The 60,948-nt window shown below is 46.1% G+C and overlaps 2 protein-coding genes across 2 annotated transcripts in view; both read left to right on the top strand.

Annotated features, from left to right (window-relative positions):
* Positions 1–5,547: 5,547 nt before the first annotated feature.
* Positions 5,548–33,812, top strand: Hebp1 (heme binding protein 1). Its single transcript, XM_059256970.1, has 4 exons — positions 5,548–5,726; positions 18,703–18,841; positions 20,066–20,246; positions 33,278–33,812. Exons 1-4 carry the CDS (start codon positions 5,649–5,651, stop codon positions 33,450–33,452), a joined length of 573 nt encoding a protein of 190 aa, XP_059112953.1. The 5' UTR covers positions 5,548–5,648; the 3' UTR covers positions 33,453–33,812.
* Positions 33,813–50,964: 17,152 nt separating this feature from the next.
* Positions 50,965–60,948, top strand: part of Gprc5d (G protein-coupled receptor class C group 5 member D) — a 10,345-nt gene continuing 361 nt past the window's right edge. Inside the window, exons 1-2 of the mRNA XM_059256969.1 lie at positions 50,965–51,859; positions 59,543–59,610. Coding sequence (XP_059112952.1) covers positions 50,965–51,859; positions 59,543–59,610 — 963 coding nt within the window. The remainder of the gene's footprint in view (positions 51,860–59,542; positions 59,611–60,948) is intronic.

Here is a 60,948-nt window from a genome sequence, read left to right as displayed (position 1 = left end):
GATTTACAAGAGAAAAAGCATCATGCAATCACTTTGTTATGGTGTCACATGACACAGGAGCTTTCAGATGGAGGACCCAAGGAACCAAGGGACACTCTCCAACTTTATGCTTGAATTACCCGAAGTAGGAACAGCTGCGTAGAAGTATGACTGGACAAAAGATTGGGAGCTGATGGAAGAGAATGAACTGGAGGAAAGCCAGCAGGCTGTCTGTTCAGATACTTCTTGGTCCCTGGTTGTAACAATTCTTCATCTTCGGTATGGACTGAGATCTTAACGAAGGCCTTCATTTCTTTAAGATAAACTTTCTAAAAAATTGTTTGATGGTTTCATACATTTATATAATGAATTTCAGTCATTTTCACTCTTCATCGCCATTCTCTCCCATTGGACCCTTCTCTGTGAGCCCCCTTCCTATTTCCATGTCTTCTTTTTGTGTATCACCCACTGAGTTTAACAAGAGTTTCTTGGCAGAGCATGCTTGGTGGACTATTTATTGAATCAAGGGCAAACTTATCATCAGCTACAATACTGGAAAAAAATGACACCCTGGAACTGGAGAGGTAGTCCAGCAGTTAAGAACATATACTGTTCTTCCGGATGGCCTGAGTTCAAATCTCAACACCCACATCAGACAACTTCACAACCATCTGTAACTCTAGCTCCAGACAATCTAACGCCCTCTTCTGGCCTCCACAGGTACCTGCACTCATGTACAAAAGCACACACAAGCACATTATATATACATAATTAAAAATAAAATAAATGTGGGGTTTTTTTTTTCATTTTTAAATTTCATGTGTGAGTGTTTGGGCTGCATATATATCTGTAAACCACAGTTCCTAGATGAGGTGTCAGATCCTCATGGAGTTACAGACATTTGTGAATCATCATGTGGGTGCTGGAGATCAAACCTGGGTCCTCTGGAAAAGCTACCAGTTTTCTTAACCCATGAGCCATCTCTCCAGCTTCTTGATCTTTTTTAAAAAGAAAAGGATACCAACAATCAATAGTTGCTCAAGTTCCCCAAGGACTAGTAAGGCCCTATAGACCCATCCCCCATCCAAGATGAAATGTTGAGGGACCCAATCCTTTCTTTTCTTTCTTTCTTTCTTTCTTTCTTTCTTTTTTTCCTTCCTTTTTTTTTTTTTTTTTTTTGACAGAGTTTCTCTGTGTAGCCCTGGCTGTCCTAGAACTTGTAGACAAGAATTCATAGCAAGGTGCAGCTGAATATTAAGGCTGTATAACACCAAATATTCTGTGATAAATGGCTTCCCATTTGACTGACCCTTGGTCGGTCAAAGTATAGCTTTAATACACAGCTGAATCTCTATAATATATTCTTGTGGCCACAAGACCACCAGGCCCCCTGCAATCCTATGGCCCCCTTACAAAATAATCACTCAGAAGCTTACATTAATTATAACTGCTTGGCCATTAGCTCAGGCTTAATACTGACTAGCTCTTACACTTAAATTAACCCATAATTCTTACCTATGTTTAGCCACGTGGCTTGGTATCTTTTCTCAGTTCTGCCTTGACATCTTGCTTCCTCTGTGTCTGGCTGGTGACTCCTGACTCAGCCTTCCTCTTCCCAGAATTCTCCTTGTCTGCTTATCCCGCCTATACTTCCTGCCTGGCTACTAGCCAATCAGCGTTTTATTTATCAACCAATCAGAGCAACACATACTCACAGCATACAGAACAACATCCCACAGCAGTGCAGTGCATTCCTGAGTGCAACAGCCTTGTCATAGTCAGAGGACATCTTACTGCTTCACGTCCTCAGGCTCTGAGAGGGATGTAACTGTCCCTATAGGGCTGAGCCCTCCGACATCACTTCTGCGCAGCACATTGGTCAGTTACAGTTTCTGCACTAATCGACACTTGCTGCAGTAAAAAGCTTCTCATAGGAAGGCTGGGCAGGGCACTAATCTATGGATGTAAACATGAGTATTAGAAAGCTGAAGGATAAGCTCTCACAGAATACCTGACATTTTCAGGCTTTGTGGCTGGCTTTGGAGAGACCAAGTTCCGGTTTCTACCATGCAAGTAGGGAAAGGCTTTCTGGTTTCTAAGATCTGCGTCAGAGAAGGAAGTGTGAGAACAGAGAGGACAGGAAAAGGTCAGAGAGAAACACAACTGCAGAAGCCTTCATTTGGGGCTACTGTTTTCTAAACTCTCGCCATGTTAGACTCTCTCCCACACATCCAGTCCCTGGTTTCCTGAATTCTTATCTCTCCCTGGGTCTCATTTCCAAGGACACAACCAGGATCTGTTGTAGCAATGACTCTGATTAACTGCAGCCTTCCCTTTGTCATACTCTGCACCCTAAGTGCTTATGTGGGTTTCAAGGGCAGCCAGGCTATGGCCCTATGGCACCTTCATTTGAATCCTATCATAAAGTTGACTTTTCTGGTTACTGAGACAAAATACCTAACAAAAGCAAATTAAAGAAGGAAGAAGTCGGAAGCATGGAGCAGTTGGTCATTTTGTGTCCACAGCCAGCAAGCACAGGGAGATGAATGCTTTGGCTCAGCACCAGTTCTCTTAACCCATGAGCCTGTGGAATGGTACGATCGCTTATAGAGTAGTTCTTCCTGATTCGGTTAATCTAATCTATAAACACTCTTGCAGACCAAAGCAGAGGTTTATTTCCGTGCTTATTCTTAAACCCATGAAACTGTCAATCAAAGTTAGCTCTTAACCACTGAACCATCTATCTTTGCAGTTTCCAAAAGTCCCATAAGTCCTGACAGATTAAGTTGTAAGAAAGGAAACACAACTGGGAGCAGGGAAAAAATATTTGTAGTTTTATTTATTTCTTTATCTTTTGGACTTATTTGTTTTATTTTATGTGCATAAATGTTGGGCCTTCGTGTATATCTGTGTGCCACAAGTATGCCTGGTGCCCCTGACAGAGGAAAAGGCCCTGGATCTCCTGGGACTGGAGTTATGAATGAGTGTGATTTCCCATGTGGGTCCTGGAATCGAACCCCAGCTCTCTGTAAGAACAACAAGTGCTCCCGACCACTGATGCTCCTGACCACTGAGCCAGCTCATCTACTTATTTATTTATTTATTCATTCATTTATTTATTTATTTAGTTATTTATTTATTTATTTATTTATGAGAAAGAACCTCATTTTATAGTTTTAGCTGATCTGAAATTCACTATAGAATTTCAGGCATGAACTACCACCCTGGGCTTGAAAAAATATTATTATTATTATTATTATTATTATTATTGATTTTGGTTTTTCATGACACAGTTTCTCTGTGTAGCCCTGGAGGTCCTGGTACTCTCTCTGTAGACCAGGCTGGCCTTGAACTCAGAGATCCACCTGCCTCTGCCTTCAGAGTGCTGGGGTTAAAGGCATGCACCACCACTGCCAGGCCTAAGTAAATAAATCTTAAAAGCAACGTGACAAGCTGGTCATGGTGGTACGCCCCTGTAACCCCAACACTCAGAAGGCTAAAGCAGGTAGATGATCAGTTTGAGGCCAGCCTGGGCCACATAGTAAAACTGTAGTTGAAACAAACAAACAAAGCAGTGGAACAATCTCTTATTAATCAATTTTAACTTCATGTAAGTAGGCACATTTAACAGTCAGTTGAATGTCATAGTCTTACTTTGTAACATTTTGTTTCTTTCTTGATGGTACATAAAAACAGGGCCTCTTAACAGTAAGTAGCATTTAAGAGCCAAGAAAGTATGAAATAATTAAATAGCAACTTATTTTACACTGATGAGGAAATACCTGTCATGAAGACATGGGAGAACGCCCTTCTATGTGCAGTTAGTAATATATTTCTTTCCACCAAACTTGAGGGCATCATTAAGATCATTGTCAACGCTTCTGCTTCGCTCAGGCTCCACTTCCCTTTCTTAGGAAGGAGACACACACTCAGCTCCCTCACCAGCCTCATACACCAGACACTCAGACCACAGCTCAATTAGCAGTCAACTTGAGCCATTTCAGCCATCAGTGAACAAATGTCATACGGGCAGGACATTAGAACAAAGGCACCTGTTCCAGTGTTCATAGAGACACAGGGTTCAAAGGGTCCTCAGAGAAACCAGACACCAAGGGGTCGAAGGGCACGGTTCTGAAGAGTCGGTGTGATGTTATAAATCGCAAGCTTTCATTGGTTGGGAAAGCTGTTTATTTTGACCCAGGTTTTCTCTTTTTCTCCCTCTGCTTTGTTATATTATTGTTATTATATTGTTGCTATATTATTATCATTACTATTATTGTCTTAGGGTTCCCATTACTGTGATAAAACACCATGACCAAAAGCAGCTAGAGGAGCAGAGGGTTTATTTCTTCTTACAACCCTTAGGTCACATTCCAACACTTCAGGCAGGAACCTGGACCTGGGAGCTGATGCAGATCCCACGGAGGAGTGCTGCTTACTGGCTTGCTCTTCATCTCTTGCTCAACCTACCTTCTTGAACAGCTCAGGACCACTTGCCCAGGGGTGCCCCTGCCCACTGTGGGGTGTGGCCCCAATATCAGTCATTCATCAAGAAAGCATTTCACAGACTTGCTGACAGGCACTCTGATGCATACATGTTCTCAGCTGAGGTTCCTCTTCCCAGACGACTCCAGCTTGTGTCAAGTTGACAGAAATTAACCACGACAGAAAGCACATAAAACACAGAAAGCACATAAAACAGTGGGTTTCGTTGTGCATTTTTACATATATCATTGTACTTTGATCATATTCACTATCTTCCTCCCTTCCCCTTCTGTAAGATGGGAATGTGTGTGTGTGTGTGTGTGTGTGTGTGTGTGTGTCTGTTAGTGATACCAGGAGTAGAGATAATATCTGTAAAGTACTTGGCAAGAAACAGGGACTCACAAAATTGTAATAAAATCACCTAGGTTATGAGGGGACTGAATGAGCTGTTGTTTGGACAAGGAATGTGGAACTTGTGATTCAAACACAATGTCAGGGCTGGAGGGAGAGATGGCTCAGTGGTTACAAGCCACTGCTCTTACACAGGATCTGAGTTCGGTTCCCAGCATCCACCTTTGGGACTTCCTGGGATGCCCTCCTGTAACACTAGCTCCCGGGGGTACAATGCATTCTTAGAGATGGTTATGGTGGCTCTCACCTATAATCCTCAGCTTTGGGGAGGCCGAGACAGGAAGACAGCATGAGTTCTTTGCACCCACCCCATTTACAGGGTGAGTTCCAGGCTAGGCTGGACTGCACTGAGACCCTGCCCTCCAAACCAAAGAAACACGGTAGAAAAGAAATCAGTAAGGAGAGAGAGAGAGAGAGAGAGAGAGAGAGAGAGAGAGAGAGAGAGAGAGAGAGAGAGAGAGAGAGAGAGAGAGAGAGCTATCAGGACAGCCAGAACTACACAAAGAAACCTTTTCGCGGGAAAGAAAAAAAAAAGTTTATCTGGAGTGGAGGGAGGTGCTGCAGGCCTGGATCGGCGCCCCACCCGGGAGACTGCAGACGGCTCATGTGGGTGGAGCCTGTGGGGACCCCGCCTCGGCCACGCCCCGTACCGCCCCAGCTCCGCCCCAGTCCCCTATCTGCTCCGGTACTAACTGCCCGCTCGCCCTGTGGATCCTGCTGTCCTTCTCGGCCACTGAGTGTCCGCGCCATCGTCCAGATCCTACGGCGACACCATGTTGGGCATGATCAGAAACTCGCTGTTCGGGAGCGTGGAGACGTGGCCTTGGCAGGTTCTGAGCACCGGGGGCAAGGTAGGCCGGCAGGGCTGCACAGAACAGGAGGACTGCGCAGTCGTCCCCACCCTGGCCCCGGGCTGGAGCGGGTGTTACGGGGTTGTGAGTGGGACTGTGACCAAGCTGTCTTCCTGCTGCGGCCCTGGGAAGGAGGGGAGAACGCGGTCGGGCTCAGCCAGAGCAGGACAGGGGAAAGGACCTATCCATCTTGGCGTGTGGGACACCGCCTGTTGAATGCATTCGTCCTTTTAAGCATTCCAAACCGTCTGAACTTTTCCCCCTCTTAGCACAGAGACCTACTCTGTCCTAGGCTGGCCTGGCACTGGCTGTGTAACCCAGACTGGCCCTGAATTCTGTGGCACTGTTCCTGCCTCAGCCTCCTGAGTGCTAGGGTTACAGGCATGAGCCACCACGCCTGGCTACAGTCTGAACAATTTTGTTTGCGAGAGACTCTCGGTTGCAGAAACGACTGACAAAAATCCTAGCGAGCAAAAAGAAAACAAACAGCAACAAAACCCAAGTGCAGAAGGAATAGAAAAGGTGTGTGCTGCAGACATGATGTGCAGGTTTGGGAGTGCAGGGAGCCAGCAGGCAGATCTGCTAGGGAGCCATGAGGGGCCCTTCAATCTGTCTTGAGCTGTGCAGCGCTGCTTGTGTGGGAGTCCACAGTCAAGAGCGTGTTCAAAGGCTCAGAGCTGCACGGTTGCTCTTGATTTATAGAATTGTTCGTGTTCTGGATGCATAGAATGAGTGAGGAGACATAATCACTGTCTTCTGCCAAATTTGCCTCCACACTGGAGTGGGCAATGGGTCTGCTTTCCTGAAAATTGGGAATTGGGTACTCAGTTATAACTTTGCAGGTGTCTATTGTTTTTCCTAAACTATATTTGATTATTGATGGATTGATATTGGGAATTAAACCTAGAGCCTTGTGCTACTGATTGTTTCACGACTGACCTATACCCTCAGCCTGACAGGTACTTTGTCTCAATTTAGTCTCTCTTTATAATAATTCTGGATAAAGGCCTGTGTTACTCGGGGGCCAAGTTCTGGAACCTACTACAGTGAGCCTCACACAAACACCCGCAACTCAACTCTAGAGTAGGCTCAATCATCCAGAGGCCCAGCAAGCCCTCTGACCTCTCCGAGTTTCCCCAGCTGTATATAGAACAAGCAGTTAAAATCCTGATCACAGGGGGACACACGTTCAAAGGCCTTCTCCAGCCAGGCAGATAATGATAGCAATGGAACTGGCTGGTTAGATCATAGGGCCTGGTGGTGACTGAAGCGTGCCGAAAATGCTTTACCACCAAGCGACTTCCCAGGACTAGTGTTGCCGAGTTAAGAAAAGCCAGATACCCAAGTTCTCTGTGAGGAGTCCCCCAATTTAAAATTAATTATTTTAACAAATAGCACTCTTTTGTGTGCCAACTATGTGTGGGCCATACATCTTGAAAATAAATGTAGAATGGACAAAACTGACCTGCGCATGATGGCTCATGCCTGCAACCCCAGAACGCAGAAGGCAGAAGCAGGAGGACTGCCACAAGTTTGAGGCCAGTCTGGGCTACATTGTGAGTTCTAAGCTGGAGCTGTATAGTAGAACAGAGTAGGTGAATCCACCAAGGAGTTCTGCCTCATAGAGCTTTTGTTCCAGGGTCAATGAGCAAATAAGAGAGATACTCAATGGGACTGGAGAGACAGCACAGGGGTTAAGAGTGTGCACTGCTCCTGCAGAGGACCTGAGTTCGAGTCCCAGCATCCACATCAGGCAGCTCACACCCAAGTGCTGGGTCTGCCGAACGACTTATAGTGTAGTTATATCATTGAAACCTCAAAGACTTTCTCAAGACTTGAACTAAGCCAAATATGGCCGTGCATGTCTGCAATTCTCAGGAGTGAAGGCAGGAGGGTTGTAAATAAGTCACTTAACATCTCAGCCCCTCAGCCCCCAGATTCTTCAACTGTATGGAAAGACTAACACTGCCTCTGTGACATTTTATTAAATACTCAAATACATGTAAGCTTTGTGTTTGACACACAGAGTTGGGGTCTGGGTCATAATCCATCGTCTACACCCCTGGCAGGTGGAAAGCGCACTGCAGGCCCCATGTGGCTTTGCGACACCCACATGCTCAGGGCTGATTCCAGACAGACCTTATCAGGCTCTTCATTGCTCAGAGGGAGGGAGCAGGGAGCCCTCTGGGCTGAGTTGGGTGGGTCCTGAGAAAGCTTGGAGCAGGACTGATAGGACTGATTGGTGTCCCTTGGTCCAGCCTGTGCAAATATGTCCAGGACCAACAGCCTGAATTTGAGTTCTGGTTTCACCGTCTTCCCACTGTGGTCTGGGCATGTCACTTAACCCCTTGTTCCCCAATACCTCTAAAAATGAAGACTAGAGCACTAACCTCCCCATGGGCTTGCTGGGGGCTTTGAACGAATGACTGAAGTCACGTTAAGTGTTTCAAGTAATATCAATACATAGAAAGTTCTCTGTGAAGTTAGTAATCTCAACAGTTTCTTCTCACCAGAAAGTAGGCTTCCAAAATCATCATAGGGACCACAGTGACCAGAAAAAATGACATTTAGATGACTCGAAGAGCCCAGAGCAAGAGATGTTCTCGAAAGGCCTTTGGAGTTTGGCCCTCACCCAATTTGTACTGGTTATTGAATACTGGCGCTTGTGACCACGGGTGCAGATCCTGACCCAGTCAGTATCCGGTTGAGAGCCTCAGCCGATGGGAGGTGGGGAAGGAAGGCTGCTCTTATGTTCCGTGGAACAAGCAAACGCTCTGGGGTGACTGATGTTGAGAATCAACAGTGTTCACACGGGAGGCTGATTCTTCGAAAAGGTAGAGAAGTCCAGTTAGATAAATACATTCATGTAGAGTTCTATACAGAACTGATGGTTTTCTAGACAGTATCCATTTTCTCTCCCTCCTTCTCTCTCTCTCTCTCTCTCTCTCTCTCTCTCTCTCTCTCTCTCTGCATTTTCTCTCTCTCTTCCTTACTTTCTGCTCTTCAATTTTTGTTTTTATGAAACAGGGTCCTATGCACATAAAAGCCTAGATTGAAACCCCTGATCTTCCCACGTACCACCATGCCTAACTAATATCCATATTCATTCATTCATTCATTCATTCATTCATTTTTCTTTTTGGGAAGTTTTGTGAAGCAAGGTCTCACATAGCCCCAGGCTGAGCTTCCCCAGTGCTAGGATTATAGGCATGTCCCACTACATCCAACTAATGTTCATCCTAACATTTAAATTTTCACAGTGGTCCAGTGATTCAGGTGACAGGTGTGAGCGCTGATGCTGTGAACAAGTGGTACCCACAAGGGACCTGAGCTCACACGGCGTGGCCCAGCCTTTCCCCGGGAGCTGTTATTAACCAGGTTCTCACTCCTGTGTTGAGCAGTCACTATTGTGGTCCTTGTCAATAAAGTGAAAGTGGCTCACTCGCAGTCCTCCTTCCCAGAAAACGCTTATAGAACATCCACAACGTGCAAGTTGTGGTAATAGATACAGAGAGGTACAGTGGTGGCCCAAACAGTCCTGACCCGCGCTTATGGCTGCCGGTAGGGCTTGCACATATCACATGTCATTATAATTACAAGAAGTGTGTTGTAAAAGTACAAAGGCCTAGCAAGACACCACAGGGGAGTGTGTTTCAGATAGGCCATCTCTTGAGGGGGTGAGTTCCAGATGGGAGGACCAATTAGATGAGTAGGACTCATCTGATGGCAGACACAGGCAGCAGAAAAATCTTCCAGGCGAAGGAAGCAGCAGGAATGAATGGGAACATTCTGGGCGTTAAAGGAAACAGGAACCTGACATGGCTTACACCTGTAATCCCAGAACCTATGAGGCTGAGGCAGGAGAATTACCATGAGTTTGAGGTTAGAGTGAGACCCTGTCTCAGGAGGGGAGAAGAAGAAAAGAAATAGCAGTGTGACATGGAGATGCTCTGGGTTCAACAGGCAGGACAAGGGGACACTAAGTGATGCCCAGATCATCGGGGTCAGGTAAGGAGTCAGTGATGGGGCTGGAGAGATGGCTCAGCATTTAAGAGCTCTTACTGCTTTTGCAGAGGACCCAGAGTTGGTTCCCAGCACCTACATGGTGGCTCACAACCTCCTATAACTCCATTTCCAGAGGATCTGACGCCTTCTTCTGGCCTCCAAGGGTTCCTTCACACATGGTGCACACAGGTACACTCAGGCATACACATACATGCACATAAAAGAAAATAAATACTGTAAGCATTCAGTGACGAGGGCTGTTAGACTGCGGATTGCTGAGCATAGCTAGAATCACACAGAAGCTCCACATGGGCTTGCTCACCCACCTCAACCCATTCTGGGCCTTCGTCTCCCCCTCTGCCGATGACTCCTCTTTCTCAGTGTCAGCTTCCTTCTGAGCTCCACACCCTTAGGGCCAACTACCCCATGGGCCGTTTGCTCATCCAGGCATCAGATAAACACACAGGCAAGGGCCCCTTTTATTCTAGAAGAATATAGTTTTTGGAGTTTGAAGAGAGAAGTTACTCAGGAGCCCAGGGTGGAATAATAAGAGTTCAGCCTCAAGGTCGATGTTGACTTACAGACCGTCCCCTGGAGCCCCAGACATACATGCAAAAGCCTGTGATCAATCACAGGGGTCAGTTGAACTAATTTAGAGTAGTCAAAACTGGCAGGCCCTCAGTTCACCATCACCGGGCTCAAGGCTGTGAAAGCCAGCTGCTACAACAGCCCAAGGTCTCTGCTGGTGTCTTTTTCGGCCCTCCTCTCTGGCCACATCCTACTCCAGACTCTGTTCCAGCCACAGTGACCTGCTCACATTCTTCCTCATGGTAGTTCTGCTCTTTAACAGCTTCTTTAGAGATTTTATTTATGTTTAATGTGTATAGGTGTTAGGCCTGAATGTATGTCTGTTCATAAGTGTGCATTGCCTTCACATTAGAGTTATAGACCACTGTAAGCTGCCGTGTGGGCACTGGAAACTGAACCTGGGTCCTCTGGAAGAGCAGCCATGCTCTTAACCACTGAGCTGAGCTGAGCTGAGCCATCCTTCCAGCCCCGAGGTACTGTTCTTGATTTCTTGAACGATCCCCTCCTCTCACCATCAACATTTTGGTACATTTTAAAATAACCATTTGTAGCCAGGAGAAGTAGTGCATTGCCCTTATTCAAAGCACTCCAGAGACAAGCAGAATTGCAGCAGTTCAAGGCCAACCTGAGCTATATAGTGAGTTCCATCCAAGCCAACCTGGGCTACAGAGAGATACCCTGTTGCAAAGAAAGAAAGAGAGAGAGAGAGAGAGAGAGAGAGAGAGAGAGAGAGAGAGAGAGAGAGAAACTAAAACTAAACAAATAATTAAATAACTTCTCATTTCTTCTCACCATCTCCTGTTATTCCCGTCTTACTAATGTCTAGTCTTGAGTCTGCAGCATCTGCCAGAGGTTTGCAACAGTATTTACTCCAAGAAGCAAACACTGGACATCCAGGCAGGTGATCTGGAAGCCCCCGTAAGTCACTGTGACCTACTGGAACAGGGAAGCACACACACAGAGCCCCCAGACTCACCTAAGCAGCCCTGTGCTGTGTTTCAACACTGCCCTGGTGCACTGTACCTCTCTGATGACAACCTGCTGTCCTTGGCCTCCCCTTGGCTAGACTCAGCCTTTCCTGATATCAGAAACTATGATTGAGCTGGGAAGACGGCAGTCATCCCAGTGTTTGCCTTGCAAACTTGAAGGCCTGCAATCTACCCCTGAACCACGGGAAAAAGCTGGGCTGGGTAGCATGTGCTCATGGTCCCAGGACTAGGGAGACAAAACCAGCAGGATCCCTGGGATCCCTGGGGTTCACTGGCAGCCCTACCTACGCAGACTTCGTGACTTCCAGGCCAATGAGAGACCCTGTCTCAAAACAAAACCAAACAAGGGGCCTGGAGAGATGGCTCAGTGGTTGAAAGCAGTGGCTGTTCCTGCAGAAGACCTGGTTCCGTTTCCAGCACCCACATGATGGTCCATAACCATCCATAACTCCAGTTTAAGGGGGTCTGATGCCCTCTTCTGACCTCTGGCACACATATATACATTATTTATGTAGGCAAACACTCATACACATAAATAATTTTGTGTTTTGTTTTGTTTTGTTTCCAAAACAGGGTTTCTCTGTGTAGCCTTAGCTTAGTTCTGTTCTGGAACTCGCTCTGTAACCAGGCTGGCCTTGAACACAGGGATTCTCCCCCTGCCTCCCGAATGCTGGCATATGCGCCACCAACCACCCAGCATAAATTTTTTGAAAGGTAGTTGGATCCTGATAAATGATATATCTGAGACTGTCCTCTTGTTTACACACACACACACGGAAGAAGGGGAAGGAGAGAGACACACACACACAGAGAGAGAGAGAGAGAGAGAGAGAGAGAGAGAGAGAGAGAGAGAATGTGAATGAACACAGGTCGTTTCGCACGGTAGCACCTGGTACAACGCCCAGTCCATAGCAGATATTCAGTACTTGTTGGTTATTTGCATAGGAGGAGGAAAGAAAGCCCAAAGAATCGGCTGTCTCTTTTTCCAGTAAGGTCTTGCCACTAGCTTCCCCATTTGTTGCAGAAGTTAACTGAATAAAATGAATTGAGACTTTGTTCCGAGTTTGTCGCCAACATACAAATGTCTGACCCACATAGCACACACAGGCTGACTAAAGAGATGCAGAATGCTGAGTGCATCCCCGCAGCCTCGGAGTCCTGTGACAAGCACTAGAGCAGAGGTTGCGGAGCAGAATTCTATTTCCTGTTTCGCCTTTTATCAGCTGGGTCTTGGGCAATCCCGGCTGTCTGATTCTTTGTTTCCTCTGGATCAATAGAGTTAGATGGACTTTAAAACCGTTTGCAGTTCTGAGCCTCTGGGATTCCCATGTTGAGTTTCGAGAAGTTAAAACGTTACAAAGAGCAGAATCAAGGTGTGAGGGGGTTCACAAAGAGAGGGCTGTTACAGAGCGTTCCGCTGTGGTGCATCCAGAGTTTGCTCGGAAGGCTGTTTGGAAGTATCAGTCGTACTAGCTGGAAGCCTCCCGGTGAAGGAGAAGCTCCCGGTGGGTCCTTGGTGTTACCAGATGAGATTGCCCAGAGTCAAGGCTGTTTAGCTGACCCTCGGTTCTTGGTTTGATGCAATTCTCCTGTCTCATAGGAAGGGTTTTTCATTCTTTCCTTTTTTTTAATTCTTTGACAACTTCATACATGTACATAATCAATTTTGGTTCTCTACATTCTCTACTACTTTGTCTCCTCCCCCAGTCTTCTCCCCAAAGCGCCCCTTCCTGTTGTCATGTCTCTCTCTCTCTCTCTCTCCCCCCCCCCCCCCGTGTGTGTGTGTGTGTGTGTGTGTGTGTGTGTGTGTGTGTGTGTGCGCGCTTTCCTGCATGAGCATGGGTGGAATATGGCAACGTATCAGTGGATACACCATGGAAGAAAATGATAGCCCTTTCTCCAGCCACCATGAACTGTCAGGGCATGAGAAATATTTACTTTTGGACAAATTGCAGATAACCTAGGCTGACCTTGAACTCAAACTTCTGCTCCTCCTGCCCCTGTTACCCCAGTGCTAAAATGATAGGCAAATACTACCACAGCTTTGTAAATGTGAGGCAAGCGCCCTACCAGTGAGCTATGCCCTGTTTCTGAATGGGAGCTTAACCATGAATTTGATACTCAGAGTCTGCATTAAATTTTCCTGGCGCTGGGCATGGTGGTGCGTGCCTTTAGTCCCAGCACTGGAAGGCAGAGGCATGTGGCTCTCTGTGAATTTGAGACCAACCTAGTCTACATAGCAAGTTCCAGGCTAGCCAGGGCTACGTAGTGAGACACACACCCCCTCCTCCGCAAAACATAACAACAAACAAATTAAGATCAAATTTCCCTATCCTCTTTCTCATTATTCACCTTTAATTTGTACTACAAAAACAATAGGGGTTTTTTTTGCATTCTAAATATGAAGTCAGAGTATTAAATGTACTTGTTCAAACTACAGAGACCACCCACAACTGCACAGTCCTGCTAACTTTTCCTTTCTCCTCTTTCAGCCCTAGGAGTCAAAGTCTCCTCCCCAGTCGAATCTTCCACATAAAATGGTACAGGAAAAACCCTGTTTGATAAGCCTTGAACCTGCCCTCAGTCATGTGTCCCATTTTCATAATCACTAAAGGAGAAATAGCCTTTAATCAAATAAACACCCAGTGCTTCACATCATGGAAAATTGTGTGGTTTAGTTCTTGTCCACAAAGACTTTATTTTTCAACTACAGCAGTGTCCCACTGCCAGATGGTAAAATCCTGAGAGGCCAAATTTACTTTTAGTGCACTAAGATAAAATTCACTCAACCAGAGTAGAGGGAAGAGACTAGAAAGAGACCCACTGTCCCCTGTCACAATGGGGGAAGTGTTATTTTGCAGAACTTTGGTTCAGCCACATGTATATTCATGATTAAACCTGATGTAGACATATTTTTCTTTTTGTGGATTGTAATTTTTTTCTTGTTTGAAGAACAAACACAAAGTTTGAGAACTACTGCCTTCCTGGATGTCCAGGAACACACAATTATATCATAGAAAGACATCGCAGGACAGGGTGAACGGCGCAAGATGCGAAAGGAGAGCTACAGAAGTGTTTGCCATGAGTCTGAACACCATGGAAAGGTTCATGGCCATAGGACAGGGGCTCGGTACCAAGGACGGACCTTAGCAGAGAAAGGCTTTGTGTGGGAAAAGAGACTCGGACACCATGAGGTTTGAGCAGGGAAGGCTGGGAATGGGGCTCAGAGGTAGCACTGTCAGAGCAGCATTGAACACCCATCATGGGAAGCTGTTACCCTTCGAGCCCAAAGAATGGGATAGACCCCTGGGTGGAAACACGCCATTTCCTCCCTCCATAAGAGTTCATGCAGTTGGGCAACTAGCCACCCAGCCAGGGGCCAAGGGACTACCCTCAGGAAGGCCAGTTTGCCATAAACCATACTAAAGAGATTGGAGGAATACTTATCCCTTTAATGAGATAATAACACACTTTTCCATCCCAGAATTCTAGCCCTTAGTAGCAGACAGAGCTGTAGTCAAGCCTGCCTACTTTTCTGGTTTACTCAGAAAAGCACGCCTTTAGTCCCATCACTCAGGAGCCAGAGGCAGGCCGATCTCTGTGAGTTCGAGGCCAACCTTGTTACAGAGCAAGTTTCAGGACAGCCAGGGCTGTTACTCAGAAAAACCCTGTCTCAAAAAACCAAAAAGAAAAGAAAAGAAAAAAGGAAGAAAAGAAAAGCAACACCTTTCTCTACTTCTCCCGCTTCCCTTCCAAACACGCTTCCCCTGCACTTCGGCCTCACTTCTCTAAGGCTCCCCCCACCCTGTGGATGTGCAGTAAGCTTTCTCATCAGGCTTTCTTGTTGGGACCGCCAGCCCCCAAATCACGACATGGAGACTTAATAATTATGAAAGCTTGGTCTTTAGCTTAGGCTTGTTCCCAACTAGCTCTTACAACTAAAATTAACCCATTTCTATTAATATGCATTCCGCCTCTTGGCTTTTACCTCTCTTCCATTCTGTATGTCCAACTTACTCCACTCTCACTGAAGTCTCTCCTACGCCTGGATTCATCTCCAGTTCCTCTCTCTCCCAGGAAGTCCTGCCTATTCTCTCTTGCCTAGCTATTGGCCATTCAGCTCTTTATTAAACCAATCGGAAGGCACCTGACAAAGACACATCTTCACAGTGTACAAAAACGTTATCCCACAACATGGATGGCCTCCGTGTGCGCTTAAGTCCAATGGCATGGCTCTCCATTCTCTGCCTGGTCTTCCTCCTTCAGACCGCTGCCGAGAAGCATAGCTCACCTGCCCTGGGGTTTCTCTTTCAAATGCTGATAGGCTTCTTTTTGAGTCTGCTTTTAAGTTCCTATATTAATGAGTCTAAGAACCCCAAGAGGGACCCCCACTTCTTCAGTAACACAGCAACTCCAGTGGGACGCCACAGATTTCATGATTACATTTTCTTGGGTCCCATCCCCAGCTCCAAAAGAAATAAATACAGAAATAGAGAAAAGAGAGAAAGATGGGACAGTGGCTAGCTCCGTGGTACACACACACACACACACACACACACACACACACACACACACACAAGCACGGCCCTGGGCTCTCTCCCTCTCAACACCAAAATAAACACAACAGAGTTGGGATGTTAGAGAGTCTAGAAGCTGTTGAAGAACACAGAAGAACATAGCACTTCTTTCCCTGGTGCTGCTGGGGACAAAGCCGAGGGCCTCACCCACGATAAGCAAGCACTCACTGCTGAGCTGCACCCCAGCCCTCCACTTTAACTCTTCCTTACTCACAGCCACAGCACTAGAATGAGGCTGTTCCTGGGATTTTCAGTTTCAGGGGGGTTGTTGTTATTAATTAATTAATTTTGCTTGTTTTCTCCATTCTGTGTTTTTCTTTACTTTTCCTGGCATGTCCTAAATGTTGAAGCTTCTGATCTTTTTTGTTTTGATTATAATTAGTTAGTTAGTTAGTTGTGTGTGTGTGTGTGTGTGTGTGTGTTCGTTCATGTGAGTGAGCACACCACGTGTGTGTGTGTGTGTGTGTTCATTCATGTGAGTGAGCACACCACGTGTGTGTGTGTGTGTGTGTTCGTTCATGTGAGTGAGCACACCGTGTGTGTGTGTATGTGTGTGTGTGTGTTTGTTCAGGTGAGTGAGCACACCGTGTGTGTGTGTGTGTGTGTGTGTGTGTGTGTGTTCGTTCAGGTGAGAGAGCACACCACGGCACACATGTGGCAGTCAAAGGACAACTTGCAGAAGTCAGACCTCACCGTCTACCACACAAGACCTGAGAACGAACTCAGGTCCTCAGGCTGGGTGGCCAGTGCCTTTACCTGTTGAGTCATCACACTGCGGCCTCTCTTATTAATGTTTTAAATGAGTACCTAAGATAACAAGCTTCATTAGGAGATTTTCATCATGTATATCTACATGTCATTATACTTTGCTCATATTTGTTCCCAACATTTCTCCTCCTCCCTCTCCACATCCACAAAAGAAAACAAGATAGCTTGTCTTTACCCTTCTACTCTCCTTTAGACCTCTTCCTCCTCTGTAGTCCACACGCATGTCACGTGTGTATGTAGTGTGTGTGTGTAGTGTGTATATAGTGTATGTAGTGTGCCACACATGAGGAAACGTGGCGTCTGTCTCCCCGAGCCCAGACTGACTCACTCAACATGGTGCCCTCCACTTCCATCCATTATTTTCCTGCAGAAGTTGATTTCCGCTTCTTTACAGCTCTGTGTCCACTGCTCTGTTGGTGGGCATCTAGGCTGGCTCCATGACGGGGTTACTGTGAGTAACACAGTAACAAGCATGGATGTCTGGATCTCTGCAGTGTGCTGACCTGGGTTCCGTCAGGTCTATTCCTGGGAGTGGCCTAGCTGGGTCACGTGGTAATTCTTAGTGTTCTGAGGACCTTCCAAACTGATTTCCATAGGAGCTGAACCACTTTGCATTCCTTCAGCAGTTTAAATGGTTCCTCTTTCCCTGCGTCCCAGGGTCATTTGGTTGCTGCTGTGGCCGCCACTGCTGCTGCCTCCTCTGCCCCTCCCCCTCCCCCTCTGCCCCTGCCCCTCCCCCTCTGCCCCTGCCCCTCCCCCTCTGCCCCACCCCCTCCTCCTCTGCCCCTCGCCCTCCCCCCTCTGCTTTTCCTTTGTCTAACTTCTTTGGGAATTTTTATTTGGTAGAAAGGAGGATTTGGGAGGGGGTGTTTATTATTTTTTGGTTTGATTTGTTGTAATTATTATTTTGCTTTTTGAGACAGAATATTATTGTAGCCCAGGCTAGCCTAGAACTCTTTCTCTTTCTGCCTCTACCTCCTAAGTGCCGCCCAGGCCAGCCTTCACTTCTTCTCTTGCTAACTCCCTTATCACCTTCTCCTGTGTTGTTCTTAAATTTCTGGTATGTTTGCAGTAACGTTATCGTCTAACCTTTCTGGGGATTTGTTTTTCATATCAGTTAGCAGATTTTAAAAGATTATTCATTCATTTTTAATTATGTGTATGTGAGTTGTGGTACCCCCAGAGTCCAGAGGCATTGGATCCCCTGCACTTGTAATTACAGAGAGTTGTGAGCTGCCCAGCATGGGTGCTGGGATCAAAACATGAGTCCTGGCCGGGCAGTGGTGGCGCACGCCTTTAATCCCAGCACTTGGAAGGCAGAGCCAGGCGGATCTCTGTGAGTTCGAGGCCAGCCTGGGCTACCAAGTGAGTCCCAGGAAAGGCGCAAAGCTACACAGAGAAACCCTGTCTCAAAAAACCAAAAAAAAAAAAAAAAAAAAAAAAGTGAGTCCTCTGCAGTAGCAGTACACATTCTGCATACTGAACCACCGCTCCAGCACCCCCTAGTTCTTTCTTTCTCTCTTTTAATCTCTAAAAGCTTTTGATCTCTTGGTGTTCCATTTTTTGTGGTGTTTCCAGTATTCTGAGGTACAACAGCTTCTTTATCTCCCTCAGAATATCAATCATAAAATTTCTTTGTCGTTTGGTAGTAGTGGTTTTGCTTTGAGACTGCATGTCATGTAGCCCAGGCTGGCCTTCATCTCGTTATGTAGCTGAGGATAACCTTGAACTCCTGTTTCCACCTCCCAAGTGCTAGTTACAGGCATGCGCTATCCCTTCCTACAAGATTTTTAAGTAACTTTTGATATTCTACATTTACAAAAACCTCAAAATCAGCCAAATGTAGGGCACACGCCTGTAATTCCAGTACTCAGGGGAGGGAGCAGAGGCAGGTGGATTTCTGAGTTTGAGGCCAGCCTGGTCTACAGCATGAGTTCCAGGATCTATGGTTCTTCATATGGAGTCTCTACACCATCACCAGCCCCTCGGGGGAGTTCCTTGCCGCTTTGAGCTCCTTTGTGCTCCTCACTGTGTCTCCTGACTCCCCAGGAAGAAGTCTCCTATGAGGAAAGAGCCTGTGAAGGAGGGAAGTTTGCCACTGTGGAAGTCACAGACAAGCCTGTGGATGAGGCTCTCCGGGAAGCAATGCCCAAGATCATGAAGTATGTGGGCGGCACCAATGACAAGGGTGAGCACCCCGGAGGGCCAGGGCTCTGTGTGAGCTCACGTCACCCGAAGGAATCTCAGGGAGCAGCTATAGACACTGTTATGCCCAGATCACAAGGACCCCCAAAAGACCACCACGGAGACCGAATCCCACATGTAAAAGCAAAGAGCCTTTATTTCAAGCTCCAGAGCTTGGTCCCTCTGTCTGTCCGACACAGCGGTGAGAGCAGAGAGCCCTGAACTCAGGTGGGGCAGAGTTTTAATCATAGCAGAGGTTGGGGTGAGGGATTTCCAGGGTCCAGGACCCTGACTGCCTGACAATTGTCTAGGAGTATCTGTAAAACAAAACATAGGTGTGTGCTAGACTCAAGGACATCTGGCCACCTTATCTAATGGTTGGAATGTTTGGGATGTCAGGTACTTCCTCACCCCTGGGTAGATCCCTGGGTGGTATCAGCTTAAGGCTATTCCTGGACCTGGGTGTTGCCTGCCAGTAAGTCTGTCACAGAAGCTGTGTCTGGGCCCCTAAGCCTGTCATGGCTGCTGGGTGGTCAAGCTGTTTTGGGGCCCCTCCACAACACCTGGACCTGCCTATTCCAGTGTTATATGCACGAAGTTCATGGCAGGAAGCTCTGCTCAGATCGCTCTGGTGTCAGCCCAGCCTGCCTCTCACTGTGTGATAGACATGTTCTCTGTCACTCAATTCGTGGTTCTTTCCAAGTACGGAGCCAGAGGCTCGCTCTTTGGTTTGATTGTGTTTTCTAACACTACAGTGTTCACTGGGTCCTTGCACTGGGTGAATGGGCAAAGCACACCCATAGCAAGCTGAGTTCTGTGCAAGGTATGATTGTCATCTGACTGGAAGCTGCTAGCACTGGGCTGGAAACCCGTCAGCCTCAGACTGTTAGCTGCAAAGGCCCAGTGAGCTGTGAGTGTAGCAGCCTCAGACTCAGTTCTGGTGGCTGAAGATCTGTGAACTCTTAAGCCATTCCTGGCTTTAGGACATAGCAGCCCCTGCTGGCTGCCCCTCCTCCAGCCCCATTTCTGAAATGACTGTCATACTCTTATCTCCAGGATATAAACGTAAGAGTTATTTGCACAGATCTAATTAGATATTTTTAGTGCCTGAAATGTTTGTTGCTCATTTCAAAAAAAAAAAAAAAAATGCCTTGGAAGAGAAATTAGATTCATGGCCCTCAGAGGCTCGGTCTAACGCCTGCTTCCCTCTGTGTTCTGATGTCTTCAGGAATTGGCATGGGCATGACAGTGCCCATTTCCTTTGCCGTGTTTCCCAATGAAGATGGCTCCCTACAGAAGAAACTGAAAGTCTGGTTCCGGATCCCAAACCAGTTTCAAAGCAGCCCACCGGTTCCCAGTGACGAGAGCGTGAAGATCGAGGAGCGGGAGGGCATCACTGTCTATTCCAAGTAAGGAGATGGGTCTTAGCATCCTCTGATAGCGCTTGACGTCCAGCCACTCCTTGGATCTTCTCAGTGAACGTTTATATTGGCTGTTCACTGTTGCTTAGTTAATTTCAAAGAAGAAATGCTGAATCGTGACAGTAGGCCACTTTAACTTTTTCAGGTCATAGAGCACATGCATTTGCAGTTCATCTGGATAAATGCCTGGGCCTGTTGCAGTATTAATAGGTAGAAAGAGTCGCCCTCAACCTAAGCCTAAGATGAATTATCCATTGCAGGGTCTTAGAAAAATCATGGGATATATAAGTCAATCGTAGTTTGGGCTCACGGATATATGGCAATATAACAACTGGGGGACACGGATATATGGCAATATAACAACTGGGGGACATGATTTACACCCCACACTTCCTTTGAATGTGGAAGGGGAGGGAGTGTAGCTAGAGTTTTCCTGCCTGGCCCACAGTCAGGACAAATCTCTCTCACCTGCCAGTCCCACAACCGCTCAGACCCAACCAAGTAAGCACAGAGACTTATATTGGTTACAAACTGTATGGCCGTGGCAGGCTTCTTGCTAACTGTTCTTACAGCTTAAATTAATTCATTTCCATAAATCTATACCTTGCCACATGGGTCGTGGCTTGCCAGGATCTTCACATGCGGCTTGTCATGGTGGTGGCTGGCAGTGTCTCTCTCACTCAGCCTTCCACTTCCCAGCTTTATTCTCCTCCTTGTCCCGCCTACACTTCCTGCCTAGCCAATGGCCAATCAGTGTTTTATTTATTGACTAATTAGCAACACATTTGCCATACAGAACATCCCACAGCAAGGGAGTGTTTGTCAGAGCTGAACAGCCCCCACTCCGACCCCCACCCGCTTGTTCCTAGTCTGTAGTCCGTTAAGCAAAGGACACATCCACTCTCTTGTCCTTCTGGTTCTGTCTCAAGGATTCCTTTGCAGTTACATTTCTTCACTATAGAAAGCAGTGGCGGCAAACTGTTGCCTGCTTCTGTTTTACTTCGTTTTGTTTTCTTGAAGCCGGGAATTGAACCCAGAACCGCATACGTGCTAAGCTTGTACTCTGCCCCCGAGCTGTTCACATCCCGAGCCTGATGCATGGTCCCTAGCCTGCCCTGCAAGTCAAGTCTCTTAGATAACTTGTGACCCTGTTTGTCTAAATCCCACTGTGTAACGGACATCTAACCCGGTTCAAAAGACCAGGATCTTCTTCAGGACTAGTCATAGGTTGGGGGGTGGGTTCTGCTCAATTTTCGTGAAAATTAACTAACAAATGATCTTGTGCTGCAGTTTCTGTCCACTACAAGCCCCCCAACTCATACAAAGTTGGCCAATAGGCTTCCCTGCTCCAGTTCCTCCTCTGAGGGTGGGACTTCCTTCCCCAGAGCTAGCTTAGACTCATTCCTTAGAAGGCTAGAGTGTGAGCCTGCCTGCTGTGGGCATTCTTTGGCCGGGTGAACAGAGTGCCCCCCAGAGGACAGAGGTGTAATGCAGCCATGCTGCTGCCAAGGGAACCCTCAAGTCCTGTTTCTTTCTGCCCCAATCCTCTCATTCAGACTCCCAGCCTCTGTGCAGAGGCTTCTGAGAACTCTAAGAGGAGTCAGGACTAAGGGATTCAAATTTAAGGAAGCACTGACTCCTGTGGTCACCCAAGTGCAGGGTGAGCCCCGAGAGTAAGAGCCTCCTTAAATCTCATGCCCTGGATGTCTACTGGTCTCACTTCCCTCCTTCCCGCAGTTTGAGAGGTGGCCTGGTGCACAGTATAAGCTGACATTATGTGGTATGATTCTCAGTTCTGCTGCAGAACAACAAGATATGCTTTAGAAGTTACTAAGCCTCTTTAAGGCTTAGCTCCCCCATCAGTTAAGCACTGCTGACATAACCAACATCCTGGGGTTACTGCGAAAGGCTACCTGTTTGTAAGTTACGAAATGCTGTGACCTATTATTCCTTATCTAGTCATTATCTGAAGACGGACACACTTGAATCAGTTCACCCCTTACCCCAGCCCCAGCGCATGTCCTTTATCCTTTGGTCCAGTCCTCCCGCAGAAGCCGAGTCTCTTCTAAGCGATTGGTGACTCCGAATTTGTTAAAATCCCAGTGTGACAGGTACCCGACCACGAACAGAGGAGGATGAGCATCTTCAGCAGTGGCAGCCACAGGTGCAGATGCGGCTAATCGCTAACCATTTGTTCATCCAGACTCAATAATGAGTTGGTACTGTGTTAGTTATTTTTCTGTTGTTGGGATAAATCCCATGACCAGAAGTGGCTTGTGGAGGAAAGAGTTTATTTTGTTCCAGAGGGGAGTCCATAAATGGTGGGTGGTGCATGGCAGCAGGAGGCGGGAGTTAGAAGCTGAGAGACGGCAACCTCAACAGAAAACACAAAACAGAGAGAGGAAAGAGGATGTGGCAAGACTATAAACTCCTAGACTCTATCTACATCCAGTGACATCCTTCCTCTGGCAAAGTTTCATAATGTCCCCAAACAGCACCACTAATTGGGGACCAAGTGTTGAAATATCTGAGCCTCTGGGGGACAGTGTGCACCCAAACCACCCCAGTATAATTGCTTTTGTCCCTAAATATTTTGTGGAAATTCTCATGCTAAGCACGCTCTACTACTGAGCAGCACCCCAGCCACCTATGAAAGATAGAGAGCAGATGATAGTGGACATTTGTCCCACCGCTCACCATGGAGGAGAGCAAAATATAGTGGATGTTTGCACCCCCGCTCACCATGGAGGAGAGCAGAAGATAGTGAAATCATTTGCACCCCCCACTCACCATGGATGGTCAACTCAGGGACAGTTTCCTGTCATACGATGACAGGGAAAACACCCTAAACTAGTTTTTTGAGTCATTCCAGGCATTATATGATTTCATCCGTTATATGATTTATCCATAAATATTTTAATGGGACTACTGAATATTTTTTAAAAATACAATCATAATACCATACTACTTCTCAATGTTAATAGTAATCTGTTAAATTCTAATAATATAAACTAGTTATTTATCTAGATATTTATTTGTTTATTTAATTACTTATTTATTTTGGCAGGGTCTCATAATGTATTCCAAGCTGGCCTTGAGTTGTGGGATTTCAGGCATACATGACCATGACTGACTGACCCATCATTTTATAGTTCATTTTTAAGGTTTATTTAAACCCGTGCATGCTTTGTGATTTTTTTCTATTCTGTGTGTGATATGTGTTCATGACTGTGGGCATGCTTGTTCCACACATGTGTTGGAGGTCAGAGAACAACTTTTGGTAGTCAGTCCTCTCCTTCTGTTGCTAGTTTGGGGGATCAAACTCGGGTCATTAGGTTCATATGGCAAGCACTTTTACCTGCAGAACGTATTCAGTTGCTCTTGTGGTTGGTGGATCCCTGCCCTGTTGTTTCCCAAAAGTCTCCATCTTGCTGCTTGCATCTATGCGGCATTTTAACATGTCCCTTTGCCCCGTGTTGCCTGTAGGCTGGTATTTGGTCCTAGAGATGCATTCAGATTGAGGCTTTCGAGTTTGGAGCAAAAGTATTTCCTAGGTGCTTAGCCCTGTTAGGGGCTCCCGTGTCTCTAGGTACTGAGTTCTGGGGGGCTCCTGTCTAGGTGCTGAGTCCTGCTGGGGCTCCTGTGTCTCTAGGTACTGAGTCCTGGTGGGACTCCCATGTGTCTAGGTACTGAGTCCTGGTGGGTTCCCGTGTGTCTAGGTACTGAGTCCTATTGGGCTCCAGTGTCCGCTAACCTTGGACGCTGCTGTTTATGTGCCTGTCCCATTGGAGCTTACCAGATAATGTTCCCTGTTTGCATCTTTGTTTATCAGCTGGCATACCTCACCAAAGTCTCCCCTCGTGTCTGTTTGCTTTTACAAGGTGGAGTCATATAGAAAGAGCAAGTGCATGGCTGCGACCTTCTCCTCCTCTGCTAGGCTCTAGAGTGACCATTTCTTTCCCTGATGTCTTCCAAAGGCAGTGAGTGATCTTCCTCTCTGTCTCTGTTGGTTTGCTTTTGATTTTACTATCAACTGAAACATATGACTTAAACATGCTGGATGCATTGCCCTACTTCACACTTGTTCTTTGTTGTGTTTCATTTTAAATCTATTTATTCGTTGTGGGTGTAAACGCAAGTATGGGTATGCCGTGGAGAGAGTGTGAAGGTCAGGACAGCTTTGGGTGTTGATCCTTGGTGTTCGCTTTGTCTGAGACAGACTGTCTGTTCTTTCCTACTACACACACCAGGCCAGCTGGCCTGCAAGCTTCCTGGGAGTCTCCTGTCCCCACTTCCTGTCACTCCCGTAGAGCGCTGATATTACGGGTGTTCTTGCTATGTGTCTGGCTTTTATTGTGGGGACTGCAGACTCAATCTCAGGATCTCATGCAAGCACTTTTACTACTGAGCCATTTCCCCAGCCCTTCCCTCCCTTTGTGAGACAGGGTCTCAGGATCCCACACTGGCCTTGGACTCACTATGAAGCCAGGGATGACCTTGAACTTCTGATTCTCAATGCCTTCACCCTCTGAGTCCCGGGATTACAGGTGTGTACCACCACATCAGGCTCCGAGGATTTTATTCTCACTGATGTTCAAACTGTCTCACTTGGGGCCAGTAGGAACCATTTTGGTTCATGTTGGTCTCCTAATCCTTTGACACCTCAGCAGCTTCGGCGTCTTCCTTGCTTTCAAGCACATCTTGCTATTTCTGCTGTCAGGCTAGAGTTAACCATCCTCTAAGGAACCTGGTTTCTTTTGTTTTAATTTTTTATTATTTTTATGTGCATTGGTATTTTGCTGTGTGTGTCAGGTCCCCTGGAACTGGAATTACAGACAGTTGTGAGCTGCCATGTGGGTGCTGGGAATTGAACATGGGTCCTTTGGAAGAGCAGTCAGTGCTCTTAACCACTGAGCCATCTCTCCAGCCCAGGAATCTGGTTTCTTATGATGGAAAAGGGCGTTTAGGTAAAGGGTAAATTAGGACCAGGGAGATGGCCCTGTGGATGTGAACAGTCCACACAAGCCTGCTAACCCACATGAAAACACAGATGCCGTGTCATGCATCGGCACCCTCATCACCCCTGAGATGCCATGGGCAGTGGGGACAGGAGAACCATCTGGAAGCTCATAGCCCAGCTATCCTGGACTATACAGTGAAACAGCAAAAACAAAAGACCCCTGACCCTGCCTTGACAAAGTGAAGGAGAGAATCAGCTCCCCAAGGTTATCCTCTGACCTCCACATGTGCATCATGGCCTGTGCAAGCATGCACACACATACACAACGCACATGTGCAAATAAATAAATATTAAAGGGTCGATTAAGGGGCTGGAGAGATGGGTCAGTTGATAATATTGTTTGCCATGGAAACCAGAGGACCTGAGTTTGGATCCCCAGCACTGAGGTGACAAAGAAAAAGCCAGGTGCAGCAATACACATTTCTAATTCCAGTGCTGGGGAGGCAGAGACAGGAAGATCTCCGGTGCTTCTTGGCCAGCCACTCTAGGAAAATCGGTGAGCTCTAGGTTTAGGGAGAGACATCTCAAACATTAAAGTGGAGAGTAATAAGGAGGACACCAGTTATCCGCTGGCCTTCACACATGTATGCATGCACACCAGCATATACATACATTAACACACCTCTACACAACACACACATAACATGAATCCACAGGAGGGAGGGAGGGAAGGAGGGATGGAGGGAGGAAGGGAGGGAGGGAGGGAGGAAGGGAGGGAGGGAGGGAGGGAGGAAGAGTTGAGCCAGGTCTGTGGAATTTTATGAACTCCAAACACATGAAGGTGGCACATATCTGTAACCCCATCACTTGGGGGTCTGGACTAGAAGGATTACAAGTTTGAGGCTAGTCCAGGGAACATAGTGAAATCTTGCCTCAAATAAACCAAAACAAAATGTAAAAGTACCAAATTCTGCATTTATTTAGCCTTGCTCCAGGGATGAGTGTTTTATAACCAAACATAATTCTGACTTATTGTGAGATTATTCCCACATTGGCCACACGGTGTCGCCACAAATCAAATGTGCATTTGCAGAACTCGGATCTCGGGTCACTGATTCAGCTGGAAGCAGGACTGGTGTGACAAAACAACAGGACGATTTCTAACCCAGAAGTACTGTTTCAAATAATGCAGGGGGGATGTCTGATGACTACGTTCTTCTTCTACAGCCTTGTAAAGAGGTGTTTGCAGAGAGATTATACATTAATTAGCAGGGCTTTTTAGATAAATTAAATGCCTTAGGAAAAAGGGTCACACTACCCGAATACTTTTTTTAAGTTCAAACCCTGGCAAGCTATGTAGACCAAGCTGACCTGGACTTCACAAGAGATCTGCTGGGATAAAAGTACACACCACCATAACTGGTTTTATATATATATATATATATGCATATGTACACACACACACACACACACACACACACACACATATATGTAGAGTAGAGGTGTGAATGTGGGGGTCAGAATTCAGCCTTCAGGACATGGTTCTCTTTCCACCATGTGAGTTCTGGGGATTGAACTCAGGCTGCTGGGCTGGCAGCAAGCACCTTTACCAGCTGTGCCGTCCCACAAGTTCTATCCGAATACTTTTAGGAATAGAATTGTCCTCACACTGAGACCTGAGGTGACCTTCCAGACTACTGTCCTCCCTTCGTCCACCAAGGTGAAAGCTCAGCCCTCGCCACTGGATTCTCAGAAAAGACTGACAGCAGAAGACAGTGGTGACTTTAGTGAGACTGTCCCCATCTTAGTGACAAGTTTGTGGAATAAAGAGTTCGAGCCAGGGGTGGTGGCTCATGCTAGTCACTCAACACTTAGGGGGCAGAGGCAGGAGGTCCACCATAGTAAGTTTACCAGGCCACCCTGGGCTAGAGTGGATTTGGATATAGTGTCTACTAGATCCAAAAAGAAGAAAAGGAAAGAATAGACGTTGGAAGGGCAAGGGGTGTGGCCCAGTGACAGAGGGCTTACCCAGCATATGCATGGCCCTTGGTTTGCCCCCAGCTCTGCAAACAATAAAGAAGACAGAAGGAGGTGGAAACCAGGAGTTTGTTGTCAGGTGACCCATGTTACAGCCGCAGGTCACTCCGCAGCCATGACCGCAGAATTGATGGCATATGACTTCCGGTTTCCACGTCTGTAAGACAGATGCAAGAATGCCTCGCTTGTTGTAAGGATGAGATAGGATCATATGTGTAAATGCCTCTACACCAGTTATGTTGTATTTCCATCTGCCCAAATAATCTCTGTCTGGCCTAACAGTTACAGCTGGTGGCCAGGATGCCACAGAGCTGAAGTTCTCTACCCTCTTTGGCTTTCATGCTCTGGCCTGGACTTTGTGCTCAAGGATGTTCCACACAGTCAGTGCTTGTTTGGTCTGCCTGAATGAAATGCCCTCTTCCCTGTGGAGTTGAGATAGGCAGTTACTCTCCTGCTACTCTTTGTGCTTGGCACACAGCCGCTGCATACAGAGCTACCCTGGTCAGTTTTGGTCAACTTGGCACAATCTCGAGTCACCTGGTGTCTTAGTTAGTGTTACTATTGCTGTAATGAAACACCGTGGCTGAAACCAAGTTGGGGAGGGAAGGGTTTATTTGACTACACTTCTACATGGTAGTCCATCACCGAAGGAAGTCAGACAGGAACTCCAGCAGGGCAGGAACCTGGAGGCAGGAGCTGATGCAGAGGCCATGGAGAAGTACTGCTCATTGGCTTGCTCTTCATGGTTTGTTCAGCCTGCTTTCTTATAGAACCCAGAACCACTAGCCCAGGGGTGGTCCCATCCACAATGGACTGGGCCCTCCCCCATCAATCACCAATTAAGAAAAGGCCCTACAGGCTTGCTCTTCTCCAATGGCCCTTGCTTGTGTCGAGTTGACATGAAACTAGCCAGCACACTCGGGAAGAGGGAACCTCGATTGAGAAAGTACCTCCATTAGATTGGGCTGTAGATAGGTCTTTGGTATTTTCTTGATTAATGATTGATATGGGAGAGCACAATCCACTGTGGGAGGTGCCAGCCCTGGACTGATGGTCCTTGGTACTATAAGAAAGCAGGCTGAGCCAGACAGTGGTGGCACATGCCTTTAATCCCAGCACTCAGGAGGCAGAGGCAGGCGGATCTCTGTGAGGTCGAGGCCAGCGTGGTCTATAGAGTGAGTTCCAGGACAGGCACCAAAACTACACAGAGAAACCCTGTCTTGAAAAACCAAAAAAGAAAGAAAGGAAGGAAGAAAGAAAGGAAGGAAGGAAGGAAGGAAGGAAGGAAGGAAGGAAGGAAGGAAGGAAGGAAGAAAGAAAGAAAGAAAGAAAGAAAGGAAGGAAGAAAGGAAGGAAGGAAGAAAGAAAGCAGGCTGAGTAAGCCATGCATGGCAAGCAGGCCAGTAAGCAGGGTTCCTCTATGGCCTCTGTTTTCGCTCCTGCCTCCAGATTCCCGTCCTGACTTCCCTCAGTGACAGACTGTGATGTGGAAGTGTAAGCCAAATAAACCCTTTTCTCCCCCAGTTGCTCTTGGTCAGTGTTTTGTCACAGTAACAGAGGTAGAAAAAAAAAGTAGGACAACAGCCATCTCTCTGCAGACTGGTGTTGACATCTTGTTAAGGTTTTAGATGACATTAGATGCTCAGTCTGAGTCATGCCATGTTTTTCCTTCCTCAGTGCATGTTAGCACCATAGACTGCCTGAAAGACGGCATGGTGTGTATTGACCTCCTTGACCGACCAAAAGCTTGCCTCTTAGCCACCTCCTAACTGCCCTGGTCTTTTTAGTTAGCCTCTTGTTTCTGGAAATGTGTGTGTGTGTGTGTGTGTGTGTGTGTGTGTGTGTGTGTGTGTGTGTCTTTTGCTTCCATGGTAACCACAGTCTCTGTTCTGACATTGGGTGAGATAAAAATACAGTGCCCTAGAGGACAGCTTCTTTGAAGACAAGGAGTTAGAAACTTATTGACAGGCTTACAAAAACAATTTAAGCACTTTATTTCCTTTTGGGAGCTCAAAGCACTTTACGAGAATTCCTCAGTGCATACTCAAGCATGCTTATGAATGTGGAGAGTTGTGGACACTGGGTTGTCATCCTGTGTGCAGAGGGGAAGCTGAGGCCGGCAGGAAGGAGGTGCTTGCTGGTGATGACGGCTGAGTCAGCCAGTGCTGGGCCTCTGCTGAGGGGCTGTGGTCCTGGGAGAACCTGGCTGCCTGGCTTCTTTGTGTCTTTCTGTGACTGGGGCCATCGTGAGTTGATAAAACGAGCCAAGAAGAGAGCACATGCCTGTGTTTCTATGACCTTCCCAGCATTGGTTGTTTTCTAGTCGTTCCTAGGGGAAGCAAGAGGGAAATTTTATTTTTATTACAAGCATCATGTTTTGCCCAGAAATAAATGTTAAAGAAGCTGGGGTTTTTCAGGAGTGGACTTAGTAAATTCCTGAGTGATGACATTCCTTTTATCGCTCTCTATTGGGTGTCCTACTCCCAAGAGTCCTTTGACAGGTCCTATAGTCACCACAGAGGTCGCAGGGCCCCTGGGAGCAACTCTTCCGGTACCTGGAATCACTCCTTGCTCTGACTGTAGCCAGCACTTCCTGAGTGGAGACGCCTGTGCTTCTGCTCCAGATCCTTCGCTCTCCCCGTGAGCATCTCTGACCCCAGTTCTTTGCCGTGTCTATGATTTTCACGGTGTGTATTAGCTTCCTTGTTGCTATGGCAGAACACTGGACAAAAAGCAACTCAAGGGAGGAAGGTCTTCATTGGCTCAGTTTGAGAGGGAACACAGCCCGTCACCACAGAGAAAGCTGGAGGCAGGCGTGGGAGGCAGCTGGTCACAGTGCATGCCGTCATCAAGACGAGAGCAATGGACGCCATGGATGCTCAGCTCGATTTCTCTTTTCTTTTTTCTTTTTATTCAGTCTGTGAGGTCGCACTGCCCATGCTCATCCCCTCCTCAGTTAAAGATCTCTGGAAACATTCTTACAGGCCCACCCTGAGGTGTGTCCCCTGGATGATTCCAAATCCAGTCAAGCTGACCAGAGTTAGCTGTCACACGGTGTCAGACACTCAGGAAGCGGTAGGTGAGGGCTGTTGAGGTGGCTTCACTGGCAAAGGTGTTGGCCCACAAGGATGATGACCTGAGTTTAACCCCCAGTGTCCACATGGTGAAAAGAAAGAAGTAACCCACACAAGTAGTTCTCAGTCCCCCACACACCGTGGCACCATGCCATGCACACATGTAACACACACACACACACACACACACACACACACACACACACCTTAAATAAATAAATAGTAAATAAATAAACATAACAAAAAAATCAGAAATAACTGCCAGGTGAATATTCATCTATCTGCTTGCCCCAACACAGACCTGTGTGGCAAAATACTTGAAATTTGCACCTGTACCAAACATACACAAACATTTTAAAAAGCACATTGGGACAGTTGTTGTTTGTTGTGGTCGTGGCATTGGTGGTGGTGGTGGTGGTGGTGTGTGTGGTGTGTGTGTGTGTGTGTGTGTGTGTGTGTGTGTGTGTGTGTGTATGAGTGCATGCCGTGGTGAGCAGCATATGGATGTCAGAGAATGACTTGGAAGGAGTCGGTTCTCTCTCTGATCATGTGGATCCTGGGAATCTACTGGTCATCAGGCTTGGTTGCAAGTATTTTTACCAAATGAGCCATTCACTGGCCCCACAAACTTTTCTTCCTCATCATTATTCTCTTTAAAAAAATACATTTTAACAGCTATTTACAGAGCATTTCCAGTGCATGAGGTATGGACTGTAATCCAAAAGTTATCTGAAAAGCATGAGAGGGGCCAGCACTCAGAGGATGAACGTGTTCACCCTGTAAGTCTGAAGATCTGAGTTCGATCCCTGAGACCCACCATGGAAAGAGAAAACTGACTCCCTAAAGTCGTTCTCTTCTCTCCACCTGTGTTACAGCATCCGTACATCCTCCCTCACACATCATACACGTACACACACTCACACACATGCGCACGCACACACACCTAAAAAAAGTAAAAGTGTGTGAGAGGATCACATGGAGCATATCCAGACACCGTGCCTTTTGCATAAGTGACTGGAGTAGCTGAGATTTTAGTGTCTTTGCAGGGACCTAGAATAAGCACCTCATAGACAGCAGGGGATAACGGTAGCAGTGGTACCTCCTGGCACTCCACTGGGCAGTCTGCAGTCTTTTCTCCCTTCATTTCCCCAGTAGCCTCTCAAGATTGGTGCTGTCATCATCCTTACTGAACAGAGGACTCAAACATTCATGGTACTGAAGAATCAGACCTTGACCGGGCGCCGGAAAGTGGCAGACAGGACTGGAGCATGTGCATAGCCATTTTGCCTCCTGCTAGTGAAAGGCGCCTTTAAGAACAACACTTCTGGACTTTCCCAAACCAGTCCTTTGGTGTTGTGTTTTTGTTTTTAAAGATTTTATTTTACAGTTAATTAAGTAGGTCTGTGTTTGTCTGTGTGTGGTTTTGTGTCTTAAGAGGCCAGAAGAGGGCATTGGATCTCCTGGAGCTGGAGTTATAGGCAGCTGTGAGCTGCTATGTGGTGCTGGGAACTAAGCTCAGGTCCTCTGCAAGGTCGACAGGTTCTCTTAACCTCTGGGCCATCTTGCCAGCCCACCCAAAATCGGTAGTTGAGAGAACATGAAGTCCCCGTTTTCACGGGACACTTTCATATCAAGGTATAAAGAGAGGCTGTGGGAAGCCTTCCACGCATGTTCCCATTGCTAGACCCTCTTTATTCCACACAGGTGATTCTCAAACAGAGACATCACAAAGCTCCAGTGTCCAGCGGGCCTTTATTGCTAGGAAAGCCCTTGAATCTTATCCTCTGCTAATCCAAGTTTTTCCTCGGAGAGGCTCAGTGAAGCAGAGCTCGGCCGGCTTCCTCTGCCTTCTACCCTTCCATCAGTTTTCAGGAAGACCCCAGCTGCGTCCCATTGAGACCGGCTTCATCGCCAATGTTCCCTGGCTGTGGTTTGGACATTAGGATGAGCAATCCCTCACAGATGAAGTCCTGGGTGACCCTGTAATCAACAGGCTGAATGTTTGCCGAGCGTGACTAACCACTCATAAAAGAGCCAAGCATGATTCAAAGAAATCCACCAAAAATAATGTATTACTTGGCCTCATCTCAGCCTGGTGCGAAGTCAGATTTTGAGTCACAAAGCCCATTAGCAATGCGGGTGTATTTGACTCTAATAAAGAGGTGAGTGTAGCCCAGATGTAGAGTGGTATATTTAGAGCTGGCTCCAGGATGACTTTTGGTGTAGAGGCAATGACACAAGACAGAGACTGACCTGGAAAGGGACGACTTCACTAGTCCCCATTTCTGCCACCAAGACAAGTAACCCAAGCTGTGAGGAGTCTCTTTACTTCCTAGAAAAGGAAGCTTTTATAGCTTTGCAAAGAAGGGAGTGATTAGAAGAGGTGTCTTCGTTGGGGAAGCATGTGAAGCTTGCATGGGGTCCCTCCCAAGATATCCTTGGGCCCCAGCCTTGGTCAGCTCTGATCTAATGTAGCCACCGTGTGTCCCTGTTAGGACGCGCTCAGTCATGACAGCTGCCCTGCTTCAGAAGACACACAGTTGCTACCCCACCATGACAGCTCCACCACGGCTCTCCTAGAGGTCCCTCGCTGCTGGTGACAGGCTAAGAAGAATAGCCACTGAGGCAGCAGAGGGAGCCAGAGAAAAGGGTGAAAGGCCCTGGGACAATCAGCCTCCTGTAAGGCGGGCTCATATTTAGCTGCATTTCATTCCCCAGGTTACGTTTTTAGTTGCAATGTTGCATACAACACTCCTTTCTTGAGGAGAAGAATAACAATGTTTGCATGGTTACAGATGAGGTGAATCAGAACCCCCTAGTCTCACCTCTCCCTAGTCTCACCTCTCCGGCATGCTTATCCTAACCACGGCCATATCTTCATTCTAAAAGACTTGCCTTCCCTGCAAGATCGTGTCCTTTCTTACCGGCCCTTGCTCTTCTATCTTCAGGCAATTCGGTGGTTATGCCAAGGAAGCAGACTACATTGCTCACGCCACCCAGCTACGTACCGCCCTGGAGGGCACGCCAGCCACCTACCAGGGTGACGTCTACTACTGTACCGGGTATGACCCTCCCATGAAGCCCTATGGACGTCGGAATGAGGTCTGGCTTGTGAAGACATGAATCATTCACTGAACTGGGAGCATCCTAGAAGTGTGCCGCTGTGTCCCCCGACTTGGGGTCAAGAGGGGGCAGTGCTTCTCCCGTTCCAGCTTTCCTTCAAAACCCCTCACTGCCAGGTTGCTAAAATAAGCCAAGATTGGCAGCACCGTTCTTGTTGAATTATAAAATCCTGTGGCAGATCAGAAAAATCTCAGCAGCATTTTCTCTGCCATCTGGGTCACTGAAAACTGATTTTTAAAAATTATCAAATTTGTACTTTTGTTAGTGAGGGAACATGTGATTTATGCATGAGCTTTCATCTATGATTCTTCTAAGAACTTTGTCTAGAAACCAAAAAAATACATATCTTTGACTTAAGCAGCAGAGACAATTCTAAGTATAATTATTTCTTGGGTTCTATAGTCCTTTAAAAAATATTCATTCTTATGTGTGTTTGTATGTGTGTGTGTGTGCACACACACGTGCGAGTGTGAACATGTGTGTGTGTAGGTACCCTCAGCGCCCGTAAGAAGGCATCAGATCCCATGGAGCTGGAGTTACAGGAGACTGGAAGCCACCAGACTTGCATTGCTGGGAACTGAACTCTGGTCCTCCGGAAGAGCAGCAAGCACCATTGAGCCATCTCTCCAGGCCGAGGTTCACAGTCTTAACGGAGTACTGTTGATGGTGTTCACTGTATTGAGAGATCTGCAGAGCATCCTCCAAGGCTCCCAGGGAAAGAGGCTGTGTTCTGGATGCCTGGCTGACTCTGAGCCTGTATTTACCGGGGCTTCCATGCAGCACATCTGTGAACAATAGCTGAGGATCGGGTTTGCAGCTGTGGTCCACAGGGGTTTGCAGAAGTTTACACAAGCAGACAGAGAAGAAAATCACACTCCCACGCACAGCCAGCCCTGGGGGCAGGAAATGTCACCAGGAGGATTTATTCAGTACAATAAGATGAGCTCAGAAAAGGCTCGAGTCCAGGTTCCTCAACTGAACAAGACAGGAATAAAAGGAACGAGCAGTTTGGCCTGCAGAGAAGAAAAGAGAGAGAAGAAGGCTGTGAGCGCGAAGCGGGGAAAGCAGCTGGGCTGCAACAGGTTGTGGGCAGGCAAGGCAGTGAGCTTCGGGGTCACAAGGGGCACCGGGATCAAGCCCTGTCAACAGCCCTAACTTAGACAACTGTAAAGATCCCCAGAGGCTCCGGAGGCCACCTGTCAGTGTTTGGGTTTCTATGGCAACAGCAGGGCTCTGGGCAGTGCTTAGTAGGGGGAAGCTGCAGAAAGGTGGGCACCAGTGAGAAGCAAGAAGAAACAATAGCTGATGACGTGTTCGCTGGAGGCCTTCCAGCGTCGCTTCTGGGTTGCAGCCCCGGCTGTTTCTGAAGATCAGCCTTGACTGCCTCATGCACTGTTCCTGTACTATGACGCTCACTTCACATCTTGACTCTGTGTTGGGGGTAGTATCATGACCCTCACACAGACGAGGAGGTGAGACCCACCCCCAGGCTTTCCCACTGAACCCCAGACTAAGAGAAGTATAGCATGGGGCCTGAGGTCATGTCAGGCAGTTTGGATTTTTAAAATATTTTATTTATTTATGGTGTGTGTGTGTGTGTGTGTGTGTGTGTGTGTGTGTGTGTGTAAGAGGCCTTGGGATGCCTGGCTTCTTATGTGGATGCTGGGATCCAAACTCAGGTCCTCCTGACTGAGCAGCAAGTGCTCTTAACCACTAAGTCATCTCTCCAGCCCCAGTTCGGATTTTATCCCAAGCAAAATTAAAAGTACTTGTGTGGCATTAATTGGGAATGTGACCCCATTATATTTTGGGAGGAATATTCTGTCCATGGTGCAGGAAATACAAGGAGGAGCATGTGGCTGAGTCAGGTGGACCAGCTTCGTTGTTAAGGAAACAAACACAACCCCCTCTCATACTAAGACAATGGAAAGTCCGTTTCTGACACCCATGGCCCTGTACGATTTGTCTTCCACTTCCCCGCTCTCCAGTCTCTTCCTCATACAGTCCAGCCACAGCCACAGTGAGTCCTCTGTCACCTTTTCAGGTGGCCAGGTCTCCTCATCCCATTGATGGTACCTTGACCCCCTACCTTTTCAAAAAGCCTGAAATGCCTCTGTCTCTAAATTACCCTATCTACCCCACCCCAGAGAGATATTTAGGAATACACTAAGTGTTAGAAGAAGCTAGTAAGGTTTTCTTTTTTTCACACAGCAAGAAATGCACACGTAGGTTGAATGGCAGGTGCTTACTTTTCATCTCAGGGCTGCAAGACGGCAGAAAAGGTCCAAGGAGCAGAAGCTGCCCCTGCCACATCCGTAATCTCATTGTGTGAGAAACAAAAACATTTTCCAGAGTTCCCACAGCAGAGTTCCATTAGCTGGCAAGGCCAACGTGAGTGTCAAGGTGTGTGTGCAACTCAGGAAGTGTGTGCCTTTGTAGGTAGGAAAGTCAGAGCCTATGAGACAGGTCAAGGTGTGTGTGCAACTCGGGAAGTGTGTGCCTTTGTGGGTAGGAAAGTCAGAGCCTATGAGACAGGTCAAGGTGTGTGTGCAACTCGGGAAGTGTGTGCCTTTGTAGGCAGGAAAGTCAGAGCCTAGGAGACAGGTCAAGGTGTGTGTGCAACTCGGGAAGTGTGTGCCTTTGTAGGCAGGAAAGTCAGAGCCTAGGAGACAGGTACTCAGAACGGCTTTGGGAGGACCCATGGGGGAGTGAGCGGGTGTGTGTGCCCAGGGTAAGTAAGAGAAGGTCGGAGAGCATGGTGAGATGGGCGAGGCCAGGTCTCAAGATCTGCAGGCTGTCTCTACCCCCACCAGTTCCTGCTGTCTTCTAGCTCTCCCCTCTCCCCTTCAAAAGCGAGAACTGGGGAGCACAGTCACGTAGAGGGGAGGAGAAAGGTTTCAGCCGCCTGCCTCACACTGAAAACCCAGAGTGACTGGAAGTCAGTGACAGAACAGGCGGGACACCAGGACGCGAGGGACAAGAGCTATGGCAGTAAAACAAGTCTACCCAGCTCTGTATTTAATGATGAAAAGCGGCTGCTGGCGTAGTGGTGGACGCCTGTGGTCCTTGCAATTCAGAGGCAAGAGGAAAGGGAGTTCAAAGCCAGCCTTGGCTACATCAAGAGTTTGAATCTAGCCTGTGCTACAGGAGACCCTATTATCTCAAGCAGGGGAAAAACAAACAAACAAACAAAAACAGGCCAGGCATAGTGGCACACACACTTGTAAGGCCAAAGCAGGATTGCCACAAGTTCAAGGCCTGCCTAGACTGCACAGTGAGTTCCAATCTGAGCTAAAAGTGAGATAATGTCTCTCAAAGAAAAAAAAAAAAGAAAGAGAGGGGGGAAGGAGGGGGAGGAAGGAAAGGAAAGAAAGGAAAGGAAAGGAAAAGAAAGGAAAGGAAAGGAAAGGAAAGGAAAGGACAGGGCAGGGCAGGACAGGAAAGGGGGAATGAAGGAGAAACAGTTGACTACAGGCACCAGACTTTCCCATCGCCAGTCGACAAATGAAGAAACTAAACATTCCTGGCCCCACCTATTCTCATCAGTACCATTGCCAAAACCGAAGTTTATGTTGAAAACCTTTCAGCCTCTTCTCACTTCTCTCCCTGGGGTGCTGGAGTACAGCCCGTGGCTAATATTTGAATGGGTAAAAACCTACCCTGGAAAACAGTGAGCAGAAGAACTTAGGCGTCAACGACTAACTCTTCTCTAAGCTGAGTGCTCAGAGTCCCAGCTCAAGGCGACAGCCTCTCCCGAGCTGCACGCATAAACAGGCTCTCCCATCTCCCAGAAACCACCACCTTCCTGTGGCCTTAATATTCCTTGCATTTTTGCAAGCTCTGTCCAGTAAAATTTGTTCTGCATGTGCTGGGGCATGATGCCACATTCTTAGGCTTACGTAAGAGTGTCCTGGGGTCATGGGGTGATTGTATGCACAAACACAGGGGAACCCCAGAGAGCCCAGAGAGCTAGTCACCACTCTTTTAAGGAAGATCTCCTAATTTACACTTGGCTTCTCCACTCTTGAGTAATGGTCTTTGATCTTGAGCACAATAATTAGTTTCACAGCATGCCACATTGATTTGGGGAATGCCATAGATTTGGCATTTGAATTTATGTCCTGAACTGGCACTAACCTTTTCCCTATTTTTGTTTCTGTAGCAACATCACTCTATAAGAATCTGGGGAGAGACCCAAATAATAGCCACAAATGCGGAATCAGGAACCAAGCCAGAAAGGTAGAAATGATGAGGTGGCCAGTGAGTGGGGCAAGAACTGGTGTTGGCTGTGAAGAGCCCTCGCGTAATCCAACTGCTAGACTGTTCTGTCTCTGTAGTGAATAAGCTACATCATCATTAAAAACAAAACAAAAACATGTTATGGAGCTGGAGAGATGGCTCAGATGGCTCCTTGCAGAGGACTGGGGTTCAGATCTCAGCATCCACATTGGGCAGCTCACAAACTCCTGGAACTCCACTTCCATGGGATCCAACTTCCTCTTCTGGCCTCTGTGGGTTTATGCGCACACACACACACACGCACACACACACACACACACACACAATCTTTAAAAACTCATTTATAAATTGGCTCTGGCCCTAGCCTCTTCTCCCCTGGTGTCTCTCCTCTTTCCTGGGCCCCTTATTCTCCGAAAGCACTGGGGTGACCAGAGGTTCCTCTAACAAGCTCTCCCAGGGCCTCCTGCCCACTTTACTGTGCTCTCGCTGCTAGACTCCCCCATCTCTCTGTACCCTGCCCAAGGTCCAGCTTCAGCAACTTCAAAGTTTACCCTGATTCCTCCAGTAACAACTGCTTTCTCTGTGATTTCTAATCCCCACCTCACATCTACTTCATAAAGATGTGTTTGTTCACAATAGGGTTTGGGGTGTAGTCTGATTGCAAGGTACTTGCCTAGCATTCATGAATCCCTGGGTTTCAACCCCATCATCACATAAACTGGTCGCGGTGGTACACACCTGTAATCCCAGCACTGAAGAAGTAGAGGGAGAGAGATCAGAAGTTCAAAGTCACCCTTAGCTGTATAGCAAGTTTGAGGACAGCTTGGAATACATGAGTGTCTCTCTCTCTCTCTCTCTCTCTCTCTCTCTCTCTCTCTCTCTCTCTCTCTCTCTCTCACACACACACACACACACACACACACACACTTGTGCACAGTACATAATTTTATTAATATAGATTCATTGGAATTTTTAAAAGAACTATTGCCAGGTAATCCCAACACTCAGGAGGCTGCCAGGCCAGCCTGGGTTTCATATCAAGACCCTGTTTCAAAAACAAAGCAAAGGCCTAGAGAGGCAGCTTAATAGTTAGGTGCATTTGTGGCTCTGGCAGAGGACCTGGGTTTGGTTTCCAGGACCTACATGGTGGTCCACAACTGTCTGTGACTCTCTTCTGATCTTTGAGAGCACCATATACATACATGGTGCAAATATATGCACCCATACATATAAAATCAAAAAATCTAACAGAATTGGTTTTTTAAGCAAAACAAAAATGAGCTATTTATTGATAGCTAAAACTTATGAAGCATTCATTGTGTCTCAGGCACTTGCTCATTATGTGAATGACCTGATTTTACCCTGTAAGGAGGCCATTGGCACTATTTTCTCTATTTAATTTACAAATGAACTGGAAGGTTCATTAGGATGGCCTAGGCTAGCCCAGTGTGATGAGATCTGCAGCACCTGGGAGGTGGAGGCAGGAGGATCAGGAATTCAAATTCATCCTCAGCTATAGAGCAAGTTTGAGACTAGCCTGGACTACATGACAGAATCGCCTGTTCAGAAGTATGTCATAGAACTAATGGTGGGACTTTTAACTGCTGTCTACGGAGGAAGAGAGAGGGATAGACAAGTCAGTCAGATCACTGCTGGGAATCAGTGCTGCTTCTGGATGTTCAAGTTCACAGAGTTGTTCGTCTTCATCCAAGGCACATACCCTGAGGACACAGGGATTATAAGATGGCCACTGAGCCACAGAGTAAATTATACAGGAGGACAAGCCACCTCCCACTGCACTCAGCTATAGACACACGCCCGGCCTCACCCACTGTTCTTGAATATCCAGAGCTGTGCTGCCAAGTGCCTGAGAGTGTGAACCTAGCTGTCAAACTGCCAGGAGGCAAATTCTGGCACTGTCACACATTGTAAATGTGGCCTTGGGCATTCTAGTCTGTTTATGTGAGACAGGGTCTCAGGTAGCCAATATTCACCTGAGTACTCAAATCAAAATGCTGGACGTCAGCCTGGGAAGAGACGATTGGTTGGATGCTCTCAGATGGCATCCCTCTCTCCCATGCTGCCATAATCTGAAATTGGCCTTCCCCAGGGCAGCAAGGCCATCCTCATCCTCCATGCTGCCATATCATCCAGCCAGTTCCTCTAAACGCCTCACGTAATGAGAGTATTTATTTATGCCTACATGTATGTCTGTGTGAGGATGCCCGATCCTCTGGAATTGGAGTCACAGACAGTTGTGAGCTGCCATGTGAGTGCTGGGATTTGAATCCAGGTTCTCTGGAAGAGCAGACCTCTCTCCAGCCCTTTAAAGTCTCGTGTAAAATGGAGAGATAGATGAAGGAGGAACAGTAAAGACCATCTTCAGGACCAAACATCCAATGGGGGTGGTGAGGAACAGAGGGGCCCTCTCCTGGATCACAAACTCATGGTGTGGTTCCACTAGCCATGACTAGACAGGGGTGAGAATCTGTGAGGCCGTGTGGAACTGGCAATCCTCTTCTCTACTCAGCATGCTTCAGTCTGCATCCTGGTTTTTGTTGTTGGTTTTGTTTGTTTGTTTTGAGTTTGATTCTACTGTTTGCCCTAAACTAGTCTTAAATTTTCTCATCATTTATTCACTTCACAAACTTTTTTATTCAGCCCCTCCAATGCACCAGATACATCGCTAGGCAATTAGATGTAGCAACAAACAAGCAAAACAACCCTCGCACAGCAGGAAACATGTATGTAGCATATGACATCATATTTTAGGAAGTAATAGTGCTATGGCCAAAGTGAAAAGTAGAGCAGAAGCGAGTGAATGACTTCAGAGACGTCATGAAGAGGATGCTATGTGAGTTTTACCAGTGAGGTCACGTGAGAACAGAAAATGCTGAATGGTAGCGAAGTAACTGGGCGGATGGATAGGTGGGAACAGAACTATCCTAAGGAAACAGCCAGTGCAAAGGCCCCAAAGTAAGGCGACCCTCTGTGACTAGGGGCTGGCTGGAAGGTCAGAGGGGTTCCACAGGGAGTCGAGGGGAACATGGGCCAGAAGAGCTCATGTAAGGACCAAGAGGAGGCTGTGTAAGGACTCCAAACTGCCGTAAGCCTTGAGTGCTCTTCTGTAGTAAATGGATAGGCCCCTTCCAGGACTGAAGCACAGGATGAAATGATCAAATCAGCTTCTAAGAGAATTCCTCTGCTGCTAAGTCAGGACACACTGTAACAAGGGTGAGATTGGAGCTGGGGCCACAGGAACAGGAGCCAATGACCAGCAGTTGTCCACTCCAGCAAAGCAAGGAAGAGGAGTTTGTCACTTGCAGCAGTGACAAGTGTCCAGAGTATGTTTATCGTTTGAAGATTGACCCAACGGGATTTCCTGATGGCCTAAACATTGCATATGAAGGAAAACAGCATCAAAGAGGCTAAGATTCTTTTTAATTTAACATTATCCTGTTGAGAGAGAGAGAACATGTCATGGCTCATATGTGAACACCTTGGGGGAGCTGGTTCTCTCCAAGTGTCCTCCGAAATCCAGGTTGATCCATTGGCACTGTAACAGGGAGAGAAAACACCAAAACTTCTCAATAATAAGGACACTGTGTCCTTGAGAACAACAGAAGGTGGACGATTGCTGACTGAGGGGCCTATGGTCTGTACCATGTCACAAAAATGCTTACGGTGGGGAAGAAGGCTCTTCTGTGCCCAGATCCCCAGCCGGGCTGTGTCAGCCTGTGCAGCAGGGCTCCCCCAGGCACTTCCACTGTGTGCCAAGTGCCAGATTTGGTGGTGTTCCTTGCCGGCTGCTCCCTTTTGTACTCTTTTACTTAGAAGTCTCCCCGGAAGCAACATCTGCTTCTTCTTTCAGAATTCTTGACTGAGAACCCCATCTCTACCTCAGTATCCAATTTCTGCTGGATGCTTGTGAACCTTTGTTTAGATGATGTTGCCTTTTGTTTGAACTCTCTCTCTCTCTCTCTCTCTCTCTCTCTCTCTCTCTCTCTCTCTCTCTCTCTCTCTCTCTGCCTCCTGCTTGTGTATCACATGGAAGCTCTCACCTACTGCTCCAGCACCGTGTCTGCCTGTCTGCCTGCCTGCTACCATGCTCCTGCCGTAGTCATACACTGCACAGCGAAGTGTTAGACCATGTATATGATGTCAGATCATGTTACCTGTGAGTGACACCGTAGCCTTCTTAGTTTAGTAAGTACCCTCCATGACTGTATAGCTATTTTTCTCGTTGCTCTGACAAAACACCTAAGCAGCCTAAGGGAGGGAGGGTTTATGTAGACTCACGGATTGAGGGTAGAGTCCATCATGGTGAGAAGGCGTGGTGGCAGGAGTGTGAGGCAGTTGGTCACATTACGTCTACAGCCAGGAAGCAGAGAGAACTGAATGCTGGCACCCAACTTGCTTTCTCTCTCTCTTTTTTTTTTATTCAGTCCAGGACCTCAGCCTATGAAACAGTGACACCCGCATTCCAGGTGGGTCTTCACTACTTGATGAATGAAATGCCCTCAAAGACATGCCCAAAGGTGTGTCTCCTAGGTAATTCCAGTCAAGTTGATAGTGAAGATTCCCCTTTGGGGTGATGTTCAAGCAATGATGAATTTGTCAATGTGTTTCCTGTCCTTAAGTGGTTCACAGCTCTAACATAAAATGGAAGTTTAACCATGATCTTATCCTGCCCTGACTATAAACTTATTTCAGTGAGATACCTGAGGACAAGGCCAGATGCTCTTCAGTGACATTATTCAGCCTTTAAAAGTCCAACCAAAGTTGAAGAGCTAAAAATCCACATTAGTAGATTGTTGTGGTTGTTCTCAACAAGAACTTACTAGTAATCATTATAATGCTGGAAATTTTCATTAATAGTAATCAAAACAACACTCGAGTCATTAAGTCATATTTCCTTATAAGAACTCAGTGAAGTCACTTCCTATTCACCAGATTTAATTCAGTTATTCACTTGGAATTTTGAAAAGAAGAATGGTTATTTGATTCATATGTTTTTATTTCTTTTGGAAAAAAGTAACCAATGCGATCCTGAAAGAAAAATAAGATACAACAGTGTGTCTAATTATTTCACTCACACTGACTCCCTATCCCCTTCAATGTGTCGCAACAGTTAAGGAACACACAAAGTTATAATCATTCCATTTATGAGAATATTTTTAACACTTCAGAGTATACGCCCTTTCAGGGGAAGGCTGGTGCCTGTGGGTCTATCTGTTTCCATAGGGATAAAAGCTTTGGCTTTGACAAAGCTATTTTAGAACTCTGTAGAAATGAAAGCTAGCATTACAACAAAGAAGAGTTTCCCTCCTGTCGACATGGACATGAATTCAGTTCAGAGATTCAGCTAGACAGTGGGAACAAGAGGAGCATTTCCCAGGAAGCTTGCTTTGGTGACAGCAGCTGGCAGGCTGGGCTCAGCTGGCACTACTGACCAGAGAAACTAAATGTGGACTCTTGCGTGGCAGCTGTGTCCCAGGAGAGAGCATTTGGTGACCAAGTAATCCAAGACTTCACGCAGGTGTTGCAAGGCTTTGGCCCGGCCTGGAAATTTATACATCATCACTCCCCACTGTATTTTACTGACTATGGGCAAATGCCTAAGGCCAGCCTAGATTTGAGAGGGGATGAGACCCACCCTCTTGGCAGGAAGAATGTCAGATAATTAGGGCCATCTTGAAAAGTACCCTGTCTTCTGAAATCCTTAAATGTTTTTTGGCATATTAAAACATATCATTGTCTAGCCTGTGATTTAATTTCATTAAGAGTATACAAATACCACCTAAATATGTATTCTTATTATCCAATGCCATGTCCAAACATGTTTGCCGAGTGAGATAGTTTTGTGTGTCTTTGAGTGTTTTGTTTAATTGGTTGGTTAGTTGGTTTTTGTTTTGTTTGAGACAGGGTTTCACTTTGCAGCTGATGCTGGACTGAAACTCACTGTGTTGCCCAAGCTGTCTTCTGTCCTTGAACTGCCCCCAAACCTAAATGCTGAGATTACAGCGTGAGCCACCATGCCCTGCTGAGATAGTGTGCAACTTAAAGCATTTGAATGATTTTTTAAATTGTGTGTGTGTGTGTGTGAGAGTGTGCGTGTGTGCATGTGTGTGAGTGTGTGTGGGGGGCGTGTTTACATGCCCGTGGCTCAGGAGCCCCCCGAGGCAGAGAGGGTGTTACAGGTGATTGAGAACTGTTTGATCTGGGCTCCAGGAACCGACCTCAAGTCCTCTGCAAGTGTGCTCTCTTAACCGCTGAGCTCTCTCTAGCAAACATTCGCACTCAGTTCCCAGTTTGTGTGGTGTGGGTGTCACTCTGAGACTTAGTGTTTTTCCTTGTGAAAAAACAGAAATTTGACTGTGTGGTAAGTGGATATGGTCGGCTCCAACATCTGAACAAAAGATTTCTGCAAGTTGTGTGTACTGGGACCTCATCTGATTCTAATAAATCAGTAAAATCTGTCTTAGTGTCAGAGCCTCATTGTGTATTAACTGCCAGTGCCAGTCATTTTTAAAATTCTGCCATGTATTCTAAGCTTATTTCTTGTTCATTTTTGCAGTTCCTTTATTAAGTTTTCTTTTTTCACTTTAAATGAACAATCTGTAATGAACTTTTCTAACTGGGAGATTCTAGCTAATCGAGGTGTGAATGAAACACATTTAAACAAAGTAATAAATGATAAAGATTGTTCTTGTCTTTTTTGTCTGGTCTAAGTAAAAGTCTGAGCAAATTGTAGCCTCAGTACTTGTTGACATTTAAAATCTTGAGCTCCACACCAGGCTGGAAGTGTATACAGAACATTGCTTCTTTCTGATTGAAGACAATATGGCCTTGATGGCTGATGGCGGTACACGGCCCAATTTATCAGCTGATTTACCATTTTATCACCAAAAGCCCTAGGAACCATTTCATACATACTAGAAGAAGAAGAAGAAAATACCAGCTGTGTAACCCTAGTATACAGCCAGGAGATGATTATAAGGTTTTTGCATTAATAGAAGTTGACAGCATAGAAATTAATAATAAGTCAGGGTATGTTTCCTTTGGGAACAAATGGGATATTCATTGACAGGATTATCATGCCCCTGCCATGGTGTATTTTTTTATTTTGAAGGCTTTAAGCTTTCCTTTTATGAATTTTATTGTAAATAATGCTATCTGTCACTTTTGTTAAGCCTTGCACAGTTCACAAGATTACATTTAAATAATCTCTGCTCTAAGTTCCTATATCAACATTTTCCCTCTTAGAATGTAACTTAAGTAAAATTAAATATTTATGAGTCGACATTTTACTCAACAGTGTCAGATTATTTCTTCTAGGTGTAGCAGTTGAACTTGAACAGACCTGCAATATTTCCCACATTGTCTGCTCTCTTCTGATAATGAAGCAACCCTGGGGCTGGCTCAGCTTTTAAAAGTGCTTGCTGCTCTTGCAGAGGGCTACAGCTTGGTGCCCAGCCATCTCCGCCAGGCAGCTCACAAGTACCTGCAGCTCCAGCTCCAGCAGCTCCAGGGAACCTGCTGCCTTCTCCTGGCCACACACACACACACACACACACACACACACACATACACACACACACAATAATAATAATAATAATAATAATAATAATAATAATAATAAAGTAATCCTTTTAAAAAAACAACTTTATAATAAGCATATATTAGTGCAACTGAAAGGCCTTAATAGTCACAAACTAGAAAGAAAACATTAGAATAATTTTCTTTTCCTTTTGTAAGTTTTTTTAATGTATCTGTGAAAGTGTATGCCATATATATGCCCATGCCTCCAAGGCCAGAAAAGGGCTAAAGTTACAGGAAGTTGTGAGCCACCCAGCACGGAGCTGGGAACTGAACTCAGATCTTCAAGAGAGAAGCAAGTGTTCTTTTTAAGTTTTTATGAGACTTTATTTTTATTTTAAGTGTATGAGTATTCGTCTGCATGTATGTCTGTGTACCACATGTGTGAGTGCTCAAGGAGGCCAGAATCAGGTACTAGATCCCTTGGAACTGGAGTTACACATGACTGTGAGCTGCCATGTAGGTGCTGGATATTGAACCTGTGTCCTCTGGGAGAGCAGCCAGTGACCTTAACCACTGAGCCATCTCTCCAGCTCCCAACTTTTCAAAAATGAACCTGACATCTAGGTCTTGTGGCCTATACTTGCAATTCCAGCACTTTGGAGGCAGAGTGAGGGTACAGAGTGAAAGGCCAACTTGGGCTACAAAGCAAGACCTTGCTGTCAAAATAAAAAATAAATAATTTTTAAAATACTCAGACATTCATAAATGAGTGAGACTCAGTTGATTTTAATAGTTTACTAGTCCAGACTAGTTGCTGTGATACTTCACACCCATTTAGTATATACCATTAAACTGTACAGTGTGTATACACTGATATAATTTGATACAGACTAATAGAGTATTATTTGGAAATTTCAGAATGAGATGCCTAGGGACAACTACATAATTTCTGAGAGCCAGTGTAAACTGAAAATGTGGGGTCCTGCATAGAAGTAGATACGGTAACAGCCCTTTCCAAGAGCACCCCACCTAACCCACGCAGACAAGTGACCCAGCTGAGGCTCAGCCCTAGACCTGGGGAGGCTGGCTGACCCGGGGCACAGGGAATTGACTAGGTACTCAGGAACCTGTCTATGGAGGAGACGGTGGGAAGCTGGGCCAAGCCTGGGTGATGACTTAAAGAAACACACAAATGGCCCCACTCCACTCCATTGGCCAAACATAAATACAAGACAAAGGCATTAAGAATTCCAAGATGGCAACCGAAGAGCATCAGTGTCAAGCACAGGGACCTGGTGAGTAGGGACACCTTGTAGATACCAATAAACCAAAGGACAGACAGTCCTTTCATGGCTATTGCCCCCATCACAGCCTCTCCTCATGTGGCCAGTCGTGGTATCAGTGGGGCAAGGAGCATGTGGCTCACTCTCACACGCTGGTTCTTTTTTCTTTCTTCTAGTCACAATCAACAGTTCCTATCTAAAGACTTGAGTCTTTCTAAGGACCTGTCCCTAAGAGTTGGGACCAGAGCAAGAACATGACTGGGAGTTGGACAACTGTCGATGCAAAAACTATGGCTTTCATCTTAAAGGGAATAAGAGATAGTTTATTATTCGGGAGCCATTTTGAGTGACCATGGCCTGGGAACACAGACTTAGGTTACCCCAAATTCCATGTTCAACATGGAAGCAGTTTCATGAAGTCTTTATGGGACAAAAACAGTCACAAATCAAGGCAAGTTTAAAATACATTGGTGGGTAGAGAGAAATGGGGAAAGCTTTTCTATGGATCTAAGATGCTTTCTGAGCTTTTGGGTTGGTGGAAGCTAGTGGTCTGCTAAATTAACAGATCCCAAAAGGTTTTTATCTATTAGTTACAAGATGTTAGTTCTGATACAGAAGTAGGCAAGGAATGGCTGCTCTGGAGGGCTAGAACTAGCCAAGATAAGGTAATTGGCCTCTGGACCTGCAACATTCCAATCTCTCCACAGCACTGCTGTTCTAGCCGGTCAGTGTCTGTACACACAGACTCTTCCCTGGAGTCTTAGTTCGCGCACACTAGCTGTCTTCTCTGACATCCGTGCCTTGGGTCCTTGCCTTCATCTGCCTAGACCTCTGCTTCCTTATTCTAAGTTCCTCGTCTTGCACTGTTGGCTTTCTCACTCTTAATGGAAGAGTGAGACCAGATGAGTGCCCACATTCCCTCCCAGGTCTATCCGGTCAGAGGGCTGTTTCTGACAGAAGGCGCTTGGTCTCTTCACTGTTTCATCTCCATTTTTAATGGACTGGCTATAATCGATGTATTTTGATTCATCCAAGCCATATCTCGGCTATTTGTTCTGATGCTTTTAGCGCGTAGAAGCCAAAACAATGAGGTGTGAGTAATTCGGATGTGTGTTGGCAAAAAGGGCCTCATATCCTCCAGGCCCAGCAACAGATGGGTTTATTCTATCACCCTAGATTTTTAAATAATGATAATTAATACTTAAGCCGGGTCCTTTTATCTAAGGTGCTCAAAGGGCTTTGTGGTCATTAACCCATTAGTTTACCTGCCTCAAGCCATCTCAAGGTCAGGAGTGCCTCTTCATACAACAAAGAGAGAGGACCATGACTAACCTGAAGGAAGGTGGGGAAGTGGAGGTCACCAAAGTAGCTCAGCTGGAAAAATTCCGTGGAAACATCTCCTCTGTCTGCTGGCAGAAATCACACCACTCACGGAGCTCTTGAGTGAATTCTTGTGGATGTCCATCCGATCCCCTGCGGAGTCCCCTTCCCCTTACTGTAAGCTTATCCTGACAGTCACAGAGGGGCAATGGTGATGGTCCTGGAAGTTTCTTCTCTCAAGCGAGAAAATGGCCTCTTTGAAGTTAAGGAGACTCTCAAGACAGAAACATTCCAGAATGAACCTGTCAAGGGTTTGTTAAAGACCCGAGGTCTTGGCGGGTGGTCTACATTAAGAAGCATATGCTAGGCCGGGCGGTGGTGGCGCACGCCTTTAATCCCAGCACTCGGGAGGCAGAGCCAGGCAGATCTCTGTGAGTTCGAGGCCAGCCTGGGCTACAGAGCGAGATCCAGGAAAGGCGCAAAGGCGCAAAGCTACACAGAGAAACCCTGTCTCGAAAAACCAAAAAAAAAAAAAAAAAAAGAAGCATATGCTGACAACCACACTGTGAAAAGGCATCTCCTCAGAAATATTAGATTCACTTGCTTCATCAAACCACGCACCTAGCAGATGCTCCACACGGGGCCAGGTGCTATGGAGAAGACAAGAAAGTAAGATTCATACCGAGAAGTTGGCATATTTCTTCTTGGTTTTTTTGGCTTTCGTTTTTTAAGACAGGTTCCTCCATTGTAGCCCTGGCTGTCCTGGAACTTGTTCTGTAGACAAGGCTAGCCTCAGACTCAGAGATCCATCTGCCTCTGCCTCCCAAGTGCTGGGAGCAAAGGCGTGCGCCACCATACCTGGCTCATGCTGACATATTTCTTGTTTATTGTTATTCATTTATTTACTTTATTATTTACTACTTTACATATTTATTGACAAAAGTAACTCATAAATTAGGTCCCAAAAGTTAGGATTTCTTTCATTTAGAACAGAATTTGTTCTTAGGTATCAGAGAGTTTGGTAGAGGGTAATCCACAAGGGTTGGAATGACCCAGGAAGGCAAGAGGGTCTAGGAGATATGATGAACCAACCTTGGATGTAGAAGAAGGCCTTAGATGAGAAACAAGGTGCATGGACAAAAAGGTAAGGGGTCATTCAAAGGAGAGACAAGCTAAGGCAATCTAAGACAAGCTGAGTGGGTGGGTCTTATTTCTTTTCAAGGCTCTGGGGAAACAAACTTGGCTAAACCATGACATCTGGAGATCTGGGTGGAATATGGTTGGATGGAAAATGGAGAGCTGGGTCCCAGGGTATCTCAAACCCAAATTTGGTGCACTAATGCGGGATCTTCAAATTGCATATAGGGAAAGGATCACAAAGGAAACTGGGGGGGGGGGCATTTTGTAGGATTATATGTGTCACCATAGAGAAAATAAGTATGTTATTTCAGTATCAGCTGGTGACCTTTAGTTATGAATTACTCCATCTCTGGACCCAGGAATGCCCAGCTGCCATGAGACCCAAAGCAAGTGTGTTGATGGTGCTGGGAGACGCCAAGAACGGTTTGTCCAGGAAAGAGATCACTCACAGTGAGCAGCCAGGGTCTCAGGAATGATTTCCCAAAGACAAGGAAAGAGCAGAGAGAAAGGATTCCTCTTAATTTCACAATTTGATCCACCATCAGCTATGTGAGCACCAGGGGTAGATAAAATTGCCCTTCTATATGCCCAGAGAAAGCCATGGTACTTTATTAAATGGAAGCTCTTCAGAATCTTTGGATTTAAATCAGAGTTTGGGAGAAGCCCCTGAAATAGGCATTAAGCATCTTCCCCATAGCTTCCTAAACACATTGGAGTAGTAAGGAAACAGATTTCCCTAAAGTCACACCTCTCTGGGCCAAGGCACCTCTGGTCAGCAGTAAATGAGAAATAATTGTTCTCACCAAAGGATTCTATGCAGAAAAGTTGCCGTGAAACTGGACTAGGTGTGTCTTTCTGTCCTTCCGGTTCTTTTTATAGACACTTGTGGGCCCTGAGTGCGGTCCTGCAGGTCTTCCGCCCGTCTGAGGAGAGATTAAAGCACCTGAGGTCGTCTCCTCCTTACTCACTTGCAGTCACAGCTTCATCACCACCACCACAGCCTCACTGGCTTCCAGAGCAGCCACAGACAAGGTAGGTTGGAGTCCGGCGACTCTGGTGTCAGCTGTCAACGGGGACCACCACTCCTGCCAGCTGAACTTGGAGTAGCTAAAGGGGAATGGAGCTAGGAGTATTCAAGTGCAACAGGGCATTCTGTATTTGTTTATGTTGTTGTTGTTTTATTTTATTGGAATCAACATGTGGTTGTTTTTCTAGGCCACCTCAGTTCAGTCAGGGATTTTAGTTCTAAATATCTGTAAAGTTACTTGAAGGAAGGTGACATTTTGCATACTTTTTTGGTGAACAGATAACAGTGTCTAATAATAGCCCATTGCATTGGGTTGACTTGAATTAAAATGAAAGAAAAGATAGTCATTCCAGTTATTGGGGAAGATGGCTGGCCTGTCTGCTTGAGGCAGGGCATCCATGTTTGAGACAATCCAATCAAGGATGCCTTGACATTCTGGAGCCCGATACAGCTAGAACCCCACCGATCAGACAAGAAGATTCTGTTTGCCTTCAAACGGCCTTTGGAAATTCTGATACGAAAATAGAAGAATTATCTGGAGTCCCCAAGGGAAGAGCATTCTGGCTTCGCTCTGCAGAGACGGAGCTAAGGCAGTGTCGAAGGGTGTAGGTTAGCCTTCTTCCCATCCTTGTCGTCCTATACACAGCAGTTGTAAATGTGGGCATAGTAGAGAGGATGGTGTTCCTATGTTTGTAGATATACTTGTATCTACCAGATCTTTATCCCACCCAGGAAAGTTGGTGTTTAGAGAAGTGTTGAGAGATACAATGTTACTCTCCTGTTTCTGGATGACTCTTTAGTAAAGCCATTCCCTGCATATGCTCAGGTGTCTTCATTTGGAATGAAGGACCGGACTCCCAACAGGCATTCTTGTGGGTGGCTATAAAGTCATGAGTTATCTTCATCTTTTTTTCACAGGAGACCAGACATCCATTTTCGTGAGGTCCACCTATAAGTCACCATGTATGAGGACTGCATGAAGTCCACAGAAGACTATTACCTCTTCTGTGACAATGAGGGGCCATGGGGCATTGTGCTGGAGTCCTTGGCGGTGATTGGCATAGTAGTTACAATATTGCTGCTCCTGGCATTTCTCTTCCTCATGCGGAAGGTGCAGGACTGCAGCCAGTGGAACGTGCTTCCCACCCAGTTCCTCTTCCTGCTGGGTGTGCTGGGGCTCTTCGGACTTACTTTCGCCTTCATCATCCAGCTCAACCAACGAACTGCCCCTGTTCGCTACTTCCTCTTTGGGGTTCTCTTTGCTATCTGCTTCTCCTGCCTCTTGGCTCATGCCTCCAACCTGGTGAAGCTGGTCCGGGGTAGAGTCTCCTTCTGCTGGACCACAATTCTGTTCATTGCTATTGGTGTCAGCCTGTTGCAGATCATCCTTGCGATAGAGTATGTGACCCTCATCATGACAAGAGGTTTGATGTTCGTGCACATGACACCTTATCAGCTCAATGTGGACTTTGTCTGTCTCCTGATCTATGTCCTCTTGCTGATGGCCCTTACATTCTTTGTCTCCAAGGCCACCTTCTGTGGCCCATGTGAGAACTGGAAGCAGCATGGAAGGCTCATCTTTGCCACTGTGCTGGTCTCCATCATTATCTGGGTGGTGTGGATCTCCATGCTCCTGAGAGGCAACCCTCAGCTCCAGCGACAGCCACAGTGGGACGACGCGGTCATCTGCGTTGGCCTGGTCACCAATGCGTGGGTTTTCCTGCTGCTCTACATCATCCCTGAGCTGTCCATCCTCTACAGATCGTGTAGACAGGAGTGTCCTCCGCAAGGCAACGCTTGCCAGGTCCCAGTCTACCAACGCAGCTTCAGGATGGAGAACCAGGAACTCTCCAGAGGTACATCCCAGAGGGCCTGGGGCGGGGAGGGCAGAAAGATCCCAGAGGGATCTCAATGGCAAAGGCCAGATTTTTGATGAGTCATGTCAAGTATAGAGACAAAGCCTTTTAGAACCAAGGGAAAAGAAGATCTTCCAAAACAGGCTTTATGTGGAAGGAACAAGACTAAAAGAATTAAAGGTTCTAGATGAAAAGGAGTGACTGTTGCTGAAGCTTGACAAAGAAAGTCACCCATTCTAAAATGAATCAATTAAGCTAGAGTGGGAGCACGCAGAGGTGGATACAAGAGGATCAGGTGTTCAAAGTCATCTTTGGTGACACAGAGTTTGAGACCAGCTTGAACTACCTGCATGTCTCAAAAATAATAATAAAGTAAACAAATAGAATAAAATGAGTTAACCAGCCCCAGGGGTAGATCAGGCCATGTAAGTTCAGACATGTTGGCTGTCAAGCACAAAAGTAGACCCTGGCAAAAGTAACGGACATTTTAAAAGTTTAAGTCTGAAAGCTAACTACCAGATAAAGTGTAGAGCTGATCTGTGGGACTCACGAGAGCCACAGAGTACAACAACTTCCGGGTTTCTATTTTGCAAGTTGTTCACTGTTTCAAAAAAAAAATCTTTCAAGGCTATAAAATAGTCCATTTAATCTGAATCCTAAGTAAAAGCTCAGATGTGTAATCATTAGTAGACAGGAAACAACTGTTTATGTGACATTTTCTTGATAATTTCTAGGTCACATGTTTATCCATATAGAAAATCAAGCTCCTGTCTCTGTTTTGTTAGGGGTTGACATTATCCATGATACCAAAGATGCTTGGTCCCTATCAACCTATAGGAAATAGTGGCTAATTTCAGTTATCTGGAACTGTATCAAAACTCATTAATTCCTCTTATGGAACATCTGACATTATCTACAGCCCAGTGTCATAGCTTTGCATCACTTGATATCTTAATAGACAACTGATTTCTCCCATTTTCTCTCTATTGTGTAACAAAGATGCTATTTTATATATTATATGGCATACATAATGTTCACCAGGCTCAAAAACATTTAATGTAAGCTTTCCTTTTAAGTACGGACACTTTCTGAGCTGTTATCTCTAGTTAATTACACATTCAAATTAAATCCTGTCCAGATAAATGCATCTATTAGTTCTTTTCAGTTCAGTTGATGGAGAGTCGGAAATTGATGCTATGTATCCTTCCTGCAAAATTAGGCCTTGCTGTGGATGCTTCACGTCCGATCCCTGAGGTTTTCAGGGGAAACTGCAGATTCTGTCGTTCTTTAAAATTCCTTTCAGAGTTCCTACCCGAAGATGGGATAAAAGTTGCTATTTTCTTCTTTTGTGCCATCCCAGAGACAAAGAAGTTCTTGCAGTATCCTACTATCCCAAAGCATGCTTGCAATGACCCTTATTCCCTGACCCCAAATGTTAGACATGTGTTTGAGGTGTTGTAGGGAGGGCACCACCCTGTCTCAAACAAACAAACAAAAAGATTTAAAGTGTTGCCAGGTGTGGTGTAACAACCTCATAATCCCAGCATTTGGGCAACTGAGGCAAGAAAGTCCATGTGAAGTTGATGCCAGCCTGTGTCTCAGGATGAATTCCAGGCCATATGAAGACTGTCTCAAAAACAAGGTATTATAAGGAAAGTCTCAGAGCTCACGGAAGTCTTCCATCAGAACGATAGTTCTGACAGAACTATCATACTATCCAATCAAGATTAGAAAAATCCATTTCTTGAGCTGGGTGGTGGTGGTGCACACCTATCCAGCACTCAGTACTCAGGGGGCTGCAGGAAAGTTGATCTCTAAGTTCAAGGCCAGCCTGGTCTACAGAGTGAGTTCCAGGACAGCTAGGACTACACAGAGAAACTCTGTTTCAAACAAACAAACAAAAAAAAACCAAAAAAACAAAGTGGGCGGTGGTGGCATATACCTTTAATCCTAGCATTCGGGAGGCAGAGACAGGCAGATATCTGAGTTCAAGGCCCACCTAGTATACAGAGTGGGTTCTAGGACAGCCAGGGCTACACAGTAAAACTCGGTCTAAAAAAAAAAAAGGAAAAAAGGAAGGAAATAAACTCCATTTTAAACAGGAAATAGTCTGCCGATGATAGTTATTGCCAGTCATTTGATATTTTTTGGGGGAAAATCAATAGTATAGTGCTTTAAAGATGCAAATTGCCCTCCAAGATTGGGCAGAGTCACCTGAAAATTCAGAGACTAGAATCAGAACTTAAGTCTGGGAAAACGCAATTATCAAAACATGAAGAGAGTAATTAAATGCAATAGAAAGTGTGGGGTTACAACTAGCTAGGGAAAAAGAGAAACCAAGTAGAAACAAGCCAGCACCTTGGAAAACCACGGGTGTGATCGTGGCTCCCGTGGAGGCAGCTGGAAAGCAAATCTCCGTGGCCCATGATCTTGTTTATTGAAGGAATGATCACAGTGTAACTAAACAGGCGTGTGGCTGGGGAGAACAGCCATGCCCTTGTTCTCGGCATCAGTCGGTCTCCAGCATCAATACAGGTCTGGGATCCACTAATGAGACGCGTGGGGCACTTGGGGAGGCTCTGTGGAAAACCACAGTCATGATTAAAGGCTTTCAGCGCCACACCTGTGTGGAAAGGTTAGGACAGTAAAACTGAGTTGGTAGTTTCAAGTTTTATGCGCCTTTCTCATAGCCGATCCAGGCTCTGTCTGTCTCCATTCTGTCCTGAAACATGGCATTTTGTTCAGGTCCATGAGGCACAGTGGCCCTGTGACTCTTCTGACTCACGCTGTTTGCCACCGTGGCTCCAACGGCATTGCTATTTGATTTAGCGCTGGGCTTATAAAACCAGAATTATGCAGCTGAGAGAAAAGGAGTCAAGGGGTGATTAGCAGAGAATTTCACAAGTGTGAAGACATCTCTGTGGGAGGCAGTTGTCCCACTGTTCTCCATCTCCAACTAAAAATGGGGTAAAATGAACTTGAACCAGCACATGGAGGATTGATACTAAATGGGAAAGTAAGAGATGGTAAAGGATTTGCTGAAACCGATCAGCAAAAGGGATTAAAGACTCCATCCAGTTCCTGGAAGTCTTTGCAAAGATTAGGCTTTAAAATCGCTCTGAAGTAGCTTATGGACTTAATTCTAGATGACAACAACATCTGGAGACAAATGCAACCAGGCATGTCGCTACAGGACATAGCACAAATGGGCAGATTTACTTATATTGTAAATGTGTTCCTAAACAACTGGATAAATAGTGCTGACTGTGCAAACATGAGACCTGAATTTGATGCCCAGAACCCATGTCAAATGCCCAAGTGTGGTGGCACACATTGTTATTCCAATGCTGGGGAGGCAGAGGCAGGCAGATGCCTGTGGCTCCCTGTCCAGCTAACCTAGACAAATCAGTGAGTCCTGGCCCGTGAGAGACCCTGTCTCCAAAAAAACATGATGGACAGAGCTGGGGAGATGGCTCATTAGGTAAAGCACGTGTTCCAGAAGTGTGAGGACCATGGTTCGGGTCCCCAGCATCCATAAAGATGCCAGGCAGACATGGCAGCCTTGTTATGCCAGCCCTCACCAGGCAGAGACAGACAGGAGATCCCCAGAGCAAGCTAGCCAAATCGGAAACCCTAGGTCCAAGTAGAGACCCTGCCTCAATATGTAAGGTGGGGGGGGGGTGATTCAGAGGATACTCATTGTCAATCTCCAACCCCTATGTGTGTGTGTGTGTGTGTGTGCACACTACACACAAGCATGTATGCACACACACCACACATATGTAAGAATTACCATGGTGAACAGTATCTATGGAACAACACCCAAGGTTGACTTCAGGCCTCCCCACACATGCATACACACATGTGAACCCTCACATACTTAAGCATGCACACACAGCTGTATATTGATGGAATTTTCAAACCAGTTGTTCTTCATAAGACTTCTTTTTTTTTGTTTTGTTTTTGTTTTTGTTTGAGTCAGGGTCTCATGTAGCTCAGGCTAGCCTTGAACTCCTGACCCTGCTATTTCTGTCTTACCAGTGCTGGGATTACATTCATACACCCCACACTCAGCTTCACTTGAGCACATATATATCTATGTAGTCTCACAGCATTTGATTAATATTTCACAAGTTCAACATATTGTTAGGCACTGGGAATGTTATCATAAAGATACCCAAGAATAGTGCAAAAATGTGTGTATAATTGAAGTAATTAAAATGTATAAGTGAAGAAGCCATTTATAAATTATGTTTGTGCTTAATTAACTTTTATATGTATCTGGGATGATGGTATTTTAACATATGCCTCTTTAACTTGATTGATTGATGGACTATGTTGTTTCTATTTGAAGTTAGTGGATTTATTTCAGAATAATTGTTCTCCTAAGTTATAGCTAACCCCCAGCCCCCAAATCCATGGCCACTTAACTATACCAGCTGTTCATACTGAGAACTTGAAGAGATCATAAACACATTAAATATCAGTTACAGATCTTCTGGGGACAGGACAGCCCTCCCCCCAATTATTGCCTGCTTTATCCAGTGTAGATTAAGTAGAATATTGTTCGCACCAGGCTTGCTAAAAGCAAGACCTACCTGTCTTTAAAGGACTCGAGCTGGTGGGCGGGATTCTGTCGAGCGCCTGGATGGGTATTAGCGTGACGAGTTTCAAAGGTATAAGACAAAGATAAGTGACGAGCTCAACAGTGAAAATGGTTCAGTAAGTCTAAAATGAGTGAGCCGTGAGAAAGCCTGTCCTGCAAACGTCGGACTCTGGGTTTCCCCAGACGGATCAGCTTTGGTTGGGTATGGTCCTTTTCGATACTCTTTATTCTGTTGTTTTAAATTGTGTGTGTGTGTGTGTGTGTGTGTGTGTGTGTGTGTGTGTGTGTGTGTGGACAACTTCCAGGAGTCGGTTTTTCTCCTTCCACAGTGGGATCTGGGGCCCAAACCCAGGTAGGCAGACTTTTATGACGAGTGTCTTTACGCACTAAGCGATCTCACACGTCCCCATTTTTTTCTTCAAAGTGTACCTACTTTCCCAAAGGAAACCCAGTGGAATAGACCCAGGTGACAAGTTTTGCCTGCTCTTTTACAGAAAGCTTTCTTTTTTCTTTCCTGTCACTCTAATATCAAAAGAAAAGAAAAGAAGAAGATTTCCCACCAGTTGGGAGTAGAAAGATTCTTCCCTGGAGCTTGGGAGTCTAGTGGACAGGGAAACACGGGGGAAGGTCAGTGAATGAGTGTCACCTTAGAGTTGAGTAGGAGAAAGAAATTCTGGCCTGCTGTTACACAGGAAAGTATACTGTGTATTATCTGGTTTGCTTTAATCTAGAAAAAAGAATTGAAATGTTTTCATCATAAAGAAATGGCTAAGGAAATGTATGTTTCCCTAGATTTGAACATGGTGTGATGTATACATGTATGGAAACGTTACGTGGTCCCCCACAATGCACACCTAAGATTCCATTACAGGGACTGGTGAATGGCCCGGTGGGTAAAAACACCTGCTGCCAAGCCTGACCACTGGAGTTCACTCCCCAGAACCTACTTGGTAAAAGGAGAAAACCGACTCCATAAAGCTGTCTTCTGACATCCACACTTATGCACACACTCACGTGTACCCCCCATACATACATACATACATACATACATACACACAAAAAAATAAAAAATAAAAATAAAAAATAAAAAAAGGACAAAAATGTTGAGGATATAGCTCAGTGGTAGAGTGCTTGCCTAGCAGGCAAGGCTGTGTTCAATCCAGCACTATTTAAAAACAGAGCCAAACAATAACAAAACAGCAAGAAACACTACACTGCTTAAACGGTTATAGGTGAGGGCTGGAGACAGCTCAGGTCTTTTTTTTTCATTATTATTATTAATTGTTGGCTGTTGTTATTGTTGTTGTTCTATCCCAGGTCTCTGGGCTATCCAGCCTCTGGGTCCTGGCCCTTAGGGGTGAGCTCCCTCTCAGGGTGTGGGTCTCCACCTGTCCAGTCATCAGTTGGCCACTCCACAATGTCTGCGCCAAAATGTCTTTACTGGAGCACATCTTGTGGGCAGGACAAATTGTAGGTCAAAGGGTTTGTGGCTGGATTGGTATCCCAACCTCTCCACTGGAAGTCTTGCCCAGTTACAGGAGATGGCTTATTCAGGCTCTGTATCCCCTATTGCTAGGAGTCTTAGTTAGGGTCACCTTCATAGATCATTGGGAGTTTCCATTGCACTAGGTGATGGCTTAGCTCTTAAGAGCAAATAATGCTCTTGCAGAGGACTGGTGTTCGGTTCCCAGCACCCAACAGACATCAATTGTTTGCATCCTCGGGAACGTAGGGAACAGGCTTGCTATTATGATCATCAGGCTTTTCCTTTTATTTCCACCAGGAAGCAACATGAACAAAAAGTTCAGGAACTTGACAGACAAGGAGAGGACAAGTGTCCCTCTTGAGAGAGAAAAGGGAAGTAGACAACACAAATGGGGGTCCCAGGCCAACCTTCTCCAGGGTCCAACCGCCAGCACCGCAGCCTCTAAGTGTGACCACTACTGACACAGCTATGTCTGTGAACACCCAGACACAAGCATGTATGGAGTAGGTGTTTGGGCTGAGAGACAGAAGTTCCTGCCTTCATAGAGACTGCTGCCCAGTTGAGGAGACTGTCACTAAACAAATAACTGTGTATGTGGTTATTCTATGACAATACAGTATTTCTCTAGGGAATTCTCTCTCTCTCTCTCTCTCTCTCTCTCTCTCTCTCTCTCTCTCTCTCTCTCTCTCTCTGTGTGTGTGTGTGTGTGTGTGTGTGTGTGTGTCTGTGCATGTGTATGTGTACATGTGTGTGCCCTTAGGTGCTCATTATTTGTGGTGCTGAGAATCAAACCCAGGGCCTTCCAATGTTGGGCAAACTCTGGAAATAATTTTTTTATTATGTCCAGTTTTAAAATTTGAATCTAATTAGCCTGGGCATGGTAGCACACTCCTGTAAACCCAACACTCAGGAGACTGAGGCAGGAGGATCACCAAAAGTGACTGCAGCCAGTCAAGATTACGAAGGAAGTTCTAAGCCAACCTGGGCTGCAAAGTAAGTCCCTTCTCAAACAACAACAATAAAAATGAATCCAAGCTTGTAGAGAAGTCAGCCTGCAGGGACAGTTGAAAGTCTATGATCCCAGGGGTCACTGTTAACTCCAAGACAGAGGCCATGCCAGCCCAGGGTTGGGTCCTTTTCTGGAAAGGTATGATGTTCTCCTGCTTCTGCAGTTACTACATCCCCGTGTGCTTTTCCTGAACACATGTTCTCTAACATTATACAACTTTCCTCCTAAACATTTCAAAGATTCTTTTAAATTAGATTTTTTCAAGGGCTGGATGTGATGGTACACACCTGTCATCTCAGTGATTGAGAGCTGGAGGGAGGAGTATAATGAGTTCGAAGCTAGCATCAGCTACATACTGAGTTTGAAGACAGCCCAGGCCCTGTGACACCGTGTCTCAAACTAACAGATGAGGGAATTAAATGGATGAATGAATGAGCAAACCCACTGGGTTGTTTTTTTTAATAGCTGCCACAACCAAGTAGTCCTTTTAAAGCACCAAGAGCCAGTTTGCCAGCCCCTGAGCCTCCTCGCAGTCCCGGTGACTCCAACACTAACACAGCCCTTCCCTCCTTTGGCTTTCAGCCCGAGACAGTGATGGAGCTGAGGAGGATGTAGCTCTAACTGCACATGGTACTCCCATTCAGCTGCAGGTAAATGTGCTCGACTCACTCACCTAGGAAGACATGGCGAACACTCTTTCCTTCAAGTCTATGTCCAGTGACTTTCACTGACCTGAGGGAGGACAGGCAGGACAAGCCAGACTCAAGCCACACCAGATGGCACAGGAGAGGCCCCCAGCTTAAACCCCGTGAGTCTCCTCCCTCCACACCATCACCTCAGTGTATTCTTCCCAGGAAGGACCAAGTCAAGCATCGAGATCTGTGTGATATTGAGGAGGCTGGATAAGCTCTGCACCAGGGTCAATGGAAGTCTGTAAATATGCACGAGCGTTGAATCTGGTTTTAGTATCGGCTATCTAAATCTGTCCCCTGTCCCCTGCACCCTTAACATCCCCTGTGAATCGCTCTTAGCCCTGACAGGCCAGGCCATCCTGAGAACAGGGCTGGGTCTCGTTACCATCTGGAAGCCCAGATGGATGAACCAATTTTAATCCTTCAGGCAAAAGCAGAGGGAGCTCTGCTGAGTCAATTGGACATTCCACGTCACGCTGTGACACATTGAGCTTTGATGGCTCACATTCAATCAGGTCCTGAAAGCCCAAAAATACCACGTTGGGGAAAACCTCCTCCTGTGTGGGGACCACAAGCATCTGAGATCCAAGAGTAAAAGCTACTCTCCCATCACTTGTCCACTGAACTTTATGAGGAAACTGGTCAAACTCAGCTGTCCCATCTGTAACTGAGAATTTGTGTCTCCCTGAAGGGCACGTAGGCCAGGACATAGCCACACATCATTTGCTCTATTCAACTCTGGCAGCAGGGGATGGGAATGGGGAAATTTTGCACAATGAGAGAAAAAAAACTGTTTTTATCCATTCCTTCAGAGTTTCTTGGATGCATTTCCAATTCTAGGAATCAGCTATTCCATTGCCTTGCCAAGAGAAAAAAAATCTTATTAATGACGAACAGTGAAATCTGATATAAATAGGTTTATGTGACGGTTAGTTCCAATGTCAAGTTTACACAATCTAGAGTCACCTGAGGAAAGAGCCTCAAGGAGGGATTGTCTACTTTAGCTTGACCTATGGCCGTAACTGTAGAGGATTGTCTTAATTACTTTACATAGTATGGAAAGATCCAACCCACTGTGGGCAGAACCACTCCCTAGGCAGAGGATCCTGGATCACATAAGAGGAAAAATAGAACCCAGAACAAGTTAGCAAGCAGAGTGAGCATGCATTCATTTCTCCTTGCCTTTGACTGTGGGTGTAATGTGATTAGTTGGCTTCAAGTTCCCAGCATCTTGACTTAAAACCTGGAATAACCTTTCTCATCTGAGCTGCTTTTTGTGAGACCATTTTATCACAG

Source organism: Peromyscus eremicus, chromosome 3 (genome assembly GCF_949786415.1).
Source record: "Peromyscus eremicus chromosome 3, PerEre_H2_v1, whole genome shotgun sequence".
NCBI lineage: Eukaryota > Metazoa > Chordata > Mammalia > Rodentia > Cricetidae > Peromyscus > Peromyscus eremicus.
The sequence above is the reverse complement of the archived record's forward strand: the minus strand, read 5'-3'. Positions and strand labels throughout refer to the sequence as shown.

Coding starts and splice junctions, on each gene's coding strand:
- Hebp1 (XM_059256970.1), top strand. CDS start 5,649: ATGTTGGGCATGATCAGAAACTCGCTGTTCGGGAGCGTGGAGACGTGG. Junction 5,727..18,702: donor TTCTGAGCACCGGGGGCAAG/GTAGGCCGGCAG, acceptor CTGACTCCCCAG/GAAGAAGTCTCCTATGAGGA. Junction 20,247..33,277: donor GGCATCACTGTCTATTCCAA/GTAAGGAGATGG, acceptor TTCTATCTTCAG/GCAATTCGGTGGTTATGCCA.